Here is a 72,089-nt window from a genome sequence, read left to right on the forward strand (position 1 = left end):
AATTGCCCAAGCTCTGCAGCCCTACAGCAGGGATGTTGGGCCATCTCCATTCCTGCGGGCGTCTGTACTACCGCGGGGTTAACACAGTCCCTGGGTGCGTACAGGTCGCGCACACGTCTGGCTCTGGCTGCGGTGACAATCACCCCCGACGCGTCATTTTTATGTCGAGCAGCCCCCAACCGCATCGAGCAACCGCGTGAACGACGCACCTCGAGTCAGCCTCACGGCCAGTGGCAGTGGTGGTGGTGGGGTTGGTGGTGGTGGGGTTGGGGTTGGTGGTGGTGGGGTTGGTGGTAGTGGTGGGGTTGTTGGTGGTGGTGGGGTTAGTGGTGGTGGGGTTGGTGGTGGTGGGGTTGGTGGTGGTGGGGTTGGTGGTGGTGGGGTTGGGGTTGGTGGTGGTGGGTGGTGGGGTTGGTGGTGGTGGTGGGGTTGGTGGTGGTGGTGGGGTTAGTGGTGGTGGGGTTGGTGGTGGTGGGGTTGGTGGTGGTGGGGTTGGGGTTGGTGGTGGTGGGGTTGGTGGTGGTGGTGGGGTTGTTGGTGGTGGGGTTAGGGTTGGTGGTGGCCCATAGGGGGCCCTGTGCTGAAATTATATTCGGTGTCCCCCCCACCCCCTCACCCCCCTCCTTCGATGTAAAAACCGCAAATGTGATGACAGAAGAGATACAGGCAATAGAGACGGAGGTGGAGTGAGACGAGAGATGTGCAGACGAGAGGAGTGAGATGAGGCAAGAGATGAGGCAGAGATGTAGTGCAGCGAGAGACGACGTAGACACATATGGGAGTTCGATGAGAGCAGAGCAATACAGAGAAGATAGGGATGGGAGATTAATTCACGTTTTATGTTATTTTGTTTTGAATCATGATGACGATTTGAATTCAATCTGGGATTTGCTTCACTCGTATTTTTTTTTTAGCCGATCGGGGCCCCTTTAGCCCATTGGGGCCCCTTTAGCCCATTGGGGCCCCTTTAGCCCATTGGGGCCCCCATGCCTTTGCCTTTGGCTTTGGGCCAAGCGCCTGCCGCCAGTCACCGCTCACCGTGCTCGGAGCGGAGCGGCGGCGACGCCGGGGGAAAGAAAAAAAATCAGCAGTTAGCAACTTCAAAAGGCTCGAGCGAAATAATGACACTGTAAACGTGTCCGGAGAGTGGCTGATGAACGAGGTCTGCCCCCTAACAACTCTCCGCCGAGTGTCCGAGCGCACGGCGAGCGCGTGAGCGGTGAGGCGGCCTCGTGGGTGAGCGCGCTCGCCAGTGAGCTGGCGTGCACAGGGTGCTACGGTGAACATTTGCAGATATTTCCTGAAGTGTCGCTGTCGTTTGTAAATTTGATGCGGAAGAGATGATGAATTTGAGGCTGTGTTGGATAAAACTCCGCTCGCTGTCATCGGCCAAATATATGTTGTAGTCGTTTGTATCGCAATTCTCAGCGATGTTTTCAAGCCACTGCTGGATGCAGGCCTCCTCACGTCACGGTCACGGGGGGTTGACCATACTTCACCATGCTGGCCAGGGTAGGTTGGTAAAGGTGAGGTCCAGGACCGCTTCAGACATCGCTCGCCCCTGATGTTAATCGTGGACAGGAATTGAACTCAGGTCCATAGCTCAGCACGAGTAACAATGTCCCTCTATTCCTCATGGCCTGAATACATTAGGTGAATTTAACATCCGTGCATACTTCCACCCAACCAACCATCCACGCATCCACCTACCCACCAATCACCTACCCACCTACTCATCCACCCACCTACCTCCTAGCCAATCCTTTGTCCAGTTGTGGATTGACACAAGGCTGTGAAGAATTATTATTATCAAGTAAAACCGCGACCTTGTAGAGGATGAAAGTTCCAGTGAAGCAAGACAAGGCTGTGCAATCTTTTCCAGCGAGCATTTACGAGGTTGAAGTGCGGAGATATCACTCTTCATTTCGGGTGCCAGCACCAACAAGTTCAGCGCCAACGTAGCTCTCGCTCGAATTGCGACCAAAGCGTGGGGGCACAGTCCCGCTGGCATCGTGCAGTGGCCCCCACGAGCCCAACCACCACTGAGGACAGACAGCCGGAGTGGAGGTCCACTGCCTGGCAGCTACCGGCAGCTCCGATTAGCACGATCGGCTACGTACAGCGCAAAAGAAGTTCAACATAGGCCATACATTAGTAATATGCCTTCAGTCCCCCAACAACCTGCACTGCGTAGAATGCCATCGTTGTAATCACCCGACGTGATCACTCCACCGATGGACGAAGGAATCCCCCAAGCCGTTGCGACATCTCTCTGTCCACCTACGACTCACACAACGAGCTCACGTTACTGCTCCATCTCCGCGGTGGCCGACGTGGTTTGGGCGCATTCACCGGATCGGCCGCCACTCCACGTTTATTCTCGCCCACCGGCGATCCGTCCGTTCGAGCGAGGCGTCCTGCCCCAGCCAACTGGCTGTCCACGACGATGAACGTAATACCCCGTTGATTTGCGCGCGTTCTTGGATCAGCACGCTCCCCTTTCTCATTCCCCCGGTGTCACGTTCCCAGTCACGATGACCGGAAACAGAACGGGAACGGGCATTGATAACGACCGGCACGCTGTGCACCGTTTTCATTCGTCACCAGGCCGCGAAGAACCCACTGCTGGTACAAAGGCCCCCCGAAGCCCCTCCACGAGCTGATCAGCTCCGCCGTACAAATATTGGCCAGGTGGATTATTATATCACGGGATCGATAGCGATGGCGACGAATTTCTTAATTTTCATTTGTTCGGGAGGAAGGAAGACCCCGAGAGGCATGATGTCATTTAATTAAGCGGCATCCGTGGCCTATTTGTAATGCTGAAAGTGGCCCCGATCAAGGTTTTTTTTTTTAGAAAGCAAACTGCCAATAACAATAGTCATGGGCAGATGCATGCGCAACTCCCCGTGTGCAGCTTAGCGGCAAGTCAGGAGGATGACGGATGATGATAAATTCTGATTGTGATGAATCACCGCCGCGGAGCGTAATGATAGAACTTACTTTGAAACCCGAAACGAGCCGCTCACCACGGGCTTAGTCATAGCCTGGCTGAGCAGGGCCCGCGAGTCAAAGGTAGCCAGGTGGCTCATGAAACCGCAGGCAGGTGGGAAGGCACAACTGTTGTGTCATTGCTACGAGTCGCAGCAGAAGTAGTGCGAGTACTGTACTGTTAAGAGCACGTACGTGAATGATGACGTTGTCGACGGATGAGTGGAGCGCGTTCGAGGGACAAGTCCGCCGAAGAGATGGAGTGATGAAATCAACTCGAGCATTATTGCATCACAAAATCGTTGCGGCTTGGGAGGCATTCATTCAGCAGTGGATAGATCAGTGGCCGATGATGATCACTCTGAACGGCATACGTTCCTTCTGGGCGCCATGTATGTCAACATAAATACCATTTACTTGATAATCCACAGGCAGTAATTGGAAGCAACCTCTGATATTGCACAAAGTGCAGCGCAGTGGACTTATATCTCCGGACGCAAAATGCATTAATTTAATGTAATATACAAGTCATTGCTTGCAATCATGTTACATCTACACAGTTGTAGCTGACTTCATGTGTTGTGTAAAGCACTGTATTTACATTTTGTTACAGCCTTTTGCCAATTCACTGCTGGATGAATGCCTCCCCACGTCGTGCGGGGCACGAGGGTTGTTTGACCATACTTCACCACGCTGGTCAATGAGGGTTGGTGAAGGGGAGAGGCGCCCTAGGACGCAATGCGCGAACCACTGCGCCACTGCTCCACCCCCCAGTGTTTACTCTTTAATTACCCACTTATAAATGTACTCGTATTTCACGAACTTTTATTTGGGAAAAAAAACATTTATTAAAAATTACCTGCAACAAACCCACGTGGCAAGATCTGACCGTGTCCGTCCGGTGCTAGCCGAGCTGCATTGGCTTCCGGTTGCTGAACGAGTTACACACACAGCGCGCTAGCCACAGACCAACCACAGATGAACCACAATACCTTGCTGGTCTCTTCAAGGAGCATACACCATCACACGAACTCCGGTCATCCGCGCAGCAGCTTTTGGCTGGCCATCGTGCAAAGACGACGGTCACCGCATCGCACCCTTCACAGATGCGCTTCTGCGGCCATCCTGCAATGCTCTTCAGATACAAGCAAGCCACTGCAGCTATGCATTGTTAAATCATCTCGACTGAAAACTAATTCATTTAGAACTGCTTTAAGTGTTTAGTTTGTTGTCCTTCCCGCGCAACTCCGATTAGCATTGTTGGCTACGTACGGTGCGAAAGAAGTTCAATATACATTATAGCACAACGAGCAGACTGAATGCAAGGTTGGGTTGAGTCATGGTACAAACCATGATTCCATTTATTCCGTCAAGAATTTTTTTTTGTAACGGACACAGGATGTGCATGTTATTTAAATCAATTTGTATGTGCGTACACATTATTAGCGATGCTGTTTTATATCAAAATGTGTTGTGTTATTGCCAATAATCCATTACGCCAATAGTCGATGCAGCTGTCGTCTTCAAATGTATCGGACAAGTCCTGTCCAGGGACAGCAGTTGTTTGTGATGGTTAACATTCAATTGCAACCAATTGATGTTCGTGGTACCACATCGGTAGTGGTGGGGAGCGGTAGTGTAGCCGTTAGCGCGCTGCGCTACGGACCCGGCGACCCAAGATCGATACCCGCTCACGACCAACACCGGTGACGATTACCCAAACCGGTCCTGGGCCACTCCGAGATCGACTCAGCCTCAAATGAGTGCCCGGTGCGGTGTGTAAACATCGCCACTGGGGAGACAAAGGCGGTGTGCTGCTGCCCACCCACCCCCTCGTGTGCCGTGACGGCGTTCACAGGTGCTCGCTAACACCACTTGCCCCGAGAGTCTGTTCAGGCTATAGGGGGGATCTTTGCCTTTGCAGTGGTGCAAAAGTACAAATAACAACACACTGCCCTGAAAACACACAATAGTTCAAACATTGCCGCCGGAAGAAAATTCTTCCACGTGTTTTTTTTTGCAGCAGTGGAGATAAACTCCATTGCAAATAATGGTGGTGATGGGTGGGGGTAGAGTGGGTGAGGTGTGGAGACCTTGTATGCAGCAAGGAACAGGGCGTACACACGTTGACGGTGCTTGTATCAGTCATCCGTATGCATGTTTATTGTCCTTCTCTGTCAGCCGATTAACTGCAAGATTAATGGCATTATCAGCCTCACGCGTCATGTATATCCACACATTGCGTTTGCCTTGCATGCTCCAGCCAGGTGTTCTCAGCGGCAGAGGCTCTCAATGTGGAAGGTTTGCGAGTTTGAATCCTGGTTGGAGGTTGACACAGCCCATCATCCCTAACCGGGATGATAAAATGTGTACCACTTTGTGAGGAAGTCGAGTGGTTCGTCCTATAGATTGCCTCGCCCCCATCAAAGGAATGTAGAATTGCCACCCTTGGCCCAGGGTTGTAAATTTCAGCTGGTTGTAGTTTAAGCCCGTGTAGGCTGCGATGTTTTGAATCCAAGTGTTTAAGTTCACACTGGGATTTAGTTTTTGAGATGATGAAGATGATAATCATAACGGTGCCGGTTACATTAGTTACCGGGAGTTTCTCGTTCAGTTTCAAAGAACCCTATTCGGAGTGTCTCGCATTGGGATATTGGGCCCCACAATATACGAGATGGGGTGCATTCAGGATGATAGTGTGAACTTGTGCCTACTCAGTTACTTAATCCTCCCTTGCAAAAGATATACAGATTATTAAAAGTCGTAGCCGAACCAGAATGTGTATTCACGCTGGAGGAATCCAATGAGCTATAAATCTCTTTTTCGCAGATGTCCAGGAGTAGAATGAGTGTTTGGCTTCAAATGGGAATAAACCAGCGTCGTCAGAAAAAATCCACCGTGCTTTTCAGTGGATAGCGCTCAGCGCACCATTCGGATTGATTCAACTCTTTCCTGTGGCTCAGGCTTAAAAAAATGCAAATGTTCGATTAATTACAAAAAATGCGCTGGTCCATCATCTCTGTTGACAGGCCAGTGTCCGTGGTGAAAATTCCACGTTACCATAGCGGGGCCCAGTCTTTCCAATAGGGGGCTGACCACTCTTGACTTCTCACAAAGTGGTAGTCATGTATCTTCAAATGGCACGTACTCTCAAGCACACGATGCATTATGAATGTGCATTAAGTAATGCTTTCACATCAGCTATGGGGTCATTTTTTATGAAATGTCTCTTCAAGCGGTCTTAAAATACAGTTGCGTTTCAAACAAACGCAGGTTACCCGATCAATACCTTTTTTACTTCCCAATTAAGGGTACAGTAAAAAAAACAGGTACACACCAGTAATTACATTTGCAACATTCGCGATTGGCGTGCAAATGCAACCGATACACAGAAATTGGGAGGAGAGGCAAAAAAAACCCACATAAAATACTCGTGCGGCAGATCATACGGAAAACCAAACTGGAGTCCATATATCAGGTCCCGCTGCCGGGTGTGGCGGATGATGATTGGAGCGCAGTCGGGCCCCCCCCCTCGCTCCAGCTAGGAGCGCCGTAACGATCGACAATAAAGGCCAACGCTGCAAAAGTGTCAACCGGGCGAGACGTTTCGAAGCGGCCGTTAAGGGTTGCGCGGCATTGTGTGGCAGCAGAGGAGCGGCACAAGCCACGGGAGAAATCTGATTATCCGAAACGAGGAGTCGGCGGCGTCGTCGGCGTCGTCTCGGACTCGGTCTCTCGGTTCGGCGTCCGTTCACGCGGGGGGGGGGGGGGGGGGCGGGAGCCGTCGCTGCAGGGCGCGACGGCTCACGGGCGAAACGGCACGCGGCGGGGTCAGCTGCGTGACCTTCGCCTCGTGGCCTCCGTCGTCCGAAAAAAAATTACGTTCGGTGCCGGCCGCATTGCACCCCCCCCCCCGGGCTGCGGGCTCGGGGTGCGCAGTTCATTTCCGACTCGATGCCCCGGCTGTCAAGCGCGCCACTCATTTTTCACGCTCTCAAACGGGAGGCGATTGCTCCCCGCGCCTTTGTTTGCCCAACGCATTAACTTCCAATTTGCTTGAAAAGAAAAACACGTCTGAAAATGCCCTAATGGATCCCGTTCTCCATCTCTATCGGCCACCTATTTTTTTTTTTATGCCGCAACCCCCACCGAAATACAATGGAGAAGAAAATAAATAAATGAGGGTGTAGCCGGTGTTCACGAACAAGAGTGGATTTGTTAGATGTTTATTCTCAGATTGAATTCACTGTGATGGCGATCGTCATTGTGAGCATTCTCACCACGACATCTGCAACACGGTTTTCACGAGCACACACACGCGGGACGGCTAGAAACCCCCCCCCCCCAAAAAAAAAAAAAACACTGCAGTGAAAATTCATGACAGGCAAAACAAGTGCTTGCGAATTATAGGATATTGACAATCGGGTCTGCCTGGTTGTGGAACAGTGCTCAACTTGCAACTGGAAGATCGCAGCAAGTTCACGTCTGCATCGAGAATTGACTCGGCTCATCATCATCATCATCCCTCTGTGATTAAGGTTGTCCTCTGTGCTCGGTGACGCCTGCCATGAGAATGTGGAATTATTATCACCGGCGCTTGACACTCATTTGAGCAGATCATTTAACCCGCCCTGGCGCTCAGCACCAATAAATTCGCCACTCAAACACAACGGACGACAGATAAAGGCATTCCCATCTGAGTAAATTTCAATCTGTGTTTTAAAGTCTGCGACGCAACTCGGGACAGCTTGGCAGTGCGTGGATTGAGATTCACGAGCGAACGTTCCGACACGGTGGCGGAGGCTTCTGCGTGGCGCGCACGACGGAGCCGCTTCACTATCGTGCTGCTCCGCGCCTGAGCAAGGCTGCCGCCCCCCCCTTGTGCGGCCTGCAACTCAAAGATCCGTCGCCTCATTCCACACTATCCGAGCAGAGGTGTCGTTCGCGAGCACGTATGAAGGCCGACGCGGCAACATCTGTCGAACATTTATCTGATTATCTCCCCCAGCGCGTCTTTGTACGTACTACGTCAGGTGCTCATTTAAAGTCTTAGTTGATCTAGAGAAGTCCCAGAACAAGTTCAACTACAGGCAGCATTGGAGGAGGTGGTGTATGGCCACCATTAAAACTGTCGTTTTCGTGACCATAGCAAAAGCGGACTAGCCCCGACAACGATCCCCTAAGCAGCCTTTAGCAGACGGTTTGCATTGAGCAGTGTGGTGAAGTATGATCAAACAACTGACATGACCGAAACGGCACGGGGAGCCGTCGATCCATCAGTGGGCTGATAAAGGGCTGGGATTATTGTGTTACTTTACATTTACACATCGTATCAACTGTATAGGAAAATAATGATAATGCCACTTTTAGTGTTTCAACTGGTGACAAAATGGAATCCGCTGATGGATTTCGGTGCTTGGCTGATACTGGCGGTAGCTCGCAAAGTACCACATCCACTGCCGCGTGCTCACCTCAATCACTGGACATCTGTGAAGAAGAGCTTCATAGCTCATCGGATTCCCCCAGTAAAAATACATTTTCAGATTTTGACATCTGTCCAGTCGAAGCGTCTCCGACCAAAAACAACTAATGGGATGGCCCTTCTCTATCGGCCGTCCTGACCCATTTGTGCAAATTCCACATTGCCATGGTGTGTGGAGCCAGTTTCACCATAATATGACTCTCACAAAATGGTACTTTGTTTATTCACCCTGGTTGCTTGAGCAAAGTGAATGCCACCGAATGGGATTCGAGCTCACATCCTCCCGATCGTCACTCGAGCACTGGGCAACAGCACCACCCGGGTAGGATGCAAACCAAAATTGCAAATCTAAACCCAAAATTAAATCAAGAATTTGCCACATTTGGATTAAAACTAGTGGTATCATTTGCATACGAGTGTGGATTCCGTAGCGATTGGATTTGCCCTATTCCGAAACTCATGCCCCATGAGAGTTTGGAGTGGCCTAATTTGGTTTTAAAGCACGGGGCTATAATCAAGACCGTCCACCTGGGCTACGCGAGAACAACAGCTGGGATTGTAGTAACCGAGCCCAGGGCACAGGGGGGAATAAACCAACAATAGTGCCCGGGGCAAGCCCGCAGCCAGTGGCGTGATTGTGATTGGCATGGTCAGTGCAACGGTATGGAATTGGCTCAGAGAGCCTAAGCCTCGGACTCCATGTGGCCTTTGAGTAATTGCCCCAATCACAGCTGCTGTTCGGGTAAAGCACGGCTGAAGTTTCACGACTTGTGTCCGCGGCCACAGTTTTATTAATTTTAACAGAAACGTCCGGCGGAGACGGAGCAGCGTTTTCCTCCCCCTCCCCCCACCACCGCCAGTCGAAATAACAGAACGGAGTGAGCCGTTGATTGATTGATTGGTTGCTCTTTTAGTGAATCAAATAAATGGTGGGGCGCAAGTGAAAAGAAGGAAAGTTTGTTCCCTGAAGCAATGCCAATAACAAACCTTTTTTTGATAGGCAGGCCTTCAAGGTCTATATTTGATATTGACAATGGTAGATCGCAGTTGACTCACACCGGAGCCGTGCTTTCCGAACGAGGCTTCTGCACTTCCACTGCAACGCGCGACCCACCTTGGCATGCCTTCCCTAATTTACCACTCAAATCCAGATTAAACCGTTGAAGATTTCACACACATGACGATTCCCACAGATGTAAATGTTAACCGAGGTGGGTTGCCAAGGCTGGCGCGTTTGAGATGCCATGTTTTAAAACTCGACGGCAAGCCACGCTTTTGCCGCAGAGTTTCATGAAAGGCAGCCGAGCAAGGTATCATGGACAAATGAGCCCAAATTGTATGCCTCACTTTAAAAAAAAATGAGTTCGGGATTAGTGGACATGTAATTGAAACCAGCGGAGTGAGCAGTGGCCCAGTGATAAAACACTGCACACTGGACTGGTGAGTTGATATCTGTGCAGGTCATGGGGTACTCTCTCCTTCACCACCGACCCACAATGACCAGCGCGGTGAAGTACGGTAAAACAATCCCCATCATCAACACGGCATGGGGAGGCCTTCATCTCGCACTGGATTTATAGAAATCAGATTTTTTAAATTGACTATTAGAATTCATATATATTGCTTTACTTATATTTTTTTTCGTAAAAGTATTTTTGGGAAAGGTTCTACTCTAACAGATATGAGCAAATGTTGACAAATGACGTTTTACTGGAACAACAATCACCAGCGGAAAGTTACAGGGACCTACGAAGGGGTGGTGTAGCGAGACCCACAGCCCTGAATCGTACGCACCGCAGCAGGTTTCTCAATTCTTGACAAGTGCGTTGAGGTTATCGTTTGGGGCTCATTCATCCAAGAGTGGGGGGGGGGGGGCTATGGACGGGTTCCGATCACTCATGACCGACGTTAGCCACCGTGGCTGGGAATTCAACTCGGGCCCGCCGTGACGTGCACACGCACGCGCGCACAGCAAGCGACAGCGTCACGGCGGGCAGGAGCTCGTGGCGTTGGCATCCGCGACCGTGAAGGAGAATGAAGCCCGAAGAGGGGGGGGGGGGGGGGGGAGACGTGGTGCAAATTAGGCAACATCTCAAGCCGCTGGGCATTCATCAGGACCAGGGCTTTACGAGAACATGTCGGATAAAATGATAGCTTCATTAAACAAAAATTGCAGCCGTACATTCTAACAGGGAGCACAAAAGTTAGTTTGATGCCTCCGGGTGAGATGTGCAAACACTCGAACTGTGTCAGCGTGAGGTTCAAACGGGCAATTATGTAGGAATACTTGGTGCCATGAGCACACTTGCATTCACACATCAAGCACACTGCTGTGCGTGAGTGTGTGTGCGGGGAGCGGCAGTGTCGCGGGGAGCGCTCTGTGCTACGAACCCGGCAACCTGAGTTTGATTCCCGCTCACGGCCAACAACAGTGACGAATATCTGAATTCAGCCTCAACTGAGTACCTGGTTAGATGTGTGAACATCACTACTTGGGAGGCAAAGGCGGCCAGGTGTGGTGCAAGCCAGTGAAGCCACCTCTTGTGCTGTGCCGGCCTTCAAAGGTGCTACTCGCTAACAGCACTTGCCCCAACAGTCCTGCTGAGGCTATGCGGGTGGACCTTTGCATTTTTGTGTAAAGCACACGCTGCCATCACAACACGTGATGCGACGACGGTGCGATGCAAGCGAGTGAGTCGGGAGGACCGCTCGGCGGGATGAGTGTCGTCCAATTAAGCAAAGGGGTCTTTAGTTCAAACCTCAGCACGTGTCTCAGCTCTCCCTCGCAGGAGAGGCACGTGGCCCAATGTTGTCACCGTGAATGGCGGATTTTTTTTTATGTTTTGCGTGATTTTATTTGAAAGAGTGCATCCAATTTAGCGATTTTTTTTTGGTTCCAGAATTACCAGAGCAAAGAAAACCCACGTTGCCATGACGGGTACCAAGGCCATTTGGTTTCAGGGGTTTTGCCCCATGTGCCCAACTGACTGCCCTCTACTCTATTAAGTGCTTCTATGCCATCAGGAAATAATCACGGTTATATATAGTCATCATCAGCAGCCATTCTCTATCCACTGCTGGATGAGGGCCTCCCCGTGCCGTCGCCACCCCATGTGGTCCAGTGTAGTTGCCGCGGTTGAGGCGAGCCATCCATGCATCAAAAACAAAGATCCCCCGTGTAGCCTTAACAGACGTGGGGACAAGTGCTGTTAGCGAGCACACATGCAGGCCGGCACAGCACATGAGGGGGTGGGTGGCCAACACCACGCCCGGCCACCTTTGTCTCCCCGGTGGTGATATTTGCACATCGCACAATGTACTCGCTTGAGGCTGAGTTGACCTGCGAGAGGCCCAGGACTGGTTCAAATAATCATCACTGGTGTTGGTGGCCATGAGCAGGAATCGAACCCTGGTTTTCCTGGTTTGTAGCTCAGCGTGCTAACGTCCGCACGAGTTCTCCCCACATCCGTGTAACGCACACGCACATGCACGCGCGCGCGCGCTATGTAGCTCACAATTCGGGCTGCTTTGCATGAGTCAATGCTCCAGCGGAGCTTTGCACTTTTGTAGGGATGTCACGTATATAATAAATATAAAATAATTTAACAAGACTACATTAGCTTTTCATATGTAGCACATAAATCATGCTGCTGCTGCTGCGTGTTTATTGCACTCTGGTGGGGCTTGCAGTGAAGTGTGGATTCCTCCCATGATGCCATGCAACCTAAATATTTCACCTCGTCATGCATTATTTGACGAGCTGTGTCTTCACTCGAAATGAGATATACATTTCCCAACGTTGTCATAAGGTCAGGCGATAAAAAATTAATTCCGCACAACCTTAGGCGAAATGATTGCTGGGGAGAATAGGGGGGGGGGGGGGGGTCTTCATGGCTCTCGTCGGAGCGGACACGAACACCGACCTCCGCGAGAGGGAAACCAGCCAGGGGATTTGGGACTTTGGCCCCCGAAACCGAGAGATGTTGCTGCTTCCCCACATTTGTCCTCAATGAGTTGCTCATTTCACTTGTTTTCATTTTGTCACTTCCCTCCCCTTTCCCGGCCTTAATGAGCTCCAAACCACCTCCTATTGATTGACGGAAGGGCGGGTTAAATATATACAACAACTCCAGCCAATGTGTTTGCCCTGAAGTGATCATCGCTTAATCCTTGCTCCAGTGTCGCGTACAGGGGCGGCTCCCTCCCTCCGCCAACGCCGCCACCAAAGTGCAGTCTTGTTCGGCTCCGAGGAGAAATTCCGACAAACGCCGGTGCCTTCACTGACCACGCAAGCACACACGCACGCACGCGTGTGAGCTTAGAGCCGGAAACCACATTGATTATGAATTATGGAAGATAAGTAAACTAACTCTGCGCAGGAATAGGTGAACGAAAGCAGGCGCACCCCTTCGCCTCCGATGTGCAGTGAGCTCTTCGCGAACATAGAGACGACGAGCGAGTGATGTCAGCGACGAAAACGCTGAAATTCATTAAAAAGGTTGTTTTGGGTTTTGTTCATCATCAGTGCACTGAATCGCTTACATGTCACCATTACTACGGCGATCACCATAATAAGAGAGCGCCCGTTCCCAATAAAAGAGACCCTAACGCCGGTGCCACGGGAGCACCGGCGAGCGCCAGCGCTGCGGGTGGCGCCACGTGGGTAGTAACGAGACGCTGACGAGAGGGCCGAGGCGACTCGTGCCGCTCCGGCTCGGTGCCTCTCGTTCCGCGCAGCGCGGCAGAGGTCCCAACCCCTGCAAGGACCGAGCGCGGCTGCTGCGCCTGGCCGGCCATTACAAACCGCTGCCCCGCATCGATCGCTATTACCCCGCCTCTCCACCCCCCCAGAGTGCGAGCACGTATGTGCGTGCACGCGCACGTCCGCGCGCGTGCACGCGCTGGCGCGGGCGCACGCGCGCGGAGTCGTGCGCCAGCGTGTGGAGTCGCGCGGCTGTGGGGATGCACCAATTCTGCGGCGCTGTCATAAAAAAAAAATCCCGAGTGCAAGAGGAGGACAAGGAAGCGGCCATTCTTCAGCTGGGCCGGGGACATAAATTTGCCCGGTGCTGACAGCTGCTGACCACTCTGCTGACGGGCGGGCAGATGGGCCGTAAACGTGAGTGATGGGGCCGGGTTTGCCTGGCCACCACGCCGTGACCTGTCAGCTCAAGGGGCAAACGACTCCCCCCCCACCTTTCACTCCGACCCAAACCCTCCCAGCCCTGCCGTGTCCTTCGCTGTCCACTGATACTTCTCTCTCTCTCTCCGTCTCTCTCTCCTTCTGTCTCTCTGCCTCCTCCCCTTTTTTCTCTCCGGATTTTTCTTGAATTCCATTGTGAATTAGTATTGTTGTTGTTGTTATTCGCATGCCCATATTCGCGATATCTCTAATGCATAAGAGGTATTTTTAGGAAACGTTAGCCTGCGAAATATTTTGTCTGCTATGGGGCAGTGTTAATTACAATGGTGGTGAGCTGTAATGGATCTATAAGTCATTTTCAGTCTACCTACGGTAGGCCTCGTCACGACTGCTGGACAAGATTTCCACGGAATACTTTACACTTACAGAGCGAGAGGGCATTTCAGTGGGAGTCAAGCCATTAATTTCATTTATATATTTATATTAAATTACACGAACCCTCCCCCGCTGCCAACCAGAATATTAATCCTCACAGTACTACAACACCCACCGCAGTGCTGCATTATGCATTACACTGCTTAATATTGTAATGATTTCAGAGAAATTGGTTTACGGTCTTCAGAGAAACATGTTTGAGGGGTTATTAATACATGTAGGGTTATTAATGCATGCCAACATTCGGGGAGAAGTGCTTTTTCTCTGAAAAACTAAAAATTATACGAGGAAACCCACCCCCCCCCCCCCGTTAAATGAGATGCCAGTCTGTTGGCTCCCCTTTGCTTTAACAACAGAAGGCACCATAAGGGTTTTGTTTCTCTGCTTGGCAACTAGGGACCGTCAACTCCCCAGCCGCGTGACCCCCATCGCTGACCAGGCAATCTCTCACCTTTAACCCCTGCCCATGTGACCCGCGGTGACAAAGGGGAGGAGGCGTGGGCTTCGGGGGAGGGGGTCACGTGACGGCCGCCCTCCTGCCACCGAGCCCCGTCGAGGTCCTTGAGGACCGCACCGGGCCGTTTGTTTTGTGACCTCGCCGCCGATTGGCCGAGCGCCCCGGTCATCGCTCAGTAACGCTGCGCTTCATTGGCGAACTAGGGCCGCCGTGTCACGCTCTTCTTCTTCACTGACGGATGAAGGTCAGCGGTATCTGGGGTTGAGTGGCCCTGTCGGGGTACCTTTTTTCCGTGACCTCTCAAGGCTTTTTTTGCTGCGCAAAAAGCTTGCGCCGCGCGCAAAGGTCAACATCTCCGTGCCTTGTGCCCAGAGGCTCTGAGATAAGTTCCCCCGTTGAGCAGGTGCTCTAGGTCATGGCAAATGTTTGGGGCCACGGGGAGACCCATTTGGTCAGCGCGTGTTCCCGTGTGTGTGTGTGTTTGACGCGCGCGCAGCGCCCCGTGTTTTTCGCGCGCGTGCACATATCTCGGAAATAACAGGGGGTCCAACTTCAAAGTCAAGAGGGCCTGGCACTCCAGGGAGGCTTTCTGAGAGATTCCGCTGTTGCACACAAGACAGCTCCCAGCATGCACTTGTGCCGAGCAATTGATTTGGCTCGGCCACTGCGGTTTGAGTCGCGCATCGCGCAGCTGTGAGAGCGCGCCAATACGCCCCCCCGATTCTCGGCGTGAAGCTTCCGCAATTGCGCGGCACTGCCCCAATTATTGCAGACAACCGCACGCTGATCATTTCACAACTGCACGTTGATAACCCGCCCTCGAGTTACGGGCACGCCCGCAAGGTCCACCACGCGTCCCGACTAATGGCACCGCAGCCCAGCGCGGTAGAAACGGGAGGGCGGCGTTGATGAATGCTTGCAGGATTTCGCCGGTGCACGTCAAGACACGGCGTCTTCTCTCAGCCTTCTGGAAAAGTGAGGGCAGCAGTAAGGAGGAGAAGGGGCAGGGTGAGGTGGGGCAGAGAAGAGGAGAGGGTGTGCGCGTGTGGGTGGGCGGGGGGGGGGCACTTTCCGTTTTTTAAAAAGCGAACTGACATCACGGCCACGCGGCACAATGCGGACAGGCTTAAACGATAAAGAGAGAAAAGGGGTCGCGACCTTCCTTTCAGCCGAGACGGCTGTGTTAGGACGGGCTGGAGCCTATCTGCACACACAGGCACGTCCAGCTATACATCAGAACCTTGGCCAAAGCACTTAGTAGGAAGGCCACCTCTAAACGCTGCACATCCCCTCTCTCTTACCCCCCCCCCCCGCGTCCAAAAAATCCGCGCGTCACGTAGCGTTATTTTCCGGGCGATTTTTTTCTCCATCTGACGCGACGCATTTCCCGTGAGTGTGTGTGGGGGGGGGCAATTTTATTTTGGCGCCCTAATTTTGTTTGCCCACCCACCCCACCACCTTAGCGTCGTAAACAAAACGCCGCGAGATTAAATGCACAAAATTTGGTTACGGGCTGGGTGAACAGGCACGCACGCGTGGGGGGGGGGGGTGAGGGGCTGCCTAACCACCCAGCCTGGGATTGATCGGCTTTTACGTTTTCGGTGAATTCCCCCCCCCCCCCACACGCCGGCCGCGTTCGCCCACTCGAGAGACGACGGCAACGAAGCGGTCGGCTTTGAAGTCGGCCTCCTCGGGGTGCAGCCGCCCTGAAGCAGCACGGCACTGCGTGGCTGTTGTGGTTTGCAGCCCGGCAGCAGTGAAGACAACGCGAGACGCTTCTCTTCGCACCACCGGTGGTTATGCATCGCGGTGGACGCGTGCGATAGTTATATTTTGCTCGATGCCACTGAGCGCGCTCAGCATCCCACCGCCGGGTTTTGATGGCTCCCGAGCGGAAATCTCACAGCGTCCACGAGGGAAGATAGGCCCCACCGAGATGTTGAAATCTGTTCCTCTTTGCATTGTTGATATTAGCGAGAAGCCCAATACGAGCATGGGACAGGTCCGATCATGATGAAAACTTCATCGTAACAGAAAAGTGCATTTGAATATGCCGTCTGGTACAAAAGGCATCGTGTAATATTTAAAGCTGGGGTCCATCCATACATCAATGGGCCATCAATGATGTCGCTTGTACAACGAGGCCCTGTGACATTACGAGGTTATAAAATAGGGTCTCTGTGCGCGGGGGCTGATCGGAAAGGTCACTGTGTACGCACAAATGGTCTTCACGCACGGGCCCACAGAGGCCATCTGCAGGTACACAGAGACTTCTCTCTGCGTTCAGGGTCCCCCATCTGTGTACACGTGGCCATATTCAGCTTCAGAGGGTCCTGTCCAGACGTTCTCATCACAATGAGGTTTCTCTAAGTCCATCAACCACCCCAAGATACAAATACACACACTCTCTCTCTATCCAGAGAGTCTTTGTATCGTGGCATGATATAACGTAAAGCGCAGAGACGTTGTCGTCAACAACAAGAAAAAACGTAACAAAAAAATTTGAACAAAAACTGAAAAGTGTAACAGAAGTGTGGAGAGATGCATTGGCATTGCGCTGAGGGACAGAGAAGAAGAAGCCGCTCATGAGAGAACCTACACTGGCACGCAGTGAACTTGCGTCCACGAAATATCGTGCGCGTTACAAGTTGCATCATGATTATGAATTTGGCAATCGTTGAAAGCGTTAAGAAAATCAAACGGGCGTGGTCAGGGCACGTCGCGTGTACGGACGATGGCCGACGATCAATGATAGTGACAAATTGACAGCCGAGGGATGGCACGTGTCGGACGGAATGTCCTGCGGAGAGACGGAGCAATGAAATCAGCTCGTGCGCAGGTGCTGGGTGGATTGTTAACATGCTAGGATCGTGAGAGATGGCGACGGCTTGGGGATCCATTCATCTAGCATGGCTGACGATGTGTATACACTCGGTAAAGAGACTCAATTCAGGTGCAGAGAACTTCCCAGCTATGGATGCATTCCCTGATTGTAGAGAGCAGCTCCTGGCACGAATACAAGTCTTTGCACAGAAGCGCTTCTTACCACTTAGAGAAGTCATCTCGAGTTTTAGAGCCTAAGACTCAAAGTGTGTCTCTGACTCGAAGCCAGAAAGAGTTCAAGTCCCTGCCACGGGCTGACTTTGCCCATCTTCTCACCGGGGCTCCATCCGCGTGTCTCTGCGGTACAGCGAGCGGCTCGCAATCGGAAGGTTGCGAGTTCAAATTTTAGTACGGGGTCGACTCAGCCAATCATCCCCTTAGGGTCGATAAAAATGAGTACCGCTTTCTAGGGGAATTCAACAATGTGTATCCTCTTGAAAGACTTGCCCTCCGCCATAGGAATGTGGAATTTCCACCTCTGGCTCAGGGCTCTGAGCAGGATATGAGTACTGCCAGAGTGCTCGAGTTGAGCAGGAAACCCCTTTTTGACTTTTGGCTCTTTATTGCGAGCAGCTGCAGCAGCTGCTGCAAACGGGCCCAGCGGTGAGCGCACCGAGCGCGAGGCGTTGCTGCTCCCTCCCCACGTCGCGGAGTGTGGGGGGACAGGGTGGCACCCGGCACGGATTGCCCCCCGGTACGCGTCAGCACCGGGGCGAGAGCAGCGGCACAGCGCCGGCCGCCCGGATACCGAATCGTCGCCGTGGACGCGGGAGGGAATTCTCTTACTGTGTGGCAACAGCAGAATTTCAGGGACTTCATTGTTCGTTTGCCGGCGACGTTGTCGCGACACCGGCAACGTGAGCGCGATGGGCGCGCCGCCGTGACCCAGCTGGGCGAGCGGGGCTGGCACGAAAACAACTCTCTCTCTCAGGGAGGAAGGAGTCACCGTTAGGCCCTTGCAAATACGTCGATTATATCGCGTGCGGAGGCAGCCTGCATTGCCGCCCGCGCTGTAAATTTAAGTGACAGGCCTCTCTTGCCTCGGTATAAATGCGAGGTAACGATATAATTTGCACGTATACATATACATGAGTCGATCTCCCGAGTCAATCTTCATCTGCCAAGATTGATCAGACTTGCTGCACCGCCCTGACCCTCTATTGAAATGGCATTAGGCACGGTTTAATCAGGGGCACCGTGGAGAAAAATGGAAAAAAACTGTTGCGCAATGTTTGTATTTTCTTTGAGAAAGCCTGATATTGGTTTACGCGATCAGCTCGCTGGTTTGTAAACAGCCGCCATAGCGGGCAGCTGACGAGGAGAAGACTGCACTTCTCCCATTGACTCATTTACTGTCACCCGAAAGATTTACGGAATTCAGATGAGGAGCTCGTTTACATAAGCGCCCTGTCACCAAATATTGACAGTGAACATCAACCGCTTTGTTCAAGTGGCTTGCACAGCAGCTCGGCCTGCAGAGCAGAGGGCTCGTGACTACCAAAGTGAGAGAGCTTGGATCCCGCCAGGATCGAGATAGAATGGGCGCCGTATGGTGAGGGTACGCTACAGTGGCCTCGCACGAACACACCTGTCCCTGCCATAGGAACGTGCCATTTCCATCACTGGCTCAGGACCATCAAAGAAGGAGGATCGGCGCGGCCTCGTGCTCACTTGGACGTTTCTCTGACGCTAAACGTTCGTAAATTTCAGGCCCAAAAATGTGTGCTTCAGACGCTCGGAACAAAAAAACACACAAAGCGAAGATGTACGGCTGCAGCTCCGCGTACAAAATGTTAGTACAATATTAAAGCAATAGCAGACAAAAAAAACATATCAGTGGAATCATTAATTAATGTCAGAACAGGCAAGGGTTCTTTTCTCCGTGAAACTGCTGAGCGGCTGAATTTTGGATTTTCTGGCAGATTGTAGACCCAGCAAGCATTGTCGCTCGCTGGCTGAGCTCCCTATCTCCAAGCACACGTGCGTACGTACAACCGTACACGTGCACACGTACACTCGTACAACCATACACGTGCACACGTACACTCGTACAACCATACACGTGTACACATTCGCATGTACACACGGGCGTACGTACAACCCGTATACATGTACACATTCACACAACTGTATACAGCGATCCCCCGTATATCCTGTTGGGGTAAGTGCTGTTGGCGAGAACCTATGTAGGCCGGTACGGCACACGGAGGAGTGGGTGCCCAGCACCACGCCCGATCGCCTTTGTCTCCCCAGTGGCGATGTTTACATACCGCACCAGGTGCTCATTTGAGGTTGAATCGACCTAGGGGAGGAGGCCCAGGACCGGTTCACATAATCATTGGTGTTGGCAGTGAGCGGGAATCGAACTGGGGTGGCTGGGTTCGTAGAGCAGCGCGCTAACCATTGCGTCACCACTCCCCACGTGTACACAAAGACACATGTCCTCCTTTGCAGCCTTAACAGACTTTTGGGGCAAGTTGCTGTTGGCGAGCACATGTCCACACAGACTCGCACACACAGTTTATGAGCTTGTGGACCTTATCGGGAGAGCCGAGAGTTCTGCAGTCACAAGCAGAGCCACTGGAACAGCACAAAAGAGCTGATCCAATGGAAGTCCTTTATCAACGAACCCATTACTAATTTCTGACAAGGTCAGCAGATGACCTCTGCTCACGTGAGCATCATTGTGTAAGTTGGTAAGTTGGTGCATTGTACTTGTGCTTGTTGGGTCATTATAAGGAGTGGTTGTGCTGTGACCTGGCAACTTGAGTTTCATCCCTGGTTCTGGCTGAGACCAGTGGCGAGTGATAACTGAACACGTTTTGGGCCTCCCCTAGGTCGACTCAGCCTTAAATCAGTACTGTGACCTCGTGTGGTGTGTGGAAGGTAGAGGTCAGAGTGCGAGGGGGGGAGGGGGGTATAGAGAAAAAATACCATTTCACAACATGTCACGTAGTGAGCTGGTAGGTTAGACGAGCGAAGTTATATAACTTAGCAATTATTTCACGCCACGTATTGTAAACACTTTGTCGTTTGCGCACTTAATCTGTATGAAGTCCAACTCTGAGAATTGTACGGTATCAGTTTGATGGACACGCGTCAAACAATCTCACAGCAGAGTGAGGAAGCGGGCGCCTGGCTGTGTGCTGTGGAACATCTCCACCACAGCCACCCTCGGGACAAGCACCGACCGCTTATGCGAGATTTCCAAACGGGTTCTCTCTTGTGTGGCATGATGCCCGACGGCGCAAATCGAAATAAAATTACAATTTCGGGTGGCAACCCCTCCATAAGATAACCGCCGCTGAACTCCTGACAAAATGTGACTTATTTGATTGTTCTCAGGCGAATCATGAGCCGAGTGCATTCATGCCCAAGAGCTGAACTTGGCATTCTTTGGATTCCGAGCTGAGTGTTTGGCCCCAGTGCTACCTGGCTGGCTTCTGTAATTCATCTGTAGGCGATGATCAACATCACGCTTGAACGTTTCTGTGTGACAGCCCAACTTTCGTGAATGACATCACGATGCATTTAACATCAATGCGTTACGGAAGACAGGAATGCTTTGGCCATTACCTGATAAAACAACAAAAAACTTGCAGAGGTCTATAATAAAGGTTTTTTTTTAGTTAGATCGCGTAAATATAAATGAGTCGTTAACACGCCACCACCCGACACAGCCAACTAGTAAGGTTTGTCAAGTAAACAAAATGTGACAATTAGTTACTACTTCAGCACACCGGCGTGTTTGAGGGTAAACCCACAACATTTACAATTCGAGGTGTTTCGCTGGTGATTACAACCAGCTTCAGCAGGAGATTTTCCACAATGTTCAGAATTAATTGCCACATTTTGTTCACGTGACAAACCTTACTAATTGGCTGTGTCGGGTGGTGGCAGGTTTAACGACACATTCACATTAATGCGATCCAACCCAAATAAAACTGTAACTATGCATAACATGGGTCGCGAAAGCCTGCATGTTAAACGACCAGAGGTCTGCAGTAATTTAAGCAATACTGCCATGAAAAGCGGCTCAGTGGTGAATTTTCCAGACTGCCAGCCGCCAACCAATCTATCCATCTACCGGGGAGGCCAAATGCCTCACGCGAGGCTCTGAAGCCGTCACTTTGTAAAGTTACTATCCAATACCGTTTGCGCTCATCAGCACTCTCCGCATTCGGCATTACATCACTTGCACAAGAGGCACGGTGCGGTCATTGGCTGTGCATAACGGACTGAGCTCATCCCTGAAATTAAGAGTGCGGTTGTTCCTGCCAAGGCTTGATTACACTTTGCGTGTAAGGAAATACCCAGATAATACGAGTGACGCTCAGGGGTCTGGCTGCCCTGCGTTGGCTCTCGTCAACTGGCTCACCGGTTCACTCACTGACGAGGTCTCCCATTCGCTGGTCGAATGGCTGGTTGGCTGCCCCGAACCCCCCGCCCCCCCCCCACATTTGACGAGGTTGATTAACCGAGCGGTTGCCTGCACGATGAATTGTGTTATTTTGTTGCCTGGCCGGGTTATTTGGCTGGCTCGATGAAGGCTTCTGACTGTATTTGGCAACGTAGTGCATTGTGACGGGCGGGGGGGATGGAGGGGGGAAGAGCTTAATGGATGGTATTGGATGGCAGTATAATGTAGTGGCCAGCATGTTTAATAACAAGCCATATTACAGGGGGGGTCAACTATTTAATTCCCATTGCCACTCGGCAATTTGTATGGAAGTGTTATCAAAGCTCACCCTCTGATGTGGAGTGGATGTCGAACCCCTTGTAACGTCGATCGCGTGAGAAGGTCACTTGGTGATTGACGCTGGTCCCGTGTAACAAATTCAAACTGGGCCCTGCAGGCAGGATGATCGTGGAGGGCAGGTTAACAAGACAGTGGCACCCAGAGGAAATATGAACACTCTAGAGCGGACAATGGAGGTCAGACTTCTACTCCTCAACAGCTGCGGGATCTGGCAGAAGGAAGGAAGTGATGGTAAGATGTGGTGGTGGTGCCAACAGTTTTGGCTGTGAAGACATCTCAACTTGGACAGTTTTTTTAAGTACTTGCTAAATACGTTTTCACACAATAACTATGGTTATCCAAGTCTTTCTTGCAAAAGACACAGCAGATTTTAAGGTGCGATAAACCGGTGAAACAAATTAGTCCCTCCTGACGCCTGTAACCAGATCACCCGCAATGCTGGCCGATCTCCTCAGATCTCAGAAGCTAAGCAGGCTTTGGGCCTAGAACGTGCTTGGAATGGCAACCACCGTCCATGGCAGGTGTTACGTCTGATGCAGAGGAAAATGCCAAATAATATATTATCGTACCGCACTTCTCTACTCCCATGACTAAGCCCTCTGCCTTCCCCAACCAACAATGACCAGTGCAGTCAAATAACTCCCAAGACCCCTAAGCCAGCAGTGGAGCGACTGACAAGGGGCTGCACACATACATGTGGTCACGCCCGAGTGGCCGGCAAGCCGAGTTATTAGAAACAAGCCCACAGGTTCATAGTCACCACCCGTCTATCCGGCCTGCCTGCTGCTGCTGCTGCATCAGCGCTCAGACTGCCTGGCTCGTTAGTGCTGGCAGATCTCATTTCAGCACTGCAGGGTTTTTTTCCCCCAACAGGTTCCGGAACTCATTAGCTCGGCATTACTCGAGCCGTGAGCCACCCATAGCACACGCCCTCTCATCATCATCATTTACGCAGACGATGGCGCTTACTCTGCTGAGTGGACTTGGAGGTGAGTTAAAGAGAAAAAAAAAGCAACTATCCGGTGTTCAATTAGAGAGCATAGCTCATCCTTATGAATCACATACTTCACTATCAAACGCACAAATAATTATTGAATAAATAACATCCTTTACAAATAAATGACACAATATCCACAACTATACTGTCCTTGTCATCGTCACCATCAATCGTGCTCAATCCACTGCTGGATAAAGTTCTCTCATGATCCTGCAATGTAACAATCCACCGAGCATCTGCACGCCAACTGATTTCATTGCTCCATCCTCTGATGCGTTCCATTCCTTGGCTGCCGTTCCTTCACAATTCTTGACTATAAGGCATCACCCTCTTCTTCTGGTAGCAAACACCTATTGAACTTTGCTCGCACCGTACGTAGCCAACCCTGATAATCGGAGGTGCGGGAAATCATACCTTGTGGGAATGTCCAAACATTTATAATGTTATGGTTCAAGGATATAACGAATTTGATCTATTATTTAAAGAGACAGGAGTTGAGTTAAAATAATTATTAATTTTAGATGTTTATTTGGCTGATCCTCTCTTTGGCAAAAAAGTGCTTCTCAACTATCGCCAGTTGGGACTGTACTTTGGTAAACCACTACATATCTGTTGGTTCAATGTATGTGTCCCTTTTTTTACAAATGCATTCTAATTGTGCAATCTCGGTCACGTTATGAGATGGTGAATTCATTCGGAAATTTCACTGAGAGACAAACGCCCTGGGCATCAGGGAACAGCCACCTCCACAGGTCCTCTCCTGAACATGTTTGCAAGTGGACCTCTCAATCCCGTACACCGTCCTTGTCACACTCTCCAATAATACACTTCTACTCCGAGACTGTTTATCCCATGAGATCTCAAACCAATATTTTTTGAGTCTCAGGGCTGGAATTTAGTCAAACTTAAGTGCAAAACTCAATTTCAAACGACAGCTTTTTTGTACAGTTATTGGTGACCAGGCTTAGACCATCAACTCACTATCTTATCTTATGTCCATTTATATAGCGTCTTAGTCCAAGGCGCTTTACAATAATTACAAATTTGTACATTGGATGGTAGTGGTTAAAATAAAAGAGTGGTGTTATTGAAAAGTGGTGATGCAGCTATAATTTGAGGAGCCAGTTTAATTGTGGCTGGCTGAAATTCAGATGTGATCCGAGGATCGCAGTGACACAGGCTCAGCACTCTGACCCATCTGAGCCGTTTAGCCACATCATGTTGGTTTTATTTTTGCAAACCAGAGGAAAACCCTTTTTGCTGTTTCTCTCAATCCCCGTCGTGTGACACGTTTAACAGTGAAGCGGTCAGAAACTTACTGGAAATCTGTGAAAAAAGAGCTTTGCAGTTCATCGGATTCCTCCAGTATAAATAAACATTTTGTTATTCTGATAGGACCAACGAAAACCTCACCACATGAGCAGCAGACCTCGGACCTCATCCAAACCAGGATGTAGTTCTGGGCGAGGAATTGCGGCCTACTCGAGCCATGGGTAAAAATCAAGGCCTTCGTGTCTCTCGGTTATCGACTGACAACACTGTAAAATAAAACCCAATTTTTGTTTTAATAACCAAGCACTGATGTTTATGTAACTCCAGCAGGAATGTATACGTCTGTTTATTGAATACTTCTCTGTGGAGTGAAAGTAAAATGCTTTTGGTAAGAACCATTAAATGCAGTTATGCTAATGCACAATAAGCACAAATGCCATTAATTATTTACGCGCGCGTATATGACCGTGCGGTTATGCAGATTCTGCATTGCTGTGCATGTGAGCCTGCACGCTGCTTGCATTCTACAGTGGATAGCTTTAAAGTTATACATTTAGGACGGCACATGTTGACCGTTTTCCAATTGAAACTGTTTTTAATACAGTGATAGATTCGGAGCCAAACTAGTGCGTAAATGCATCCCATCGCTAACGGGGCAAAAATAAATATCGAACCGAGCCACGCATACCAACACCGCTGTTGGAAATCGACAAAAATAGACAATGAATTATACATTTGTTACAAATTTAATTAAGAGTCCCAGGCTGAAATGCATTGCTTTTACAATATCGGCGGGGAATCATGCGTCTCAAGATGAGGGTTATCAATATGAAATTATTAACTATTTATGCCAACGATTCGTGGCACATTTGCATGTAAGAAAGCGCGGCGGTTAATTAACAGCGGAGCGACATTAACGGTGAAACCGCGGCTCGCAAAAAAGGGCCTTTGGTCCATTATTAACCTTTTAGAAAAAAAAAATACAAAGTGTTACATCCTGGCTTTGAAGTCCAAAGCTTCCCGTGAAACTACATTGATGTTTTTTTTTTAAGTAAACCCTTCAAAAGGTAAATAAGTGCATTGTTCCCAACAGGCAAACGATCACTAATTTTCTTTCAATGTTTTTGGTTTTTTTTAAGCTGCGTATTTCTCGGCTGTAACGCAGCCTCCTCCTCCTCCTTGTCTTCTTCACACTGCCAAGACGGTGGGGGAACGCGCACAAACTCGCACACACCGTGCACTCGCACGCACACACGGACCGCTCTCTCCACAGTTTTAGCGAGTTGCAGCCACGGCACACTTGGGGTGATGAACAAAGAAGGAGCCTGGCCACTCTTGAATGTGACATTACGATCCCCAGCTCCCTGGCTCACTCGCCTCTCTTCCTCCCTCCGTCCCTCCACGCGTCCACAAGCACAGGGGGGGCCTTGCGCTCTCGTGAAGGTCACTTCCGTTATGAGAGTCAGGTTCGAGGGGGCCAGCGCTCGGACGCGGCAACTACCTCAATTACCTCCCGACTGGCGCAGACAGGATGTCCTGGCCACTGTCTGCTCGTAATTGAGTTGTCTGCAAGAAGGCGCAGGATAAGGAGCAGGGGGGAGGGAGAGGTGGTGTGGAGGGTGGGGGAAGGAGAGGAAGAGGTGGAGGGGTAGGGCAGGGAGTGTGTGTGGTAGTGGGGGGGGGATCCTTTATTGGTTCTGAGTCAAGGACGCGCGTCTGTGCTCAGGACAGGAATCTCATCGTGTGCGAGTGCCGCTCTGCCGCTGCTGCCGCCGGGGCAAACGCAGGGAGAGGAGGAGGAAGGTGGGAGGACAGAGAAGTGGGGGGGGGGTGTAGTTGGAGGGGGCGAAGAGGTGCGGGGCTGGTGGGGGACAGTGGCAGGAGAGGGGTCAGCCAGATGGGACTAAATGCACAACGGGGTCAGCGGGACAGGTTCCAGGATTAGCTAATGGGAAAAAATGGGTTGTTTAAATGGCCTATCAAAAAAAGTGGACAGCAGGTTTCTTGAAAGCCTTGCCATGTGGCTTTTTTTCCCCCCAGCCGAGATTAGCCAAGAAGATGGCCACTTGGCAATCTCGTGTCAGTGGCTGCCGGCAGCAGCAAGACGATGAGACGGAGAAGGTCGGGGAGGGGTTGGAGCCTTCAACGATGGAACAAATCACTGCGTGCTGAGTTCTTGGCGGAAGTAAGAGATGCAACAATCAGATTGCCCGTTCATTTTTTTAAAGTGCAGTATTAACGCGCGCACAAAACTGTCTTGACGGCTTCCTTATATTGTGCAGTGTGTGTGTGTGTGACGGGGGAGAGTGATGGCACAGAGCTTAGTGCATTGCGCTTCCATTTGACGAGACGTGGATTCAATACTTGGTCATTCACACCGCTGCATATTGGTGTACAGCCGAAAACAATCAGCCTCAAGTGATACCTGTTGCAGTGTGTCCAGATCAGCACGTGTAGTGCTGGTCACACCGTGTGTGTGTGTGCGTGTGGTGTCACGTCGCGGGGAGTGGTGGCACGGTGGTTAGCGCAAGTTCGGTTCCCACTCACGGACAAAATCAGCGATGAATATCTGAACCAATCCTGGGCCTCCCCTAGCTCGACTCAGAATTATATGGTGTGGTGGGTAAACATCGTCATTGGAGAGACAAAGGCGGCCGGGCACGGAGCAAGCTACGCCACCCCTCTCATGTGCCGTGCCGGCCTTCGTAGGTGCTCGCTAAAAGCACTTTTGCCAACAGTCTGTGAAGGCTAAACGGGGGATCTTTGTTCTGCCGTTATTGTCTGTGAGACTCAGTGGGGATCTTTTTGTGTGTGGAGAGCCACGGTAGTTTATATACTGTGCTTTGATCCGAGTGACCTGGGTTCAATACCCAGTCATGGATAACATCAGTGGAATATGATATTTCAACCTGCTCAAAGCCTCTTCTCAGTTGACTGTGTTTAGGAGCGGTGGTGCAGTGGTTTGCGCCCTGGGCTACGAACCCGGAGACCCTAGTTCAATTCCCGCTCACGGCCAACACCAGTGACGATTATCTAAATCGGTTGTGGGCCTCCCCGAGGTCGACTCGGCCTCAAATGAGTACCTGGTGCAGAATGTAAACATCGTCGCAAGAGAAACAAAGGCGGCCGGGCGTAGTACTGGCCACCCCACCACCTCGTGTGCCACGCCGGCCTTCATAGGTGCTGCTCGCTAACAGCACTTGCCCCAACCGTCTGTTAAGGCTATAGGGTGGATCTTTGTCTTTTTATCATAAAATACACACTCTTCATTAATCATCTATATTACTTGCAGCAATTTGGAAAAGGGGAACCTTCCTCACCCAGAACAGGGACTAATTAACCCGCTGAGGCACCATTATTGACATTTTGTAATTTAATTCCGAGACTGTGGGTGATTTTCACATTTGCTTAGGTCTGACCATGACACCAGTACCGTACACACCGCGGCTGTACTCGTCAGAATGACACGACAGGGGTCTTTAAACGTCCACTCGAGAGCGCAAGGCCCCTTTGGCGGCGCTCGCAAGCTCAAAAACGATTAATAATTGATTTAACTAAATAATGATTGTGGTATTGTATTTGCCCAGAAAATATTCAGTGAGGCTGTGACACTTATTTTCAACAAGTGTCCATCTTGGGAAGCTTGGCCAGTATGTGCTTGCGTGGCTTTTTTTCTTCTTCTGTATGTGGGGAATACAATGAAAACGATCTCCACGGACAGGTCAACAACCTGCTTGCTGTACTGCCTACGACTGCCCACGTAGTATCATGTGAGCCTACACCCACCACCACCGCCACAGTTGTGCGTGGCCATGCCAAGCACACCCGCAACACGCGGTGCAGAAACGGATATTACGTCGTCACAAACAATATGTATACAAGAGCTTTGTTAACAATGATCAACGCAGTTACATTGTTTGGGAAGATATTCTTTTAAAAAATGCGTAAAATTTGTAAAAAGTTATTTTCCGCACTGATGTCCTTTTATTTAACCAGGTGACCACCAACTGGTATTCAAGTTATTTGATTTACAAGAGCATGATAGGTAGGAATACTAGCTCGGAGAGGTTTGTCATCCCTGACCAGAACCCGTAAATTCACACAAACCAGGGTAGTGATAAATGTATTTTGGGTTTGAGCACGTAAATATAAATGTGTCGTTAACCCACCACCACCACCCGACACAGCAAATTGGTAAGGTTTGTCACGTAAACAAAACGTGTCAATTAGTTACGACTTCAGCAGACCGGTGTGTTGCAAAGTAAATCCACACCATTTACCAGAGGTGTGGACTCGAGTCATGTGACTTGGACTCGAGTCAGACTCGAGTCATGAATTTGATGACTTGCGACTCGACTTGGACTTGCATAACAATGACTTTGTCCCACCTATGAGATGTGGACTCGAGTCATGTGACTTGGACTCGAGTCAGACTCGAGTCATGAATTTGATGACTTGCGACTCGACTTGGACTTGCATAACAATGACTTTGTCCCACCTCTGCCATTTACCATATGAGTACGACGTTTTGCCGGTGATTACAACCAGCTTCATCGGGCGAATCTTCCAGAATTGTGAATAAGTCTTTCTTTCAATCTTGATTTGAAACTTCAGTTTTTCTTGCTGTGGTTGTCCCACCTGATCACGATTGCTTGTGTTGCGATTGAAACGTCGTGATCTATTATTTTTCTTCCTACGTGACTTTACCGAAAGAACCAAAGAGTAAATCTTCCTTTCGTGAAAGCCTACGTGTTAAACAAACCTGAGCAGAGTGACGATGTTCGACACGCACGCACAGGGACGCTCACGAAATGCAAGATTAATGACCAAGTTGCCCAAGGACTATGGGACGGGGGGGGGCAGATCCATTCAACTGGCATGTGAATGCCGCAACAATGGGGGTTGTCAATCAACGGCTCATGCTTACAACCTGCCAGCATTGTTTCTTCACATGCTGAGCAGGTAAGACTCACGGTGAGGTAACTCTAAACTCTCAAGTTGGCCAAAGTAATAGAAATGTATCAAGACAGAGACAAAAGTCCCCAGAATAACATTGTAAGTCCATGAGCCAAGTTCTGATAATCTTACACTTCTTCTCACTTAAACGCAATCTATGTCTCTTCTCTCCCCGCGATGAACTTGTCAACATTTGACACCATGCCTAGAGGTGCAGTTGCCTGTAGAGTTGAAACACTCTGTACTAAGAATTGAAAATTACTTCAGATTTACATTGTCCATAGAAGAGAGAGTTAGAGTGATCTTGTTTAACTAATCGCCTGTCACGTCATCATGCTCGACAAGCTTATTGCTGTAGATAATATTACTTGTACAGGCTTCGTAATTGATCTGCTCAGCAACACTGCACTTCCCATTCACAAGTAGTGCACAGAAAACCTAAAACATATCTAATCAATTTCCCTTATTGAGAAGGAGGTGTTGAGATATGATGTCCCTGTTGTGACGTGCTTTGGAATTGAATTTTTTTTTATTTTTAATCAAGGTTGCTAAGCAGAGGGCCCAAAGACCCAAAGGCCTGAAACGCCCAAGCGGCCAGCAACACGCAGCACGATTGAAGCTGCAATAGATAATAGTCAATGGGTTTATTTCATTGGCAAAGGTTACATGGCCATGGGAAAATAGACAATTCGAGGGCATTTTAAAGTATAGAAGTGAAGAAGACAGAGGAGTGCTGTGACCTGCAGTGCGGTGGCTAAACTAAACTATTTTACTTTACCAGGTAAGGCCCACTGAGCTATCCAGTTATTTTTCACAAGTGACCTGGCCACAAATGATAGCCCAACGAAGTGGCTTTTGTGGAAATGTATAATAGCAGCCAAATACTCTCAACGCATGTTTCTAAATGTGGAGGGAAAAACCGGAGGACCTGGAGAAGAATCCACGCGACCACAGGGAGAACACTCAAACTCCAAATATACAGGCGTCAGGGTCAGGATCGAACCCATGATTGTATACCAGGCGAGGTAGTTAACATTTCGCCACTGCGGCGCCTCAAACACCGTGTGGGATGACACAAAGCAATCAGTCTGGTAGACCGAGACCTCAATGTGCGTGTCTACTGTTGTTAACATTTCAAATCTTTTTCAAAGTTTACCCATGCTTACATAACCATCGGGCACTTACCTGTTGGTGGCCCCCAGCAACTGCCAGAAGTTCCACATTCCCACGGTGGTGGCTGAGATATCTAAACTTTACTTTGACCACGAGTTTTTCTTCCCATAAAGTGGTGCTCACTTTAATGATGCCCGGCGGAGACGGTGGGCTTCGTCAATCCCCCCAAACCAGGATTTTAACTCGGAACCTCTCAACTGGAAGCCGAGCAATCTAACACGCGGCACAAGACTGGGTGTATATGTATTTACAAGCATTATAAAACAAGTCATTTGGTGAGGACGCGTTGGCAGTGGTGCACAAGCACGGTTAACAAAATACACATTAGTCAGTTCACAGCACTGCCATTGCCCTGCAAGCAATGGCCCTGCAGGGCATTGAAGAAAGAAGGGCTATTGCCTGACACAAATGTGGTGATGAAATAAAGTTGGTATTTTTTCAGAATTTTTTATTCAGTGTCAGTGGCCCATATGGGGTTTACATTGCCTGATGGAAACAAGTGCCGGTTAAAGACATCGTAGTGAGTGGTGGGAAAAGTAGGCTCAGGATTGCCGGTGGCTGAGACGAATGATGGAGTGGCAGCCAAAGGAGGGAACAGGCCCGAGAAGACATCCCTCGCGGAGACAGAGCGATAATACCAGCTCATGGGCAGGTGCTCAATGGATTGTTGCAATGCAAGACGACGAGGGCTGGAGATGGCTTGGGGATGCCTTCATCCAGCAGTGGATAAATCTTGGCTGATGATTACCACGGCTATGGGCCGCTGCCATCAATGAAGCCATTTAATGACAACTGTGCTGTTAACAATCTAGCACTAAAGCCACTTGTCAGGCAATCACTGCTCTTTGGGCTGCAAGCAGAGCATTAAAAATGCATTTGAAACACACATACAAACCCAGACACAAACACAAGCAAACACAAAGAGCCCCCTGTAGCTATCCAGGCCGTTGGGGCAAGTGCTGTTAGTGAGCGGCTGTTGAGGCCGCCACGGTGCACGAGGGATGGTGTGGCCGGGAACCACGTCGGGCTACCTTTGTCTCCCCAGCACTGACGTTTAAACACACGCACCAGGTGCTCGTTTAAGGCTGGGTCGACCTAGGGGGAGAACAGGAGAGGGGCAGTTTGACAATCACCCGTGGCTGGGAGTCGAGCTGAGGTCACTGCGCAATGAACGCAGTGACCCTAACCACGAACCAAGCACACCGACACACGCACACACAAAGATCCCCCGTATAGCCTTCACAGACTGTAGGGGCAAGTGCTGTTAGCGAGCACCTATGAAGGCCGGAACGGTACACGAGGGGGTGGGTGGCCAGCACCACGCCCGACCGCCTTTGTCTCCCCAGTGGCGATGTTTACACACCGCACCAGGTACTCATTTGAGGCTGAGTCGACCTAGGAGAGGCCCATGAGCGGGAATCGAACTCGTATCGCCGGGTTCATAGCGCAGCGCGCTAACCGCTACACTACCGCTCCCCACACACACACACTGACTACACATACACACACGCGTACACACTCCTTGACACACACATGCTCATGCGCACAAAGGCACTTATTAATACAATTACATTTCTAATCAAGATAGCAGCAGTAGCACCTGCCAGGCAAGGCTAGCGAAGGAGATAAAAAGGGGCTCCAAAGTTCTGACACCGAACCGGTCATCAGATTTTTCTCCGCAGAGTTTAGGTGGCGTCCACCATATGCCACGCGCAGCCACGCGCAGGAGGGGTGAGCTGGCGGCACCTCCCCACCGGCTCCCCACGCCAGATGCAAAGAGGCATTTCCACGTCTGCCAAATCTCGGCGTGTCGGGCGACCGGGGGTGAGAGCGTGCGCGGGGGAGTTCTTGCGGGGCAGGCGCGCGCTCGCTCGCTGCCACTACTCGACGAGGTTTCTTTCCTCCCCGTGCTCCCCCTGGGTAAGTCCCAGCCTTAAAACGGGCACCTGGCACATTGTGTAACGACACCGCTGCGCTGGGGAGACAAAAGCGGCGGGCCGGACATTGGCGTAGACCCCCGCGGTCCGTGGCCAGGTTCGCTCGGCGGTGGGCTTGCTCGGCGGTGGGCTTGCTTGCGTCAGAGCGACTGTTCTGGACCCCGCAGCCACTCGGGTCACTTCTGCGGGGATTTGTTGTGATTTGGGAAAGTTTGCAATCTACCGTGACCTGGGATTAACTTCTCACTCGATATTTCGTGGAACGCTGCCACGCTGGCCCATCGGCGTGAGGCGCTACCGTTAAGAGTAAAAAGATACGCCTATCCATAATAATATCGTATTTATTGCATCCTACTTTCCCTATACTATAAACCTATGAATAGATGTATGAAAAATGTAATGCACGGACTCACCGTTGTTGGATGTGATGTGGCCAAAATAATTCCCGGAACAGCGTTCTGGGCTGTTCCGGCTGAAATCAAGCGCTGGCCACGACATCATCTTGCGAGAGAAGGGCATCGTGTGCCAGTACCATCATCTAAATGCCAAACAACAAAACACGTGTTTACCTGCACAGCAGTTGCAATCAGAGCCGTCCCTCGGGTATGGCTGATCGGGGCGACCGTCCCGGGCCCCGCGGTTTTTGGGGGCCCCACGCTTCGACGTCACGGAGTTATACTTCCGGTTTAGTTTGAAGGCCTCGGAGGGGCCCACAATGTGATTTCCCCGTGTCCCTCAATCCCTATGGACTGCGATAGTCGCAATAACTGAATCCAGCCAAGTAACGCTGTAGCAGAGGGAGCTTGTCTCACCACTATCTCTGCATCGGCGATGGGCACCATCTCGCGCCCATTCAGGCGCGGAGACATTTTTATGTTGCCTTTGGCTTCGTCCCATTCTACGGTTACAAGGACCTCCAACGTAAAACCGAACAAAAGTCGTGAGCCTTGCCCATTGACCAAGTCTCTTGGAATACGCCCGATGTCGCCCCAAATATGTAAAGCTTAGCAGGATGGAGCCTGGAAAGTGCTTGGTTGGGCGACCATCTAGCCATCAACCGGTGTTGTATACGCCGCTCTCGGCAGAGAAAAGCACACAAAAAAATGTCGTACTACGCTCCCAACGCCTTCACCAACCCGCACCGACCGGCGAGAAGTTCGGTCGAATTAAACCCCCCGAAACCTACACGGGGCGTGGAGAGGCCCTCATCCAGCAGCGAATAGACCAGAGGGTAACAATGTTGCAGCGGTTCTCAGCGGGCATCCTGCCAGGGTTAAAATAAAGGACGGTGTCAAAGCCGTATGAAGGGGGATGTCAAGATGACTGCCGGGGGGCCCGCGTGAGCACGCAACGCCCGTTCGCCGGGGCCACGCTGTCACAGGCACTGCAGTGGCCCCCCGTGATTCACTCGCACGCAATAAGTGATAAATCCCCGATGCTTAACAAACGGATGCTCTTAGAGTGAGTGCTCTGCCGCTGTGCAATGCACGTCAGCATCGGGGAGGGCGCAGAGTAAATAAAAGCCGGTGCCGCGTACCCCACTCTACCCCCCACACCCGTGGCCCTGGTGCCAGCAGGGTTACCACCTGTCCTGGTTTTCACAGGCTCATCCGCTTTTCCAGGTAGCTGTCCTGGATACCTGTAAGTCTTCCCAAGATGTGATCAGTTGTGTGATAATACACCACTGAAAGCAATGCACTTACATGTAGAATTGAGGGATGTTCTTCTTCCCATGGCATGTCCTGGTTCTATTTGCACATCAGTCCAAGGTGGCATGTGTGTAAGGGATGGCATGGTGTTCCAATGCTAATGGTCCAGTCGGTGTGAAATTGCACTAAATGTCCAGTAGTCAGCAGTTTCACTTCTACAATGGTAACGTGAACTCTTTGATGAACCAATTTATAACAATAAAACACGTCAATTATTTACGGTCAATTGTTAGGGTTAGGCCAAGTAGTAACGACGTTGCCTAACCCAAAAAACAAGAATGGATAATTATTTGCGACCTTTGATCAATACACTGCGAGATGAAGCCCTCAATTGTGGGGGGGGGGGACGTCTGTGTGACCATACTTCACCATGCGGGTCACTGTGGGTGCGTAAAAAGGTCGGGGCCTAGTACTGGTTCAGATATCACTTTTCCGCTGATGTTTGCCTTGTTTGGGAATCAAATACCGGTTGCTGGGTTCACAGAACAGCGTGCTATCCACTAAGCCGCCACTTACACTTCATTCATAACAATTGTCTTTTACTGTCCTGGAAAGTGTTCCTGAGGCTCAAGACTCTTTTACAGGAGAGTGTTCCATCGCGGGTACGTGGCCAATTAAGTTTGAATTATCTTTTTGTTTCCATGCGGGAGGAAACCAGAAGTACCTGGAGAAAACCCAGAATATGAGGGGATAGCGATTTGATAAAATTCGCAGAGATGGATCATCAACCCAGTTTCTGTCCTGGCATCTCCTGGCTATTGACTCCACCAAAAGCAATGAACTGCGGGGCACGTGCTGCCATGCCCAGCACGTGAAGTTGGGCAGCTGGGTGTGCCAGGATGACTTCTCATTGAGCCAGCTTGCAATGCCCAAGGTGCACTCAATCCCATATTTAACTGACGTCCGAAAGGAGTTTTTACACAGGCGCACTGCCTGTTGTCGAGTGGACCGCAAATCTGCCAACTCGGCGGCGAGTTGAAATTCTGGCCGGAAGTCAACATAGCCCATCATTCCTCTGGGGTAAAAAAAGAAACATTGGAACATATACTTGTGGGTTGACGTCGACAGCAGTGTATTCTTTGGGTAGACTCCGCCCTGCCATAAGAACGTGGGAGTTTCCACCACCGGTTGTGCAGTGTTGCCACCTTTTACGCAGGTCAAACCCAGACGTGTATCTCAGTCAGCCGAGGTCTAACGAGACCATGCGGTCTACGGTATTAAAGTTTAACGCAGCAATAACAGTACCAGATCTCGGTGCAAATCAATTCCCGCCGCCCAAACAGAGACACCAATTCCCAGACTGTGCGGGTCAAACTGGGCCACGTGGCGACCCTGCACTAAAGCCAGGAGACTCTCTGATTTTGCTTCACTTGCGCTGATACACCATTGTTCAAAATCTGAGTCCACATGTGTGCGCAAGGTCGCTACCATGGCACCAAAAAAAAACACATTTTATGAGTACGCGCAATTACCTATTAATGCCTTTAGAACAATAATATTGGGTTAAGGTGACCTTTTTTGGTATCTCGTTTAGAAAAAACACTGTCCTTAATGTACAGTGTGTGTATGCGTATGTATATAATTAAATATTTCTGCACTAGATTGTGTGCTCTAACCCCGCTGGCAGATTGACTTGCCTTGTCTTCACACACTCCCATGAGAGGATGTAGTTCATATTAAAGCTCCGCTGCTCTCACTGGGCATGCCCTAATGCTTCTGCTAAACAAAATGAACTAATAAATAAACAAGGGCAAATAAATGTGAGTAGTATGCACAGAATTGCTCTGATTTTGGCTTTCATAAATTATGATTATTTATTGCACTTATTTACCAAGGAAAGCCTCGCTGAGTCTCAAGACACCTTTTTCAGGAGGATCCTGTCTTCCACCAATCCAAGACACCACGAATATCGACTTTTTTGCCAGGTTCTCTTGAACGGTAGGAGACACGCAATAAAGGTGTTGAACCTACCTACAACAAGTGGAGATGAGACATCACAGCGACACACTGCACTACTCCTGACCCGGTTATCTTGCTTCACCACCCGAATGTGAAACTGTAGTTGTTTGCTCTGCATTTACATCAGTCATACGAAAGAAGGAGACACGTGGGAATTCTGGAACGAATCTGTAAGACTTCGAACTGGACAGAGGTGAGAGCCTAGAATGACAAAATTAAGCGGGCAGTGGTGAGGTCGTCTTTTAAGGCTGAGTCGACCCCAGGGCGGGCCCAGGTCAGGTTCTGATACCGGAGTTTGTTTCTGTGGAAACTGGATTCACTGGCTGTGTTCACAGTGCAGCGTGCGAACCACGACACCACTGCTGATACAAAAGATAAAGATACCTCATTTTGTCTTCACAGACTGTTTGGAGGAAATTATCCTTATGGCGGTACCCCGGGGTACCAAATAATACAAAATGGCCGAGGCAATTAAATATTTTATTTCTGGGACACTATTTTTTTCCAGGGGTGACGATTGCGCTGAAACCCTGAACGCTCGTACGCACCACGTGGTGCATCGTGTACAGCTCGTCGAGATGAGTCCATTGCCGCATCGCCGACCATCAACAGACTACAAATGACTGCATCACGGACATTATGCGAGAGCCGGGGTACTATGGCACCCCGGGGTACCGCCATAAGGTTCAAATGCTGTTAAGCAAGCAGCTATGATGGCCGGCCCAGCACACACCTTTGTCTCCCTCGTGGTGATGTTTATGCATGGCATCAGGTACTCAGGATTGGGTTCAGATAACCACCATTGGTGTTGGCAGTGAGTGGGAATCAGACTCGGGTCGTCAGGTTCAAAGTGCAGGACGCTAACCGCTACACTACACGCACACATGCAAGCAATTGCACATTCACGTACACACACACACACACATGACCGTGGGAAATGCATTCATAACAAAACCTGTGACACAAAGTCCCTCTCTTAACTGAAAATTCCAGCAATAAATTTGGCGATGAACATTCATCTCAATGTAATATTCAAACAGATAAATTCGCCGCACTATTTAAGCTGGCACTTGTTCTTGTGGAAAACACAAGAATGTAAATCTTGGGACGTTATTGCGACGAATGACAACGATGCACTGCAGGGTAAGTAAAATACAAATGGATGCTATGAGGTTTTCATGTCGGCCGTGTATCCCAGCAGATTCCAAAATATATGCTACAATTACTTTTTTTCTGTTTTTATTATCGCCAAATTGACAGGTGACATATTGAAGCGTGACAAACGATAATGAGTAATATACGAGGTGATGAATTGCATATAACCGCGTGAAATATACATGTCCTGAGACGGAAATATGCATTGTCCAATCGTAGTAGTGCATTGACGCACCATGCTGTTTTATTGAAAAAACAAAGGAAAATCTCACAAGGAAACAATTTAACTATTGTAACTACACTATTGTAACTACACTATTGTAACTACACTATTGTAACTACACTATTTTAACTACACTATTGTACGTAGAAATTAAGCACGAGCCGAGACATTCCCAACTGAATTGGGTTTGCAATTTGATTGAAAAATAAAATTTTATTTGCATCGTATTTCATTGTTCTGTATTGTACTGCTTCTCACTTTTCTCGTCTCGTCCACACCATTAGCCGACATGTTAACTTTCGCATGTATAACGTATAATTTGTATACGTTGCAAAAACATTGATTCTTGCGCAGACGATTCGGTGCACGTAACGCGAGCATAAAATTCAGCCTCAATCGATGTGCTTAACATAAACCAATGGAATGCTGCAAATAAACATCGTTCCGTAGACGTAAAAATATATCCATTTAATGCACAGCACAGAGCTTCCCGTCAACCACGCCATGCAATGACGACATATATTGTGCGACAAAATGCACCAAGCGGAGCGATTTTACTCCAGGCGTGCATCTGCGCTGATACGGAGCGAGCGATTGAGCCGTCCAGACGCGAATCACCGAGCCCATCTACGCGAAAATCTCCGGCAAAGCCGCGCAACCTTCCGCGGTCACTTCTGCTCGTGTGGATAGGCAAATGTTTTGAGTGTCGCATGCGGAACCAAAACCGTCCGTCGAAGGGAATAGGGGAACGGGTTGACGGTGGAGGAGGGAGCAAGGCAGCTGTTGCCATGGATGCAGTGCTAAAGGTCAGGGGTCATGGACGGAGTCTCTCGGCCAGGTCAATAAGCGCCTGCTCAGATAAGGTGCGGCAAACATGGCTGCGTCGTCGTCGTGGCTGTGAGAGCAAACAGCGGCGCGCTGCAGATATAGAGCCGGGAGCTGAGTATTACAACCCGAGTATTACAACCTGTTACACGGGGAGACCGCCACGGCCGCGTCACGGGCAAATATTTTGAACGGTGAAGTTACATTGCGCAACGCACAGCATGGTGTTATGCCCGGCTATGCATCGCACTTTATTTTCTTGGCGCATTTGTGATTTTTTTTTGTGCTGTTTTACATATGTGGCAGGCATGTGGTTACGTGAAATTTTACGTGATTCAATTATCGGTTTATTTGTACATTTCAATATTTTTCTCATCCTTACAAAAGCAAATAAAATGCTTTGCCTGTATACGTCAGTGTGATCATTACAAAAAAAATTGTAATTGTAAAAGCCTCCATTTAATGTATATTCTGCAACATAAGTACCTCAGTGTTTTTAAAATAAAAAATTCACATCGTACTTGGCATAACACATCATTATTTCACACGCTGAAATGTTACGCAAAAAGAAGCTATTCATGAAAAAAAATCCGATTGTGTATGCATAAGTACAGGTGAGTTTACTCCAAAAATCCCATTTCAGGAATTGAGATTCGGTAAACTTGCGGATATAATTAAATCAATATAATTATTACAGGAAAGGCAGACCTACGCCACGTTCAATATTTTCGCAACCGTTCATCTCTTTTACGGAAAAATATCAGAAAATGCACGAGGGGGGCTAAAGGTAGCGAGTGCCATTTGCGGTACTTACTCTGAGACACATTATGTTTCTGTGGGTCACTAAGCCCAGGCCCTCTCTCAGCATGTAATATTCAGGGCCTAATGCTTCCCCTAAGGTCGAACACGGACGGCCGGATACGGCCAAGGACACGGGCGCAGCCGTCAACCGGAGCGCTCGCTCCGTCCGGCGCCGGAGAGAGGGGCGACCATCGTGAGCGTTGCATGGGGCACCGCGGCGGCCGTGCCGCTATGCCCACGGAAAAGAGAGAAAAAAAAACCGAGAAATTCCCCCCACCCCCCCCCCCCTATCCTGTCCAAAGAGATTCCTGAGCATCAGCTCAGTTGCATTTGGAAATGCCTGTCGATAATCATAAACTTGTCCGACGCGCGCAGCATGTTGGATCACTATTGCTGCATCGATACAGGAAAGCTATGCTGGTCGTGTATTCAAATCAAAGCGTCGATCGCACTGCCGATCAAGTGGCTGCTCAAAGTGAGCCGCATTCAGACAATTTATTTGCGGCTATAAAAGCCTTCAATCAATTTCTATAAATAAAATAAGAGCGCTGCCAAACACCCTTAATTTTAAGAAATCCTAAGCAGATATGGTAATAATAATATGACGGGTATTGGTTTGAAATGCTTAAGTTGCTAATTATTGATCTGGTTTTTTTCGTGTGTCGAGTTATTGGAATGAATGGGATGCACGTGCTGCATGAGGTAATACTGTATACTCTATAGGGAGGAATTTAAAAAGATAATTTTAGATGAAATTAAATCTAATTGAATTATTTTGACTCAACATCAGTGGTTAAAAAATGTAAGTTGTTTGAAAAACAGAGTACCTCCCATTCCTATGCAATAACCATTACGACAAATAGTATACATGGCTTTAAAAAAAATTGTCTTGTCGAAGTGAATATAATAAAGGAGGTTCCAATGGTGTAAGTGAATATATATAAGCACAGAACAAATACAAACATAAATACATAGCGTACACATTGAATGACATCGCACATTTTAACTGTAAATATAAATTATAGTATAATAAAATATATTTTAGAAAATGTATAATACTAGTAATCTTAGCGAAAGATCTTACAAAATTGGGGCAAATATACGTACAGAAAATACGCAATCGTTCAGTGTACAGTGTATGTGGTTTGTGAGTGTTGGTATGTGATAGTGGCCAAACATCGACACACAGAGCTTGTGAATGTGCCAAAGTATAACCCCACCAATAAACTGATTATTAAATGCCAGGGACATTTGTGGGGCATTTTACTTGCTGTCTACAAGATGTGAGCCGTTAAAATAATTAAAGTGGCTCGGGAAAAAAAAAGTCAACTTTTTACCGCTAAAGTTAATCTGTATAAAAATTGATTAAGCCGTGCACTTGTAATTACACGCCCTAACACTCTATAACTCGTGGTCTCCCCCCACTCTTCCTCCACGACCGTGACGGGGGAGGGGGGCGCAATTGGCGGCCTTCGCTCGTCTTGGGCCAACAAAAACGGGCATCGGTTTTTGTTGTTGTTGTTGTTTTTGTTGTTGTTGTTGTTGGAACCGCGGTTCGCTGTGGGCCGCCGGGTCTGCCGGGGGGTGGCGGCGGCGGTGGGTGGCAGCAGCGGCAGCGGCAGCAGCAGCGCCGATCAGCGTGCCGACGGATTCTCGCCGGTCCGGCCCGCGTATCGCACTCCACGGAGGAAGGCGAGCGAGTCCCCGGGCCCACCGTGCGCGCGTGTGTGTGTGGGGGTCGTTATCTTGGCGGATTTCGCCTGGTGTGGCCTGGGGATAGCTTTACATGTGCACGGTCAATATTTGTCCGGGTCTGGCGACAGGGATAAGGCGAAGCTTGGCTCTCGCTTTGCGTCGTTTAAACATTAACAGCGGTGCCCGGCTCTGCAGTGTCACTGGGAATGCAGAGCGTACACGTATATATTTGACGCTCAGACTCTGTATATGTATATAAAGGAATGCGTTTACAATATATATGTAAATTAAAAAAACGTGATTTAGAACATAATTTTGGTTCGTTGGATGTAGAGAGTGCAAATGTTTAATTGTTAAACATTGCAAATGTGAAAATGAACATATTGGGCCCACACACTCATGCTTTAGATCTGTATGTATCTTGCTATGGGGCAGGCCACATTGAATTCCAAAACTGCCCTTATACAAATACATGGTTTAAAAACAGCTAAGTCATACATTTTTTTAAATAGCTGCAAGTAAAATATTTGTCGTATTTATATCCCATGATCTACATCAAATATCTAAGACTTTAACTTAATTAAATCGACAAAGGACAGTACATCAAGTATGGCAACTGGATAACTCCCATAACAGGTCAGCACAGACTGGCATTTGTTTGCATAAAAAAAGGTTTTGCAATGAACATCATATTTAAATATCCACTTTTTTACAGGAACGTATGTAACCCAGTAAAATATTTATCTGCAATTTTTTATTTTCTACAACAACAAAAAATATGTAGAATACAGGAAAAATATATAGTAATACAAATATGCTTGTATATTTTTTGTAATCTCATCTTTACCCATCCAGTGCCTGTCTTTGACACTAAATTGCCATATTTGCTTACAACATAATTACAAACAAAATATGTATCACTGTGCGCGCACGCAAGACATGCACAAACACTCCAACATACTTATACGTACAACAAAGACCTCACATTTTGCCTTTAACGGACTGTTGGGGCAAGTGCTGTTAGCGTGCACTTATGAAGGCCAGCACAGCACACGAAGGGGTAGGTGGCCAACACCACGCCCGGCCACAAATGCACACGCGCACATAAACACTGCAACATACGCGCCTACACATAAAGACAAAGACCCCCGTATAGCCTGGAGCTTTTGTCTCCCTCGTAGCGATGTTTACACACTGCACCAGTTACTCATTTGAGGCTGAGTCGACCTAGGGGAGGCCCAGGACTGATTTAGATAATCGTTACTGGTGTTGGTCGTGAGCGGGAACCGAACTCGGGTCTCCAGGTTCGTAGCGCAGCGCGCTAACCACTACACTACCGCTCCCCAATATTCGCACTTACACATTAACATGAGCATGCTCACACTAGCAAACAAACACACAGGAACGTGCACACGCATACACCAACAATTCCAGAGGCTCACAGTACAAAAACATAAACATGCACACACCTGAACGCACACTGCATTTGCAATGCTACTTTTGGTGCACAATTACAGTTAACCTTCATGTTATTAAGATCTTAATACATTAAAGACGAGTGTAGGAAAATGATGACTTCCCCTAAACGCTGCATATCGTATGGTCTCACTGCCACCGAGAACCAGTCTACACGGTGCCCAGCCCGTCCACGTCTATCTGTAAATCTACACGCACAAGCAATTGCCAAGCAGCTTACATCTACCGCCGTGGTGTAACGTTTGGCACATTGGACTTGCAATCCAGAGGTTGCCAGTCGCAATCCATCTCTGCACGACAGTTTAACCGAGAGTGCAGGTTTATTGAATCCCAGCCCCCTGCCTCCGCCTCTCTCCAGCCAGCAGGTCGCGTGTGGTGTGTTAAAGTGTGGGCAACGCCAACCTCTCCCGAGCGTGGAAGATCAGGACAAATGCCGTCGTCTCTCTTAAGCCACCTCGAGTTGAGGCCCTTCCCGCTGGCAGTTGCGTGAGCGAGCGATTGCATGCCTGGCGACTTTTTACTTTCTTTCATGTATCCGCTCGAGCAAAGCCCCCCTACCCACCGCATCCCACTACCTGCGTAAATATTTGATTACATATTTCGATGGCTATCTTGTCGGTGTACACTCCACCGCTGGATGAGGGCCTCGCCACGCCGAGCGGGTCACGGGAAGTTACTTGTCCAAACTTGAGGTTGGTCAGCGAGGGCTGGTGAAGGTTGAAAGCGTAGGTCACAGAGTATGGTGCAAGGCAACACATGGATTTTGCTGCACTGCCATCTGCTGGCAACGTGACCACACATCAGCCTACAACACCTGGTTTTACATGTGATGGTCGCACATGCAGTTAGCATGAGCCAGGCTTCAACCAGCTTAGCTTCCGGGATTTGACGGAATATATTTCATTGCAAACATCAATTCTCAGACAATTGCTCTTTGCTTACATTCACACGGCTTTAACATACACAACATCTGTTAGTGTGTGGTGTAGTCAAACAAAGCAACTTTGAATTTTCAAAAAGGAATATAAAGTGAACACATTTTCTGTGCAGACTTGGGGATTCGAGGTCTCTGGATTTAAAACTGGTTGCTTTCATATAAAATACCACTGTAAAACATTATCCAATGCGGGTGTGCATAGAAAGAAGTCTACATTACCAATACGATAATAACTATTATAGGAATTATGATCGTCACCAGCCATGTTTAATCCACTGCTGGATGAATGCCTTGCCAAGCTGTCACCATCTGTCGTGGTCTCACGATGTAACGATGAGGCTAGATCCTGCGAAAGGGTTAATTACATCGCTCCATCTCCGTGGCCGACGTCCGCTGGGACGTGTCCTATCCTTTGGCTGCCATTCCGCCATTAGTCTCGACCACTGGCCGCCATTCCTTCTCGTGTGACGTGTCCTGCCGAGGCTGTATTTTATAAACCACGTCTTTCTCACGCTGCCTCTCCGTTTTCTCCCAAGCGTGCACCTGTTCATGCTCCTTTGCGCACTTTTTAGCTTTTGCGTTCCGGTGGACATTAACCACCGTGACTGAAAATAGAGGGAATAACTCGTACACGTGCTTGCACCATTATGAATTCTGATATTACGTGAAAATTTAATACTTAAAAAATGTAATCAAAATAACGATTGCTCAACACTGATAATTACACGTGTTGTGTTTTAAAACCAGCAGCCAACTGGTTCATATCCACGTACACGCTCAGGGGAGGGGGCTTGCTTGTGCTGCTATACCGCAGCTCTCTGCGGGCTTGACAGGGGTCAGGCTGGAGGGATGGGGCCTGGTCCATGGAGCGAAGCTTAAGGACAATACCCAAAGGCACACTGGACCCTTCCAGGAACAGCCTGGTTTCTCATCGTCTTGGGAATGTAGCATCAGTGCCGAGCGTGCTAACAACCAGGGTCCACCAGCGCTCAGATGTGTACAAATCCCAATTCTGTATCGAGAGGAAGGCACCGCACCTGTAGCATTCCCTCATTATGTGCCAACTTCGTTATCCACATTTTAGACCTTGAGCGAAGGAGTGTTTACCCTTCCGGAAACTGTTAGTTAGGAAACAGAAATATGATCCGATCACGAGCTTGATACGTGATGAGCTGCACTGGCTACCTATTAAATAACGGATTGTGTATAAATCATGCCTACTCCTGTTCAAGAGTCTCCATCAATCTGCTCCGTCCTATCTTGCCGATGAGTGCGTACCAACTTCAACGGATCCAAATCGACCCCCGACTATGATCCGCGGCTCGCGGTCACCTGCTGCCGTACCCGCCACGTGTAAACCAGCGCAGTTTCCGGGTCTCTGGCCCAAATAGCTGGAACACCGCTATCAGCTCATTCAGGATCCATCCCTGAGTCTGAGCGAGTTCTGCAACAGACTCAAAGCGGTGCTTCGGAGAGTCCACTTCAACGTGTGATCAATGCGCATTCCAGATGGACTGGACTCACAAGAGTGCGCAATAACAAATGTTCTTACTTACTTCTTACTTAATACATTTACAGACGGTGGCAGAGCCACCCATCAACGAGCCAGAAGTGACCGCACACGCCTCGCCCAAAACAATCCCTCAAGGCCCTGTTCTACCACACAACCAACCTGCTCTCTGCTGCTGCTGCGCAGGTGAGTGGTCGTGTGTGCACCTGCCGAGCGAATCAGCCAGGAGATGCCAACATCAGTCAGCACTGACTGGGCATAGACCACCAAATTGGGGCGCCACCGTGGCGAGATGTCAATTATCTCGCCTGGTATACAGGAGGTCGTGGGTTCGATCCCAACCCTGACGCCTGCTGCTGTATATTTGGAGTTTGCACGTCCTCCCCCCCCATGGTCGCATTCATTTTTCTCTGGGTCCTCCGGTTTTTCCCTTTACATTTAGAACCAACATCATGCGTTTTAGAGTATTTGGCTGATATACATTTTCACGTGATAAGCCACTTCCGTTGAGCTATAATTTGCAGCCAGGTCACATCTGAAAAAGCTATATAGCTCAGTGGGCCTATACATTTTTTGAAATAGTTTAGTTTTAACTTTCTATGTGTGCGAATCAGATTCATCCTGGGTGGTTGATACAAACATCGCAGCTCATGGCGCTGACTCAGTGCTACCAATTGTGACACGGTAAAGTATCACAAAACCAAATTCTAAGAGATCATAAAGTGATGTAATTGGTTATTTATCGAATATATTCAATCAATGAACAAAAAAAATACGCAATGAACGCTTTACATTGTGTTGTATATTACAGCACTGTACAAGTATACGCACATACACGCATACACATGGAGATGTGAGTTTAAAGACACGTGCGTTCTTTAGCATCGATAGATTAGCATAATGCACCCAGTAACACATAGCCAATTATTGGCATAATTGTAAGTCTACAGATTCATAATGAGCACTGTATCACAATTTCAAAATGCAATTCTACAATCCGAAATATTTCCATGTATATATGTCGGACTGCCATAGATGGCTATGCTAAGTAGTCTTATGCAGTATCACGTTATCATATGATACACAATACCAGCGGAATTGCATTTGGAATGGCAATTCAGAGTCATGGCACTTACACACACATACCAACACAGGCCGCTGACGGGCAATATCATCTGACTGATAATTCTGGAATGTCTATTTTACTACTCTGGTGAACGAGGCATCGAAGGCGTATTGCAACTCTGCGTATAATAACCTCGCACCTCCGATTAGGACGGTTGGCTACGTATGGCGCGAATGAAGTTCAACACACGTGCATACATATACACAGCAATAATTCACCACAGTTTGAATAGGTTTATAATGTGGGGTGGAGCACCCAGCTCCTACCTCATTGCACTTGATAAAATTCAAGATAGAGTGATCAGGTTAATTGATGATTCAGAACTCACTCTTTCATTTCACTCACTCGCTCACTAGCGGGCAGTCGCATCCTTATCACTCTTGTATTGCTACTACCATTGATATATATTTTATATCAAGTTATAAAAACGACTTGACTTCCCGTCTAATTTTGTGTGGATATGTATTTGAAGAGTAAACCGTGGGAAAAAATACATTCGTTATATCGGTGGGTGATTCCAAAACCCCAAGGTCACTGTGAGGTTGTAAACTCACATGCCAAGGAGAAGGAGACATGTGGCGACTGAGTAATGTTTGCAGAGCATTCGAAAATGTTCCATTAAAAAAGTCAGTGCTGCAAACTGTGACGTCATGGAATGTAATATTAAAATATTTTATGTTTCACATAATGAATGAAGTATCAATTTCCATGGAGTCAAATGCCATTTTATAGTCTACACAGTCTAGGCACGGCGGTATTGGGAATCCATTAAGTCTTTTTCAAAGCTCTTACAAAGCAAGGCCTAAATAAAACAATATTTATAAATGATGAAAAACAATTTACAGCCACATTGAGGCTGCATAAAAGATTACATATAAAAAGGGGAGTCAGGTACGTTGATGTCCTATTGCGAAGTTATTCACAGCGAGAGTGGAAGATTTTTTTCCATAGGCTGGATTGGATAAACCAGGGGAAAATGTAGATTGGGACAACAGTGGCACATCTCAAACTTGGCGGCAATGGAGTCAGCGTGAAATCCGACGGGAATGAACGGCGGCAAATGTGAGAAGAACTTAATTGAGAGGGCCGCGAAGTTGGACTGAAGATAAATATAATTTTTTAAAAACGGCAATTACATAAAATAATTTTTATTTAAAGCTTTCGTGACTGCAGGGATTCATATTCTTGGTTCTTTCGGTAAAAATATAAAACAATTGTTTTACCGAAAGAACCAACAATACATAAAATAAGTTTGCTAAACAATCAGATATATCTTTCGCAGACAAATGGAAAAACATAGCAAAATCTATAGCTCTTGGATAAAAGTGTTTTCGATGTCGATTATAGTTTTTATATTTTTGTGTGTGTTAATATTTTCGATAAATTCAAAAAGTGTAAATTACCGACAAACATATATATTTAAAATCTCCTTATTTTATCCAATATTGCTCAAGAGGCAATTTTCTAAAGATATACAACACACCTTCACTACGTGTTCCCAATAGGTAAAAAAAGTCACGTAAAATTTTGAAATTATAATATTAAGCTTACAAAAGCTAAAACGGAAACTTTGTAAAATCCCGTCGTGCAACATCTTGATTTTACAAGATGTGCAGAGGAGGTGATGTGTAATTAGAGTGAAAATAAACCACGAGAAAGTGGAATACTGCCTAATAGATTGTATGAAGATGCAGATTGCATTAAGCAAACCGCATTATTGATGACAAATCCATTTGAGGAAGCGGGTACTCCACAGCATATATATTAGCTGGGCGTATAAAATATTAAAGTGTAAACATCTTTGAGCTCAAAGATATGACGAACAAGATGCTGGATGGAGTGTTCCAGGTATCGTGCCGAGCCCGCTGGCGCGATGCAGACAGCTCGTAGAACTTGCACAAAGCAGAATTATTCCGTGTACATATATATTTTACAAATCGATCTCATGCCTGTAACCAAATTATGTGCATAACCTAGCGACGGGAAGAAACACGCAATACTCTTTCCACGTAAAGAAAATGAAACAGTTTAAGTAGATTAACTCCGCCTCCCCACGTTCTTGTCAGCGTTGGGCGATTGCTATTCTCCACCGGTGGTGCTAGACAATTCCACATTTCTACGCCAGGAACTAATCTATCCATAACATAACGACTGTTGACTTTCGATCTAGAGCAGTCGTGCTCAAAAGCCGGTATTCATTTGAATATCTCCAGAGTATTGGTGTGTCGCAGGGTTAAGTCCCAATTACACTCACAATGTCTTGGTCCGTGAGACTATTGGCTTAATCTGGCCGTTCTAATAAGGATATCAACGATGACCAGGTAATGTTACAAACTAAACGAGTGTCGTGTTAGGCATGTAGTTGCGGTAAAAGCAAACTTTTGTTTTCATCTTAAACAGCGGTAATTCTAACGGAATCAGAAGATGTATAATTAACGAATGATATAATGCACAATGGCATTATGGGCTCAACTTGTCAGCGGAACGTTTGTTGATAGGCACAGTATTTTATGCATTCTTTATACACCTTGCAAACACTGGCTGCATCATTGTTTCTGTAAAATGTGATACAAGAAATGTAGTTGAAAAATAAATGTATATATAATACAGTTTGTAAAAATACCGTTGTACTGTATATGGAAATTTAAATGCAAGGATCCTTTGATTACGGTACATTTTTTTGACGACAAGCGCTACACAGGCGTACGGCGCATGGTAGACTGTGCGTGCATGCATATGTGTGTGCATCTTGATAATACAGTATATATCGTAGGTCGCAAGTCAAAAATTCCATCGTTAAAGACAGCCGGATCCATCGGGCCGCTTTATACAAAAGAATAAAACGTACGTGCGCCGCATTTGCTTGCGCTAAATTGTTCACTAAACCACAACGTAACAATGCAAACAATGAATTTGTGCGATAATGGCCGAAACCAGCTTAACGATAAATTAATACCAAGCAATTAATTACTTTGTTCACCAACACGCTCCGTTGAGTACAGTGCACATTTTATTAGTTTTTAAGCTAAATTAGTTTTATTTCTTTTTTGTAAATCCACTCGTTATCCTTTCATTCTTTTTGCTTAATCCAGAATATGCATCGCGAGGGGGGTGGGGGTCACGTTTGTTTTGGGTTTATTTTTATGCACGAACCACGTTCTGATTTCTCTAATTCCATGTCTGAGGAAGGCACAGCTGTAGGAGTGTAAGCCCCGATTTGGGGCCGTCTGATCCAGGAATCCTTGTTTGGCGGCCGCGGTACAATCAGAAATCTGCACCTAATCTTATAAAGCAAAAACTTGTAGACTGGGCTTTACATTCGTGTGGGCAGGATAATCTCAAAGCCCAAATCTGGCTTCTTACCATGCAATCACAACCTGAGGGCTATACTTTGCTTCTGGAGGTTTCATTTTAGAGAAAATTAACGTGCCTTAAAATGTCATCTTATAAAAAAAAAGAATACAACTTTTGCTCTATGTTTCACACGTGAATTTTAAAATTGTGTTATATAAACATTTCCTGACGTGTATGTACTAAGGTTTGAAAACTTATCAATGTTTTAATTGAAGAGTACTAGAATATACTGGCAGCATTATGAATGCGCGGTTTTTTTATTTACTAATTCCATGGTCCAACATCTCCCATGACAAACAAATCCAGCAGTTGATTGCAAAAAAAACTGGAAATTAATAATACCTGTTTACTGATAATAAAAAAGCGTGGCTGCTGATTGTTCAAGTGCATCTTTTTACCGTGGCTTGTAACATTATTATTCTTTCGTACCAATAAAGTTGAAATTTAAACCGCAACATTTATAAACAAACACATGCTCTGAACACAGAATACACGCTGTCATGTAAATTATATACTGTTGAACAAAACGAGCAGCAATTGGGGCAAAAATATATACAAAAAATGTAAGTGATGTGCCCCAACAGTAAACGTTTGTCCTTCTAAGGCACAGGTGCATCACACTGGTTTGCTGGTAATAATCACTTGGGCCCCCAGCAATTATATTGATTTCTTTAACAAAGAAAAAATATCAAAAACACCAGTGCCTAACTTATACATTATTTACAGTTGTTATTATGAACATTATTCTCCTGCTCACAGAGGCATTTTATCACACTTGGTATGATTATTGGACGCGCAGCAATGACCCTTATTGTAAAATGGCAATGTTTAACGTTCATCAGCAGATGTCTTCCGAACGGTGACCACTGAAAGGGCAATTCAACTCCCGGCGCCCTTTACGCCACTGCCGTTAGAAATTAACATCTCCGAGTGAATCTTCTCGTTCGTTAATGAAAACAAGGGGGGTTTAATTAAGGCGGACGTGAGATGCGAGAGACTCGAAACGCGCGACACCGCACGAGAGTTATGAGCAAAGGAGAGAGGCTTGCCTGGGATTATGCGCACGCAGCCCCACTGCATCTCGGAGGGAGCAGCAGGAGGAGCGAGGAAGGGAGGTCGTGCATCCTGTGAACCCAGGAGGAGGGAGGGCAGACAGAGGAGGAGGGAGGGAGGGAAGGAGAGGGAGGCAGGAGAAACGCAGGGGGTCTGGCAGGGTTTTTGGGGCTAACGCGTGGGTAACGTGCTTGGCCGAGCGTACCCTCAGACCCACACGTGCCATCTGTTCACGATCTGCTGCACAATGGGCCAAGTGACTCGGAAAAAGGAGAGGCTTCAAACACCCCCGCAACCGCGGGCATCAATAGCTGTCGTTTCACTGTTATGTTTGAAAGTACACACTCCCATTCTTTTTTTCCACCCTCCACAAAATTGTTAATGCGGTAATTACAAGCAGCTGTGCTTTATTACAGATTTTTTTTTTAAATAAAAATGACCTTTAAAAAAAGATACCGTACATTTAGTATTATTTTACATGGACAATAACCCAACACTTTTGCCGCGTTATTTGATACTCTACGGTAAGCCTATGATCAATCATGGGACCGAAGCTCTATTGAAGTGCTTACTTATATTAGTTTTGGTGAGAGTCGTTTTGGTCATTTCAAGATTTCTAGGATCCTAAATTGGTATCGATGTATTGCATGTTTATTTATTTATTTCCTAAGAAGCAATAGCGAGGGAGTTGGTACACAACAATACGTTTCCCGCACAAAAGTCTTGACGGGAGCCTTAACATTTACAGCACAAACACAAAAGTCTCCCGTAGACCTTGAACAGACTGTTGGGGCAAGTGCTGTTCGCGAGAAGCACTGATGAAAGCGGGAATGTCACACGAGGGGATGGGTGGCCAACACCACGCCCGGCCGCCTTTGTCTTCCCAGTGTCGATGCTTACACACCGCACCGGTTCAGATAATCGTCCCCGGTGTCCGGTGGCCGTGAGTCGAACTCTGGTCGACGGGTTCGTAAGTGCAGCGCGCTAACCTCTTAACTACCACAAACACACACAAAGATCCCCCGTGTCGCCTTTAACAGATTGTTGGGCAAATGCTGTTAGCGAGCACCTATGAAGCCCGGCACGCAACGAGGGGGTGGGTGGCCAGCACCACGCCCGACCACATTTGTGTCCCTAGTGGCAATGTTTACACACCGCACTAGGTACTCATTTGAGGCTGAGTCGACCTAGGGGAGGCCCAGAACCGGTTCAAATAATCGTTACTGATGTTGGCCGTGAGCGGTAATCGAACCCGAGGTCGCCACTCCCCAAACACACACGGACAGATACAGACAGACAGAAGACACACATACAGACACACACAGAAGACACAGACACACACAGATAGACACACACAGACAGACGCACACAGCTAGACACACACAGATAGACACACAGACAGACACACACACATACAGACACACACAGAAGACACACATACATACGCACACAGACAGACACACACAGATAGACACACACAGACAGACGCACACAGATAGACACACAGACAGACACACAAGGACAGACACACACAGAAGACACACACAGACAGACGCACACAGACGTACACAGACGCGCATGATAGACGTACACAGACGCACACAGACACACACACAGATAGACACACAGACAGACGGACGCGCACCCGACACACAACGGGCGGACTTGCTTCCAGCAAGCCGCGGCTGGACGGTTTCGCTTTGCGGCAGGCGTTGAGACGTTGTGTCAGGGCAGCAGCAGCGGCATCAGCAGCAGCAGCGGTGGTGGTGGCAGCAGCATCAGTGGTGGTGGCAGCAGCAGCAGCAGCAGTGGTGGTGGCGGCAGCAGCAGCAGATGCCGCGTCAGCAGCAGCAGCCTCCTGCGAGTCGGTGGCGAGCGTGGGGGGGGGATCGATAGGCGCGGTGCAAAACGAAAACGAGGACCCCGTCAACGATTTGGCCAACAGGTCCAGATGAAGGCCTGCTGGCTGAAAAGTTAAACTCGCCTCTCTTTTTTTTTGCCTTCCTTCCCCCAGCATCACACTCCCTGCTCTATTGATTTCTCAATTCGTTTGTTAAACAAAAGGCGAGTTCGTTCGTCCCCCCCCCCTCTCTCTCTCTACAATTCACTGCGCGCTTTTGAGATTCACGGAAACCGCATGTGCTGCTCTTAAAATAAACAAAGAAGCCAAATGTTAACAATGTCGAATGCACCTTTTTGTCTCTCTCCAGGTAATAATTGCTTTCGTAAATGCACTAACCTCAAAGCTTTAGAACACGAGTTTGTGCAATATATCGCTGCGCATATAAACTGGGATCTACGTGTGACGTGTGTCTACTAGTTTGTACTGACGTATTCATAAGGCAAAGTACAAACGTAAATACAAACCCATGCAAATATTTATGTAAGTACAGCAAGGCCGTAGCCATGGAGTCAACATTGGGGGGGGGGACCAAATCTTCCAGGGTGTCTTGAGGGTCCCAAACCAGAAAAATATCTAAATTTGAAAACTAATTTCCTGCCTAAAATAAAAAAATTTCACTAACACACAGGATGGACTTTTTATTTATTTTTTACAATAATGTCTAATAGTGTATTGTATTGCATTGCTCTGTTTTTACTTTTTTACCATTTCTTCTTTCATTGTATGTAATGGTAGAGATTAGGGATTAATAAAGTAGAACCATAACCACAATCATAAAAACATCTATGCATTGTTAGATGAATACAAGTCCACATATTGTGGCCAAGGTTTAGCAAATTGTTGTTTTTATTTACATAGCATATCAACATTTTTTAATAGCAATATATTCGGGGGGGGGGGGAATTTTGACCATATTTGAATATTTGGGGGATGTGTCTCTCCCAATATATATTATAATTACAGCCTTGAAGTACAGGATATAATGTCAATTATTTATACAGGTAATACACGTTATTTTATTGCTTTACTTGTTGAAATTACTTGTGTGGATACTTTTATCGAATACATGTTAATTATACAAATATTAAGTAAACATGAAATAAATACGAGAAGCAACTGACACCATTGTCAATCAATAAAAAACGTTTTATTTTATTTAGTCCTATCCATGTTTATCGTATTGTACCGACGGTAGTATAGTTCAGAATTGGGGTGTTATTATTACTGTGCAAAAGAACAAGGTCATTTTGAGTGTATACATTATCATAGGATTTTTTTTTATGTTAAAAGTAACTCACTAAATGGTTTTAATTGTTATTGTTGCTGTCTCATACAAACGAGTCAACATATCTGGTAAGGAAAATATGGGTAACACCTATCGAATACCGACTTCATCAAACATACTGGATTTAGAAATAAAAATCCAATTCTATTACGAACAAATAACTGGCGGTGTTAATATTAACTATGTCAATATTATAATAAGAACATAGAATGTATGTTATCTGTATCACTACATTCAGCGGTATACAACAAAGTTACATTTGAACTATAAGCACGTACACAGAATGATGTTTTAGAAATCTGTCTCTTGGAAACGAATATGTAAATAAATGTTAAGTTACTGTTGTCTATTCAATTAAATTACTGAAAACTAAAACGTAAAATAACATAATGCAATATATATTTTTTTTCTAATTCATTGCAATCAAAACATATCGATTGATATGTCTATGCTTCCCACAATAGGTGGGTACAGGTAAACACATTTTGTAATGTTTTACTAGTTAGAAGCATGTACCAGCAATACAGTTGTGGGGTAATATACTTTGAATTCCTTTCATCATATATTCGTATCAATAAATACATTTCATGCATATATACATTCTCAAACAGTTAAATCATTGTAGCATACACTTGTAGACTTTACACAGTACACGTATCACGACTGAAGAACTATACCCGTCATGTAATTTTGAACTGTATGACAACGCAACATTTAAAATTATTGATCCCAAAATATCAACTGTGATATTGGGAAAACGCTGATAATAATAGTGCAGCGACAACCTATGCGTTTCATTACGCAGCATAACACGCCCAGACTCATTGCGATAGCCACCAAAATTCTTCCTTGAAATGACCACGATAACTCGCCGCGATTTTTACAGTCATTAACCACGCCAATCCATTGATATCAACTTACAAAATCAGTCAAAATATTATAATGCACTTCAGCACTTTAACAGAGCCTATAATCTGTAATTAATTAGAGGCAAAGCATCAATAATTATAACGAGGGTGGTTCGCGCGGTGACGCTGCTCTCAAAACGCTCTCCGTGAGCGTCGGGGCGTTTACATCGAAAGCGAATAATCCTAAAGGTGCCTTAGTCTGGCTCTCTAAGAATCCCAAGGGTGTCTTAGTCTGGCTCCCTAAGAATCCCAAGGGTGTCTTAGTCTGGCTCCCTAAGAATCCTAAGGGTGCCTGAGTCTGGCTCTCTAAGAATCCTAAGGGTGTCTTAGTCTGGCTCCCTAAGAATCCTAAGGGTGTCTTAGTCTGGCTCCCTAAGAATCCTAAGGGTGTCTTAGTCTGGCTCTCTAAGAATTCTAAGGGTGCCTTAGTCTGGCTCTCTAAGAATCCTAAGGGTGTCTTAGTCTGGCTCCCTAAGAATCCTAAGGGTGTCTTAGTCTGGCTCCCTAAGAATCCTAAGGGTGTCTTAGTCTGGCTCTCTAAGAATTCTAAGGGTGCCTTAGTCTGGCTCTCTAAGAATCCTAAGGGTGTCTTAGTCTGGCTCCCTAAGAATCCCAAGGGTGCCTTAGTCTGGCTCCCTAAGAATCCTAAGGGTGTCTTAGTCTGGCTCCCTAAGAATCCCAAGGGTGTCTTAGTCTGGCTCCCTAAGAATCCTAAGGGTGTCTTAGTCTGGCTCCCTAAGAATCCTAAGGGTGTCTTAGTCTGGCTCTCTAAGAATTCTAAGGGTGCCTTAGTCTGGCTCTCTAAGAATCCTAAGGGTGTCTTAGTCTGGCTCCCTAAGAATCCCAAGGGTGTCTTAGTCTGGCTCCCTAAGAATCCTAAGGGTGTCTTAGTCTGGCTCCCTAAGAATCCTAAGGGTGCCTTAGTCTGGCTCCCTAAGAATCCTAAAGGTGCCTTAGTCTGGCTCTCTAAGAATTCTAAGGGTGCCTTAGTCTGGCTCTCTAAGAATCCTAAGGGTGTCTTAGTCTGGCTCCCTAAGAATCCCAAGGGTGTCTTAGTCTGGCTCCCTAAGAATCCTAAGGGTGTCTTAGTCTGGCTCCCTAAGAATCCTAAGGGTGCCTGAGTCTAGCTCTCTAAGAATTCTAAGGGTGCCTTAGTCTGGCTCCCTAAGAATCCTAAGGGTGTCTTAGTCTGGCTCCCTAAGAATCCTAAGGGTGCCTTAGTCTGGCTCCCTAAGAATCCTAAGGGTGCCTTAGTCTGGCTCTCTAAGAATCCTAAGGGTGCCTTAGTCTGGCTCTCTAAGAATCCTAAGGGTGTCTGAGTCTGGCTCCCTAAGAATCCTAAGAGTGTCTTAGTCTGGCTCCCTAAGAATCCTAAGGGTGTCTTAGTCTGGCTCTCTAAGAATTCTAAGGGTGCCTTAGTCTGGCTCCCTAAGAATCCTAAGGGTGCCTTAGTCTGGCTCTCTAAGAATCCTAAGGGTGCCTTAGTCTGGCTCTCTAAGAATCCTAAGGGTGTCTGAGTCTGGCTCCCTAAGAATCCTAAGAGTGTCTTAGTCTGGCTCCCTAAGAATCCTAAGGGTGTCTTAGTCTGGCTCTCTAAGAATTCTAAGGGTGCCTTAGTCTGGCTCCCTAAGAATCCTAAGGGTGCCTTAGTCTGGCTCCCTAAGAATCCTAAGGGTGCCTGAGTCTGGCTCTCTAAGAATTCTAAGGGTGCCTGAGTCTGGCTCTCTAAGAATCCTAAGGGTGTCTTAGTCTGGCTCCCTAAGAATCCCAAGGGTGTCTTAGTCTGGCTCCCTAAGAATCCTAAGGGTGTCTTAGTCTGGCTCCCTAAGAATCCTAAAGGTGCCTGAGTCTGGCTCCCTAGGAATCTTAAGGGTGCCTTAGTCTGGCTCCCTAAGAATCCTAAGGGTGCCTTAGTCTGGCTCCCTAAGAATCCTAAGGGTGTCTTAGTCTGGCTCTCTAAGAATTCTAAGGGTGCCTTAGTCTGGCTCTCTAAGAATCCTAAGGGTGTCTTAGTCTGGCTCCCTAAGAATCCCAAGGGTGTCTTAGTCTGGCTCCCTAAGAATCCTAAGGGTGTCTTAGTCTGGCTCCCTAAGAATCCTAAGGGTGCCTTAGTCTGGCTCCCTAAGAATCCTAAAGGTGCCTTAGTCTGGCTCTCTAAGAATTCTAAGGGTGCCTTAGTCTGGCTCTCTAAGAATCCTAAGGGTGTCTTAGTCTGGCTCCCTAAGAATCCCAAGGGTGTCTTAGTCTGGCTCCCTAAGAATCCTAAGGGTGTCTTAGTCTGGCTCCCTAAGAATCCTAAGGGTGCCTGAGTCTAGCTCTCTAAGAATTCTAAGGGTGCCTTAGTCTGGCTCCCTAAGAATCCTAAGGGTGTCTTAGTCTGGCTCCCTAAGAATCCTAAGGGTGCCTTAGTCTGGCTCCCTAAGAATCCTAAGGGTGCCTTAGTCTGGCTCTCTAAGAATCCTAAGGGTGCCTTAGTCTGGCTCTCTAAGAATCCTAAGGGTGTCTGAGTCTGGCTCCCTAAGAATCCTAAGAGTGTCTTAGTCTGGCTCCCTAAGAATCCTAAGGGTGTCTTAGTCTGGCTCTCTAAGAATTCTAAGGGTGCCTTAGTCTGGCTCCCTAAGAATCCTAAGGGTGCCTTAGTCTGGCTCTCTAAGAATCCTAAGGGTGCCTTAGTCTGGCTCTCTAAGAATCCTAAGGGTGTCTGAGTCTGGCTCCCTAAGAATCCTAAGAGTGTCTTAGTCTGGCTCCCTAAGAATCCTAAGGGTGTCTTAGTCTGGCTCTCTAAGAATTCTAAGGGTGCCTTAGTCTGGCTCCCTAAGAATCCTAAGGGTGCCTTAGTCTGGCTCCCTAAGAATCCTAAGGGTGCCTGAGTCTGGCTCTCTAAGAATTCTAAGGGTGCCTGAGTCTGGCTCTCTAAGAATCCTAAGGGTGTCTTAGTCTGGCTCCCTAAGAATCCCAAGGGTGTCTTAGTCTGGCTCCCTAAGAATCCTAAGGGTGTCTTAGTCTGGCTCCCTAAGAATCCTAAAGGTGCCTGAGTCTGGCTCCCTAGGAATCTTAAGGGTGCCTTAGTCTGGCTCCCTAAGAATCCTAAGGGTGCCTTAGTCTGGCTCCCTAAGAATCCTAAGGGTGCCTGAGTCTGGCTTTCTAAGAATTCTAAGGGTGCCTTAGTCTGGCTCCCTAAGAATCCTAAGGGTGCCTTAGTCTGGCTCCCTAAGAATCCTAAGGGTGCCTGAGTCTGGTTCTCTAAGAATTCTAAGGGTGCCTGAGTCTGGCTCTCTAAGAATCCTAAGGGTGCCTTAGTCTGACTCCCTAAGAATCCTAAGGGTGCCTTAGTCTGGCTTCCTAAGAATCCTAAGGGTGCCTGAGTCTGGCTCTCTAAGAATTCTAAGGGTGCCTGAGTCTGGCTCTCTAAGAATCCTAAGGGTGTCTTAGTCTGGCTCCCTAAGAATCCCAAGGGTGTCTTAGTCTGGCTCCCTAAGAATCCTAAGGGTGTCTTAGTCTGGCTCCCTAAGAATCCTAAGGGTGTCTTAGTCTGGCTCCCTAAGAATCCTAAGGGCGTCTTAGTTGGGCACCCTAAGAATCCTAAGGGTGCCTTAGTTTGGCTCCCTAAGAATCCTAAAGGTGCCTTAGTCTGGCTCCCTAAGAATCCTAAGGGTGTCTTAGTCTGGCTCCCTAAGAATCCTAAGGGTGCCTTAGTCTGGCTCTCTAAAAATCTTAAGGGTGTCTTAGTCTGGCTCCCTAAGAATCCTAAGGGTGCCTTAGTCTGGCTCCCTAAGAATCCTAAGGGTGTATTAGTCTGGCTCCCTAATAATCCTAAGGGTGCCTTAGTCTGGCTCCCTAATAATCCTAAGGGTGCCTTAGTCTGGCTCCCTAATAATCCTAAGGGTGCCTTAGTCTGGCTCTCTAAGAATCCTAAGGGTGTCTTAGTTTGGCTCCCTAAGAATCCTAAGACTGCCTGAGTCTGGCTCCCTAAGAATTCTACATGATCTTAAATCACTTTAAGTCACTCATTTTTAAAATACATTGGCCAAACTTCGCAATACATGGCCCTCATGGAAAAGGGGTACTGATGCTCAATGGGGCTTTCCTGGGTAAATAAATAGAACGACGATTGCAGTGTTTTCATCACCATGTAAAGTCTTTTTTGTCAATAATTGTATATTGTCACATCATATATACAGCACATATACTATTTTATATACGTAAATATGGGAAATTAAAACAGTTCCACCATAATATTAACTGTGACATCACAAAATACCACATTTAATTACTGGTGACAACGACAATTTGACAATCTAGATAATCATATTTGCCATGGCAATGGTATCTGTCGCGACCACCGTTGTTAATGACCATAAAGGACTGCAAAGGAAACACAAGGTTAAATCACAGACATGAAATTCACGATACAACATTTTATTTCAGCAACAAATAAAATCCAGTGTTTACAAAAAAAAAGTATTTGCGTAAAAAGTAACTTAAAATGTGGTGAATCATAACAACACCCCAGAGATTGTTAAAAACAAATCACTCGGCATATCTGATTGTATTAAATAACCAGGGTTGCGAAGTAGAATTTTTCACAATACGACACGATATCAAGTGTCACGATCATCACAATATCAGCTTCCTTTAATTTTGCAATTGTATTTCACAATTGTATTATTTCATTTCAGTTTTTTTGCTGTATTTATAATATGAATAAAGATCACTTACACGTTTTCCAACTGCAGTTAACCTAACATTAGCCTGTGGAAAGTCTTGCGATCATTGCAATTTTACTTTCTACAATGCTTCTAACGTATATGCTGTCACTTACACAACCAATGTATTGATAATTTAATGAACTGTGAATGTAATAACATCATATTACCACCATGCCGTCAATTACTCACCAAAATATTTAGCAGAGTACAAGTTTCATTAACATTGGCCGTTTATTTAGAACTTCATTGCTTGAGTTTGTAATTTCAGAAAAATATTCCTTCAACAAATGCAATATTTTACAAAAATAAAAAACGGCAATGATAATCACGTTAGCATTTTGCAAAATGAACGATATGCACATCATGAATCTAATATCGTACGATGTATCGCTGTAATGCACGACCCTATCAATAACAGCAATTGTCACGTGCAAGGCAAAAAAATCACTAAAACCAAGTAATGATAATCAATTTAAACACATTTTTTGTATTATGTTTAAACATATTTGAAGTACAGTATCTTATAATTTCATACCTTGTAATGAAATGCTAATTTGAATCGGATTGCAGCAGTACAGATTTTCAAAGTCAAGCCAATTCCATTTCTATCCTTGTAAATTGCATATTGAATTTAAACATTCTGGACAAATTCATTTAATTACTTTTGTAAACTCGTGACAACAAGGACATTTGTTGTGACAACAATGACATTTGCTGTCAAATTTTAGGGTGTCATATTTTACGTTACGTTACAAAAAGGCACGTTAAAAAATGCGCCTATGAAATGACCAGTGCTACTGATCACACACACTGTGAGAGAAAAATCAGTGCTCATATTATCTAACACGTTATCTTCCGAACGAAATTCACGTTAAAACTTTACCAACGTAAACACAGGCAGAATACTCTCGTCGGTGCAGTCATGCAAAAGGCATCGAACCCCTGAAATGATGGAGAGGCCCCTTAACGAGGTGGAATATTCTGAAAGAAAAAGAAATAATATGAGGCTTTGTGCCACTATGAGAAAATAAGGGGTAAGGCCCAGCAAGAGGTAAAGCTGGCAAAATCAAAGACAAATTATGTAATTAGAGGGTTGTGCAATGCAATTAGTATGAACAACACGATATAAAACTGAAATTATGTTTACAACCAGATAAGGTGTCAAAGCAGAGGTAAGGGAAAGCGATGCAGCTGCATAGGGAAGTAGAGCGCCGTGGCCTCGTCTCGAGAAGAAGGATATTGCATCTGGACTACGTTTATTATCTCTGCCATCTCAATCAAATGCGGTGTCACAGATTGAATTCGTTATCGCCATTCAATAGAGAACAGAACCTTAATGGTTTTGGAGGTTGATCATTCAGGCAATCACGGAAGGTATGTTACATATAGCAATCATAACAGGTGTGTTACATTTAAGAATCTTATATTTAAAACACTCCTTTTTTTGTCGGCTAGCGTTCGCAGTTTATGCCTGCCATTTTTTGACGCTTTTCTGCACTCGTTTTTCTAAATTCGCTGTTATCATCACGAAACACTTCAGAGGCGTGACCTCCCATGTCCCACACCCTTTGCAGCCAGACCTACATTCCTGCATAAATGAGCTTGTACCTGACAAAATAAGGAGCCTTTAACTTAGACTTTTGGTAATAAGACGATCATAGTAGTTAGTTAGACCTGTTTAAGCCCTGTCTTGAAAAGTCACCCCTTTAAATTGGCTTAACCCCCCCAGTTCTGTCCCTGTACCCTGGGCGAGGGGGCAGCGAGGTGTTACCTCACTCGCCTGGTATGCAGGAGGTCGTGGATTCGGACCCGACCCTGACGCCTTTATATTTGGAGTTTCTACGTTCTTTGGGCTGCTTTAAATTTCCACGTGATAAGCCACTTTATTGAGGTATCATTTGAGGCCAGGTCGCTTCGTGGGCTTAGCTGGTAAAATAAAAACAGTTTAAATTGTTAAAAACATCCTGCTTTTCATACATGGCACAATGGGATCTACGGATGAAATAACAATTATAATTTACTGTTATAGATTTCCTAATAGCTACTGCAGTATATAAAGTTTAAAAAAGCACAACATGACAACATTCTTTTCTGACATGACCTGGTTCCTCTTAGACTGAGCTGTGATTTTAAAGAGGTCGTTCCAATGTGTGTTTCTTAACATTTGCTTTCCTCAATTGACTAAACAATCCAAATTGTATTGTATTCTACACGGTGATTAAACACGCGCTGTCCATTCACGCAAAGCACGACGGTTGGAGAGAATGTATTCTTCACGCAGTCACTCCCCTCGTAGGCAAACCCGTCATTACAAAAGCCTGTGCAACTCTTTCCTGAATCCCATCGATCGTTTAAGTCTCACACATATTATTTGTACCAATTATAGCCTCCGTTTTTCTGCATATTCTTTGATTGCATGCGTGTTAGTCATTTTCTATGTTTCTGATCCGTATGGCACAGCAGGTAATGATCAACAATTAAACGCTTTCATCTGAAGACAATGGCACGCTACTTTTCCACACCGTGCTATACATTACATTAACAAATGAATACTATCGTATGTTATTTCAGGTTTGCTTAGGTATATTTCCATTTTTTGTAGTTTCTCTATTTTTGGTTGCAAAACTACGACAATCCAAGCAGACACCACTGCAGCTACAATAATTCATCTGTTACACTGACGAAGCAGTTTTTTCATAGATTGTAAACTGCACTTACATCCAACGTGGTTGCTGCAGCCTCGCTGCTAAATTCTGCGTGCGGCATCGCTGATGCACGAGGATGAATGTTCTTGGCCGTGCTGAGTCATGAAATATCGGCGTATATTGTCCCAAAAAGAGGCCTTTTAATCGTAGCTGCGCCGTCATCGCAATGTTGATCAGGGGCCCACCGCCAAACACATATCGAGAGCGACCATCTCCTGCGAAGACACGGTAAATGTAACGAGCCGGCCCCAAGTAGATCAGCCCCACGGAAGTTCTATAAAATGGGGACGCCCTGCTCACATTTACCAACGACGCGCTTATGTCATCGTGCACTTGTGACGTGGTCGCATTACGGTATTAACATTCGCGTGACCTCGTGCGAGTTTACAGATGTGAACTTCACACACGAGCCAGCTCCCCCCCCCCCCAGAGCACGCAGACGCATGTGCTGTGATGACTCTCAGCTGTCACGTATTAAGCGCTCGTAAAGGTCAATGTCAAATAGTCAAAATGTCTCTCTTCAAACAAGCACTGGGGAGGCGCTAATCACCATCAGTGGCCTTGAACCAGTGAAAGGTGGAAATTCCACCTTTCAATGGAAAGGGGCTAGTCTCTCCAAACGATGACTAATGTTGCCCTGGACAAGTGGTGCTCACTTTATAGTCATCACGGGGATAATGGGCCGAGGTTTTTATTTTACTCTTTCTTGAGATGCGGTCGCATGTTCACACTGTAAACTTATAAATTGTTTTTGTTGCTATCGTTAAGATTTGAACACAACGAGGCTCAGTCGTTTGTACTGCACCATCCATGCAGATAATCATGCAAGTAATGTTTTAGAATTACTGTTTTGATTCCACATTAATTATGCTGGACGCTTGAGTATACAAATAGAACTGCTGTAGTCATTATTTTAGATATAAATACACTTTCACTCCTATTAACATCAATGATAACAAATAAACACACAGTTGAGGGGATTTGTCTAATTGTCAAAATTAAATACGAGTCAATCTACAGATCACTGCAAATTAATGTATCCCAGCAAAATAACATTTTCAATCTAATCAAACTTGACGGTTTTAGCTTCACTGAGAATCATCAGCAGTAAAAAATTAACCCGTAAAAACAAAGTTTTTCACTATAAATCCTTTATATGTGTGGCGGCTAGAGTCCTCTCGTCCTCTGGCTTGAGACGGCTGCCACCTATTGGTCAGATGATTGCCTGCCACCATTAAGCAATTGGTAATTAAATATTATTTATTTTTTCCTAAAAAGTGTAAAATTTTGGAAAAAAATTTTCACGAACATAAATTGTCACGCACAACGAGTCTGTGTGCAAAATGTCAGCTCGATTGGATGACGGGAAGTGGGTTAAAAAACGACCGAAATATTTGCACGGTCATAAGCACGCAAGCAAGCAAGCAAGTGAACTTAATATAAAGGATTTAAAAACACATACCACAGTACTGGCTAAGGCAAGCCGTCCACAAACGCCATGCGGCCAGTATTATTGTGACGATGTACAGCAAAGCACTCAAAATAATTGGGATTTTTTGTTGTCAAATGCTACAACTCAATTATTTTTAAACAGACATGGATATGATGATCGCCATTGATTGGCGCGCATTAATGTAAATGCCTTGGAAACTTGTGTGGCGAACAATACAAACTGCTTGATGGTCATGCACGACGATAACTGTTACTTTTAAATGGTACAAAAATTGAGAAGACAGCCGAGCACAAATGTTTATCTTCTAATTTTTCCTGGCCAATTAATTAATTATTAAATGATAACATTTATGTTTCATGGAATTTGTCACAGTTAGTAATACAATTACGAGTGAATAAATTAACACATTTTAAGCAGTAATCGCTTTGATTTCTAACGAGGTATTGTACAAGGACTCACAGATTGCCAGTGTTATTGTTGTTATGTATCCAGCAAGTATAATTTCTTGTTCTTATTTTGTGCAAATATTTTCATCCAGATGCATCATTGCCTCCTCATGTGACCCACACAACATGTTACCAGGGTTCCCTTTATCCCTTTGGCAAATTTCATGGCTTTAAGGAAAATTAATTTGAGTCTAGCTATATAATGAACACAATTTGATGTCTCAGCGGATCAATTAAATTAAGTACAAAAATACTAAAACATATTCGTTGATGGTCACAAGAAGGAATCCATCTCCAGTAATGGTTAACAAGACTCCAAGGTCAAGGTCACGGTTTCCTTGCAGTAAATAAATTTCCCTTCCACCGTTTGTGCTGCATCTATCTATCCATCTTACAATAGTGGGCTGAAATCAAGATCAATAGTTTAAAATTGGTCACTGTACAGCTCAAAGAAGCTGCTCTGGTTTCATGTCCTTAACACTCATCAGTAAGTCATTGCCATTCACTGCATTGCCATATGATACGAAGCAAAAACCCAAATATAGAGCTTTAGAACGGCTATAGTTGGCAAAAAAATGTGGAAATGGAATATATAATGCAAATATATATTTTTAATGAATAACGATAACTTCACGTTTATGCAAACGTCACAGGGGATAAAAGCATTCGTCTGGATAACTCCACACACCGACAGGATGAGCTGAATTCTGAGACCTCGGGGAAGTGTCCACCGTGGCCTGATGCATACTGCCCACAAATGTAAATCTTGTTTCCTCCTAAAACACGCTAACACCAGCACACCGACTGCAATTGACACATCCCTTTATTCAACACGAAACAAATCAAAATTATACTCGCGCAACAATGCCAACTGCAGCTGTGACGGTATTGTCCGAGCGGTGACTTAAGGAACACAATCTGCTCGGACACTGACTACATCATTCTATCGGGCTTAAAACAATACAATTTTGTGACGTGCTGTGCATGTTCTTTAACTACATTCGGAAAAAAAAAATAACTGACATTGTTCGCTCAGCGTTGTTTTACAAACATTTGTGAATCTCATGATGATACAATAATGTATTTACCAATGATCATTGCTCCTTCACATCAATATGCTCGTTAGCCTCTTAAATTTGGCTACAAACTCCTTTCCCTTATTCTCTCATCTCTCACTTGCTGACAGCTGACGGCTTAATCAGCTGAACAGGCTCAGTAACTCATGGCAACCCATTGCCATGGCAACCGCTGCCTGCAAGTCAACCGCTTAAGACAAAAAAAAAGCCACACCGAACCAATCAACCAAGTAAACTATGTTATAGCACTCGGCCATCAAAAAGAAGAAGGCACGTGGGTGAATAATAATGTACGACATATGCAAACTACATTTGCACACGTGCTAATAAGCAAGTGTCTAACGCAAGGAGTGAGCAGACATGAGGATTGACAAGCTCTTCCTACACTGGCTTATATATATATGCAGCAACGCACGCGTAATACCCTTGCTAAGGCAGTTTGTTGCATCTACGCAGATATGCAAAAAAAACTTGCCATTGCGTCAAGCCCAGGGCCCGCAGGGAAGGGAGTGGCGGTCCAAAGTCGTTAGCGTGTACAGCGGATTAATAAAACATGCATCGCACAATCGAGGCAGAGTCAGGGTCGCCGTCTCCGCACAAAGCTATGAATAAGAAAAATTACTGAACCCGATTGGAGGCCTCCGTTTGTGTTTCCCTCGCCTTGACCCCGGCTTTATGCTGGGAGGGTTAATCGTTCACCACTTTTAACGGCACGCGCCTTGCTTATGCATGCAAGAATCAGGGGGGGCCGGGCGCCTAAAACACGCTCGCCTCCGCTGACCCCGCTTCAGAGCTGGGGTTAAGCTGTGTATAATTTGTCCTTTCAGCGCCAGCAGCCCCAAGTTTTTGTTTGTGGGGTCGTGGGCGGCTCGCGAGCACGGGAAGCGGTGGGTGGCTGCGTGAGACGGAGGCGTTTTGGAGGGGGCCCATCTCATCTTGGTCGCCGCCGCACAAAGCGTGGCTCGGGCTTGGCGTCTTTGGGTCTGGGCGGCACCGCACACTCTGATGGGACGCCTCGACCACACCACCACCTCCCCGTCTCATTATGGAGTCATCAGCTGCAGGGACGGCCCACTTCCTGGCCTGCGCCACTGCTCGATCGATTTCTTCCTTTTATGATTAGACGAGCACGGGGCCCGAATTACCACCGCGAGGACCCGCGCCGCGCCATAAATTAGGGGCTGTGCTTCTCCGCCCTGTAGCCCGATGGGCTACGGCGAAAACCGCTCTCCGCCTCTCTCTCCCTTAACTGTGGGCAATGAAAAAAACACGTGGCCGTGTGATTTCCAAAGATCATGAATCATAGCAATTCGAGGCACGGTCAAGCTGTGTGAAGGTTTATTTTTCCTATTTTTTCACTATTTGTATTCTAATTTAAAAAAAAAATTTGGTTCAAAGCATGAGAATCACAATCGAAAAGGTTGCAAGTTCAAATCCTGGTCAGGAGTTAGCTCAGCCTATCATCATTCAATGGTTGATAAAATGAGTACTGATTTCTTGGGAGCCAAAGTGATATAACATTCGTGACGCTGCATGACAATGTTGTACGACAACCAATGATCTAAGATGCTGCGTATTACTCTATGCAACATAATTTTTGGCATCATGGCCCGTAGTTATAATTACATTAATAGGTACCTGTTTAATAGTATCTTAGGGTGGAAAGTTCATGGGATGACAATATTGGTGTGAATTCAAATACAAGTGCATTGCGTACACAACCGTGTGACATTTGTTTACTAAAAACTGAAAACAATGCCCGCTTGAGCTAACCGCAGAGCTACACTATTACACTTGTAAGCGAGTAAGTCGTATAGAAAAAGTACGTATTTAATTGCTGCTCATACCCCAACCAGTTGATTAAAATAGTGCGATATATCACAATACAAAAACAAAGCGGCCTTTTATGCCGCTTCCACAAAAAAAATCCGTTAAATCTTCTGCGTTGTTTGTGTGTGTTTTGTCACTTTTAAATCTCGCTTGGGGGCTGTCACTTTAAGGGCAGGAAAAAGGGCAAGCCCAGTGTCACGCGCGCAGGCAGAGGCCTTGGTAACGCGGGTCCATTGTCCCTGACCTGCTGTGGCACCGGCGCCGCTAGGGTGGCGCTGTGTGTGACAGGGTGTGGCTCGGGTCACAAGCCACCGCGCGCCTCCACCGTGCACCGCACTGCCGCCGAGGTCTAAACCGTGCACTACCGTCATGGACGTCAATGCGGCAGTTAGCCAAAGGCCCGGGCTTCTCTCTGCAGGCACGTGGCCACGATTCTGACCCCGTGCACGCCTGCAGCGGTGGATATAGCCGCACGTCACAAAGCACTCGTACGTACGCACAATGCGTTTTCATAGCCGATGTTTCCTGCAAATAAAATTTAAACGGTTGTATTTTTCTAGCAGAGGATTTCACGCTTATAGCCTCTTACTGATGCTAATTGTAAAGTAAAAACAATGCGAGTGTGAAAGATGAGCTTTTGTAATTTACATTCCCAGAAGACGTAGCTTATGAGCCATTGAGGATTAGGAGCGCACTACTTGCAATACCAGAATTGCATTTGCATCAAATAAAAATTACTGACAAAAATAATGTACAGCCCTTTGTCAATCCACTGTTGGATGAAGGCCTCCCGATGGAGTGTTAGTCGTTGGAGGTTGTTTGCCCGTACTTAATCACACTGCCGGTTGGTGAGGTTGAGGGAGGGGCCCACTCACCACTGATGATAGCCATGGCCAGAATTCGAGCTCAGGTCACCAGTTTTGTAGTGCAGTGCGCCTACCACTGCGTCACGGCAACATCTACGTTATTATGTTCCTGTCACAGCAGTGTTAGCAAAATGGCCCATGTACGACAGAGCAGCAACACGGGGTCCCCGTAGAAAAAAAAAATCTTACTAAAAATAGAAACAAAGAACAAACGAAACCCCCTATTAAGTTAATCAATTCATAATCTGCTCTCCAGTTATTTGCCTCAAGTCCGTTTGACCAAGGGAGACCCCTTGCAGCCAACACAGGGACATCTTCTCCCACAAGGAAGGCATCACTGTAATGATTCATTTATTCAATTTAGAAATCATGGGTTATTTTGAAATTCAAACATTTCAGGCTGCAACAATGAAGCACAATGGTTTACTATTGTGAATGATGTCATGAGGTCACTAACAGCCACATTATTACAATCAATGAAGGTGTCAGTTGAAGTAAAATTGGTTTGATTTCATGTGCTGGCAAAATGGCAGTTTTCACCGTTTGCTTGGGTGGAAAAATTACCAAATCGGTGAGATTGCACTGAATTGATAATTTTCCTATGAATCACTGGTGGAAACTCCTTTATAGAAATACACACAATAAGAAACACCTTTATATCTCCAGAAAAGCTATCCTTTAAGAGGAAAGGTGCTTGTCCAATTCATAAAAAAAATACTTTGCATGAATTAGATCTAAGATATGCCTTTATGCGAAAATATTATTCTATTCTTGACTAAATAATGATCATTGCTTGAAACGTCGCCTGTTATATATTTCTTCTGCTTAGGGCAGTCCTATTGATACGTGTGTTGAGTTTGTGTTGCGCTTGTGACGTACTGTAAATGGAGTATCGCAAAAACAAATGTATATACGGTTAATGAAATCATGAAAGGGCCCTTTTACTATAATATATTGCTTTGTAATTCAATTAAAGGTAATTTTCAATGCTGAAAATTTGGCTTACGGAAATGACACTCTCTTGTGAAAAGTGTGAATACTACAATATGCTACACTTGAGTAGGTCACTTCACACAAGACTGCCCTTCGATATTGCTGGGGTGTGTGGCGGGGGTGTGTGGGGGGGCAGAAATCGAAACGTCCACCCCGCGTAAACGTGTCTCATTGGGAAGCGTGCTAACCATCAGGTCTGCCATTCAAACACCGAGATATAAAAAAATATATATTCCAACAGTGGCCCTTGACAGTACGTCACGCTGTATTCCACCGTGGTGCGATGCTTGCAGCTTGCGGTGCAGGGCGGCGTGCAATGTGACGTGGGAGCTGACCTCTTGGCTGATGGCAGAGAGGGATTCATGGGGTCTTGGCGCAGCGATGAGCGACGGGAATGCCGAGCATGGCCTGTCGCATGTCCCTTCATGATGACCACCGGGGCCCTTTGTCACCTGCTGTCAAGGCCGGCCGTGCCAGCAATATGCACGTGCATCAATATCAGACAGCTTCCCCTTTTAGACGTTCTTGTAACTTTATAATAAACTCACGCTCGACAACACAACCCCCTCCCAGGCTTAATGCGGACTGCAAACATTATATTACAAACATGCAATAATGGCTAAACATTTCTTTGCAATTCGGTTTATATTAACGGCCCTAATTAGAAAATATTATTTAAGAAATTGTTATTTGCCGTTTTTAACTCTTTCATTGGTATCCAGGTCGTGGATTCGATCCCGACCCTGATGACTGTATATTTGGAGTTTGCGTGTCTCTCTCCCCGTGGTCGCGTGGAATTTTCTCCGGTCCTCCGGTTTTTCCATCCACATTTATGAATCATGCATGTCGAATATTTGGCTCCTATACATTTCCACATGATATGCCACTTCGTTGAGCTATCATTTGTGGCCAGGTTTCTTAAAAAAAATGGCTACATAGCTCAGTGGTCTTTATCAGATAAAATAAAAACAGTTTAGGGTTTTTTTTGTATTGCTCATTCGAACAAGAGACACCTTCTCTCGACTTAACAATACTCGCGCGCGCGCACACGCACACAGAAGCGTTCAGCCACTCACTTAATTTTTGGGAGCCAATACAATGATCCGTATTTGTTTTTGGGTTAGGCTACGTGGTGGTAGTTTTATGCACTCGGTTTCCGAGCTCATTACCTGATGAAGCTCGACATGACGAGTCACTTAATTTGTGGCCGGATCGCTCCTGAAAAGACGCTAATAGGTCAGTGGGCTTTCCCAGTTTCATTTGTAGAATTTTTTTGCGATTTGTTTTCCTTTCCTATACTTGGCATTTTATCGTGGTTTTGTATTGTTTGTTGTTGTAACGTTCTGATCCACACCTACTGGACATCGGTGAAACAGAGCTTTATAGCTCATCGGATTCCTCCAGTATAAATAAATATTCTGATTCCGATTCAGTTTTAGCGAAACGTCGTCGTACGTCAATGAGGAATTCAGTCGTGAATTCCGTATTCTTGAAGGCCTTTGTTGCTGAACCATTGTGAGATTTTTATTTTAATATGCATTGTTTTATAGGTAAGATATAGGCCGGGTTAAAACTCCAATTGCCAGGTTTGGCCAGGAATCAAATATCGCTTTTTAAATTAGTGTATCCAAGATTGTAGCCCATAGCTGTACAACACCACCACTCCTATTAAACACACATTTACACATACACATGTATTGACGAATGTGCACACACGTTCATACCCGTACACATTTTCAAAATGTGCACAATGAGGTATGTACAGCCCAGATACACGAACACACACACAACGTACATACGCACGTACGCGCATGCATGCGTGCACACACCTGCATATTGACGCACGCGCAAACGCACACATTGCGCCTGCCGCTACTGTTTGGCAGCTGTCGCTGACCCCAGCAGACCAGGAGTAATCCCTTTCACCACACCCCCCCACCAACACCACCCCCCCCCCTTTTTTCCAGGCTGTGTGTAAACAAAGGGAGTGGGGCCGATTATAAACACCCCCCAGGACTGTGCAATCAGAGGTGGCCGGGCAGCTCAGCTGACCCCCCTGTCACCAGCTGGACAGCCTGGCCAGCATTAATGGAGATGAATTAGGGCATGGCACGGTTCTGCATTGGGGGCTATGCTCTGACCACACCGCTGCGTTAGAAATTCATATATCGCTTCGGCCGTGGCAGCAGAGCTCGGCCCGGATGCTGCAAGCCGCTGCCGCCTTTCTCAAGTCGGCGGGTCGTGTTCAGTGGTTTTCCGAGACCGAGGCAGCGAGAGCAGCCCCTTGCGGAGCTGCGGGGAGCCGGTGGACATCACAGAGCGTGCCGTCCCGCGCGCGGGGACGTTAAGCCGTGTCGGCGTGTGTCCGCTAATCTGATCACTCTTAATTCAGGAGTAGGGCATTGTGCGCTGTCATGGTTGCGTTAACCAGAATAATTTATACGCGCTTCACTGCTTAAAAGTCGGTGTTACGTAAACGCTTTGTCTGCCACCAAGCACTGTTATACGAATGTGTAAACATAACAATACGTGTAACCAAATGTTTGCTTTGACACATGCCATGGGTTGGGATTCGCGTGATTTAGCTGTCAGTTATTTTCAAATTGCTATTTTGTACATTCTTTCACAACGGCTCACAGCAGTGTATTTTTATCAAACGTATATCATTGCACCATTGATCAAAGCAGTTCAGCTCATTGATGAACGTGCCGACCACTAAGCTAGCCAGCTTCCTGAATTTGATGACATCATCGGCAATAACAGGGTGCTATCGGCAATAACAGGGTACTTATGAAGGCTTTCCACCAAGTTAAAACAAGTAATGAATCTATAACCTACATCAGTGCAATGTATGTACAAATTGTATGGTGATTGGGGCATGACCATCGGACTGATATGCAACATATTTTTCTTAAGATTTATCTGCTACATGGCAGATGTATCACGTGGTCAAAGATAGAGTGCCCTTGCACAACTGCACATAAGCAGGGCGCTTGTTTTATTGTTCTGTGAGGGTGTGAAGACGTGACATTTATTTAAGAGTGAATCTGCAATATGGTGAGAACTGTCAACATTAAAACAATGCTCAAGCAAATGGGAAAAATATCCACATGCAGGATGCAGGCAGGTTTATCAGAATCAGAATCTTTAATTAGACTGATGATGATGGCTGTAATAATACACCAAGTGTGCTTCAACTTCAGCCAATGTGGCCCATGTTCATCGTTGTCTTTGGTTGACGAGTGAGTTGGATTAACACCATATCAGTTGTCACATGGATAAGTGTGGGAACAGCCTATTTAATAATCCATGACTGAGTTGAATTTTTGAAAGGTGTGTGAACTGGGTGTCAAAAAAGTGAGCGGAATACATAAAACAAAATGTGTGTTTTTCCTATCTTATTGGCCAGATTCCTCCTTTAGGACATTTTCATTTGTCTCAAACCATCACTACTGATCATTCCAGGATTCATAATTAAAATTCAGAGGGTACGTTCTAGAGGACTGCATGTAAAATTCTTAAGATCTCTAGCAAAGTTTTAACCTCTTGCAGGTTAGGTACTGATCAGTTTTTTTTTAGACATGCAGTTCAACAGAAGCTGTATTCC

At 46.8% G+C, this 72,089-nt stretch overlaps 1 long non-coding RNA gene across 1 annotated transcript; it reads left to right on the forward strand.

Moving 5' to 3' along the window:
- The first annotated feature begins 13,447 nt into the window (after nt 1–13,447).
- LOC144722088 (uncharacterized) lies at nt 13,448–47,148 on the forward strand. The gene is made up of 2 exons (XR_013586016.1): nt 13,448–13,592; nt 44,844–47,148. It is a non-coding gene; the product is annotated as an uncharacterized LOC144722088 (long non-coding RNA).
- Nucleotides 47,149–72,089: the final 24,941 nt, after the last annotated feature.

The sequence above is a fragment of the Lampetra planeri genome, chromosome 13 (assembly GCF_965212315.1).
Source record: "Lampetra planeri chromosome 13, kcLamPlan1.2.h2, whole genome shotgun sequence".
Classification (NCBI taxonomy): Eukaryota; Metazoa; Chordata; class Hyperoartia; order Petromyzontiformes; family Petromyzontidae; genus Lampetra; species Lampetra planeri.